This window comes from Thermobia domestica, chromosome 9, assembly GCF_964235325.1.
Source record: "Thermobia domestica chromosome 9, izTheDome1.hap1.1, whole genome shotgun sequence".
NCBI lineage: Eukaryota > Metazoa > Arthropoda > Insecta > Zygentoma > Lepismatidae > Thermobia > Thermobia domestica.
This window is the reverse complement of record NC_137462.1, coordinates 15,816,440-15,888,528: the sequence shown is the minus strand read 5'-3', so window position 1 is coordinate 15,888,528 and position 72,089 is coordinate 15,816,440. Positions and strand designations below refer to the sequence as shown.

Sequence of the window (72,089 nt, the reverse complement as noted above, 5' to 3'; positions counted from 1 at the left end):
AATAAAATTATACACATCACTAAGCATGTAGGTAACCGAGAAGAAAGCTGTGATATATTTGATAACTAGGTTTTGGGTTTCGCTTTCATTAGTGAGTACGATTTATAATGACAAACATACCTCAATGAATGTTATATCCAAGGGAGAAAATATAAACTAATTCGCTGATTCTATATTGCAATATTTAATGAACATTTAAGACTTGAATATTGTGAGTAGAGAATGATCGTACTTTTTCCCACTTCATTTTATTAATCGTAATGCAGACTAAATATGGACACTGGGTTAATGCTATACTTTAGGACAATGAAACGTTATGTAACTTGTTTCTCGAAGGGATGTTTAGTGGTGAGAAAAAATGGAGCAACTAAAAGAAATATTTTCTTGGTTCTGGTATGGAAATTAACAGAGGATGATCAAAATGAGTATTCGCTTTGAGGAGTAAATATTAGAAAAGGCTAATTAAAAATTTATAAGGAAAGCAGAATTTCATTACCGTGATGTGAGTATAGTTAACATCGTATTATGTATGTGTTATTTGAAATATTTTACTTATTGGCAAATATCTTACAAATAATTTTTCAGTGCTGACTGACTAATTTATATTACCCGATTTTAGAACCTACGTTTACATGAAAGCGTAATAGGATCATATCCTCAGAGTCTTTGGTTGAAATATATTTTTCAGAATAACTTACCTCGGTCGCGAGCTTCATGGAATTTTTGGGATAGAAGTACTACCGAACATATATTTGTCACTAGTGAAGATAAGAAAGCTAATTGTTGATCTCTCTCTCTTTAATCCAAATATTGCAACAACCAAACAGAAACTGATGTAAAATATGAAATCAAATTAGATGGATTTCTGAACAGAAGAAAATTATTACTACGTATTTCTCGGCATAATCAAAATCTGTGTGCTTACGCCCTTCACATATGATACTCTTTCGCATATTAGGATACCGCTTGGCTAACATACTATCCAAAAAGAAAAAAAAGTAGATATCAATGAGAAGTTTGGAAACTGGGTGATATCTTCATGCTATATAACCTCATGGCATTTATGTGATATGAATAAGAGCAATCGAATAATATCTCATTCATTTTGGTATAACCTATTGAGGCAATATAAACGTACTTGTGGCAATAACCGGATACAATTGTAAGCCACATATCCTTCCGTAGATATATAGCTAAGATATGTGTTCGAGATGTCAATTTCCTTTGGGTGTTTAAAGCAACGGATGAAACCAGATAGTGATTTAGGTTCCACTTCAAGCAATAGAAGAGCCTCACATAGCTTAGTGTCTAATAAGAGATATTAAACTCTAATAAATCAATTATAATACAATATATTTCCTGTTGAATTGATCTCATTCAATACTATATAAAAGAAAATGGTGATCACATGATTTTCCTGATCAATTTCCTTCCTTCATGAGGAAGACTTGCTAAATGGAGTGATTATACATACAGTACCATAATAAGTTTAGAACCACGCTGATTACAGATCAGGAAAAATAATTCGTAGATTTAAATTATGAGCTCTCCGTCACCACGGTATGACGTGTCCTCAGGTTGCGGATCGAGGAGAAGACCTATAGATATAGAGGTTAGCTGCAAATATATATTGAAGAAGTAGTCGCGGACAGCCGACTAGAAGTGATCTTCCAGCTTGGTGGTTTGGGTAAGGCTAACAACCTCATCCTGTAATAAAGCACTTGTTCATTAATATTCACAAAAGCCTCGGACAAGGACTGATAACTTGGCACGACCTGAGCAAAAGAACGTGGACATGAGATTTGAAGTCTTTATAGGGCAGACACTTTAAAATCCGTAACGAGTGAGTTAAAGAAATGCAGGATGGACCTAGTAGGAGTTCAGGAAGTTAGTTGGGATGGAAATGAATCAGTGAACTCCGGAAATTTTACGTTCGTTTACGGGGAAGGAAATAGAAATCACCAGTAAGGAACAGGGCTTTTTGGTCACAAACGAATATTACCAGCAATTAAGTTGTTGAATTTGTTAGTGACATACTTTCTTTTATTATTCTTAGGGGAAGGTGACGTGACATTATTGTTTTAAATGTGCATGCCCCAACTGAAGATAAGGATAAGGATATAAAATAAAGTTTTTACGAAGAAGAGGAACGAACATGACCAATTCTCGAGATACTATATGAAAATCCTTTATCGAATTTCTATGCGGAGGTAGAACGAGGGATATTTTCAGATTATAGAGAACGAAAGTCTGCATAAGGAAAGTAATGACAACGGTGTTAGACTCGTGAACTTTGCAACATCCAAAAATTTAATCGTGAAGAGCACAAAATTCCCACATCCCGACGTTCATAAGTACACTTGGATATCACCAGACGGAAAAACGCATAGTTAAGTTGATCACGTTTTAGAAGATAGAAGAAGACAATCTAGCATAATTGATGTCCGGTCGTTTAAAAGTGCTGATTGTGACATTGATCACTACCAGTTAGCAGCGATAATACGAGAGCGATTACCGTTGAGTAAAGGTAATATTCATTGACCGAAAACGGAGAGATTTAATTTTAAAAAAATAGAAGAGAGAAAGGTAAGAGAGGAATACAAGGTTGAAGTTTCGAATAGATTGTCGGCTTTAGAAGATTGGGAGTGAACTAGTGTTGAGGATACCTGGATTGAAAATAGAGATAGCATTAAAAGATCAGTTAAAGCAAAGTTGAGGCACGCGGAAATACGAAGGAAAAAACAATGGTTCAACCATATAACTAGCATGGTATGCATATAACTAGCAGAGAAGAGAAAATAGGCAAAATTACGGTGGCTACAAAATCCGAATGAAATAACTACACAAAATTTCACAGATATCAGGCGGGAAACTTCCAAATCTTTTAGAACTAAAAAATGCGATTTTATGAAAGCTAAAATTCACGAACTTGAAGATAATAGTAAAAATAACAACATCCGGGACATGTATAAGGGAATCAACGAATTTAAGAAAGGCTATCAACCTCGTGCTTATATATTAAAGAAATCTGACGGTACAGTTCTCACTGACACGGATAGCATCTTAAATAGATGGAAAGATTTCTTTGACGACTTGCTTAACAGGTAACAGAAAACTAGCGTGCGTGGAGAAAAGGAGATACACACCGCAGTACCGTATATTCCAGAACCCAACCGAATAGAAGTAGAAACTGCTATAAAGAAATTAAAGAAACACAAATCTCCGGGTGTAGATCAAATTCCGGCTGAGTTAATTTTACCTGGAGGCGAAAAATTGTGGAACAAGATACACAAACTCATTCTCCTTATCTGGAAGAATTGCCACAAGAGTGGAAAGAATCAATCATTGTTCCAATTCACAAGAAAGGCGACAAAACTGACTGTAATAATTATCGAGGCATCTCTCTTCTGTCAACATCCTATAAAATCCTTTCAAATATTCTATTAGCAAGACTCACCCCATACGCAGATGAAATTATTGGAGATTATCAATTCGGATTTAGACAGAATCGATCAACTATCGACCAAATATTTGCCATTCGCCAAATACTCCAAAAGAAGTATTAACACAATACCCCGGTAGATCAACTATTTATTGATTTTAGAAAGGCGTACGACTCGGTTAGGAGAGAAACATTATACAACGTTCTTACAGAACTTGGAATACCGAGAAAGCTATTTAGATAATTTAAGATATATTTAAATGAATCCCAAAGTAAAGGCCGGGTAGGAGAAGTTTTGTCCACGAGTTTTTACGTCGAGAATAGCCTGAAGCAAGGAGATGCCTTGTCGTCATTATTATTTAACTTTGTGCTGGAATAAGCTATAAGGAAAATCAAAGCTAGCGACCAGGACCTACAGTTGAACGGTATTCACCAGGTATGGCATACGCTGATGATGTAAAATTAATAGAGGATGATAGGGGAACAATAGAAAGAAATGCAGAGACCTTATTAAACGCTTGCAGGGAGATGGGATTACAGTAAATGCAGAGAAAACTTTATACATGGAAGTGCGTCGGGACCGTAATAAAGCAAATTATAGATGCGTTAAAATATTAAATAACACTTTTGATAAAGTGGATAGTTCAAATATCTAGGATGAATATTAACAGAGGAAAATCATACTCTCGAAGAAATTAAACGTCGACTAAAAGCAGGGAATTCAGGTTACTATTCAGTTCAAAATCTCTTGTTGTCATGAATTTAATCGAGGAATTTGAAGCTTAACATATACAAAGCGATAATCATGCCTGTTGTTTTGTATGGCTACGAAACATGGTCAGTTACTCTAAGGGAAGGAGATAGATTTAAAGTATTTGAGAACAAGATCCAGAGACGAATATTCGGACCCAAGAAGAATGGGAACGCGGAATGGCTGAAAGTTCATAACGAGGAACTACATAATTTATATGGTTTACACAACATTGTTAGGGTCGTCAAGTCTAGGAGGCTTAGGCGGGCGGGTCATGTAGCTAGAATTGATGAAAGTAGGATCCTTTCAAATTCTTGACTGGAAGACCAATCGGAAAAAGGACCATTAGGAAGACTTAGGAGGAAATGGGAGGACAATATTAAAATGGACCTCGCAGAGATTTTAACACAAAGTAGAAACTGGATGCCGTTAGCTAAGGATAGTAGTCAGTGGAAAACTTATGTGAACGCGGCTTTTTCTGGGTTCTATATTCCATAGGGTTAGTTAGTTAGTTTTGGTTATAAAAATTTTAATATTATCATATTTTCAAATGATTAATGAGCATTGAATTTTAACATGAAGACTATATATAGACAGCCAGCTCTTATGACAGTGGTTATAATTGTAATCGAAAATGGTGTAGTTATGGAAGTGGGAGAAGTCATAGAAAGCTTACACGTTGGAAGTTTATCAACACAGTATCCACTTAACCTGAACAAGACTCAAACTAGGAACCCTATCCAACCACACGTACGAGCTCTGCCGGTTGAGAACGGCAGTAAGATATGTTTACTTATCTATCATAAACAATCTTCCTGCTTAGGAAAGCACCCCGCGTGCGTATTTTTCAGGATACTCCCATTTTCTTACTCTTTCTTCGGTTCACCTTTTCATCATCCATCCGATTATCACCGTGCCATATTTGCATCTTGTAACAATCTTGGAATCTTAAACTAAAAACAAATTGCCACGCATTCCATGACCTAAATAACATAACGTATATTGCGTTCAAACTATTACTCGTGGATAAAAAGAACTACCAACTTATTCTATTAGAAGATACTATTGCATCACAGTATTATAATAACGAATCAATCTCTTATGATTGTTTCTGTGTTAGAAGATAATTTAGATGTTCTTTACCGCTACGAATGTGCTCATTTTAACTTTATAACGAACCATTTGTAATTCAACACAAGATACGATATCATAGCTGCCGGTAAAGAAGACTAGTGTTTTTCTAATAATTTATATGTATGTTCAAATGCAGATATGTATGCTCCGAGATGGCTGTCACTTAATATTTATTTCATAAAGTAAACCTTCCTTTCTAACTTCCCATGGCTAGTAACTTGTCTGATTACCTTGTACATTCCCCACCTTGACACGGGTATTTGGCTTATGACTAAACTTACCCACATTCGCACTCTGTTGCAAGCGGAATACTATTATCTTCTTCAGAATGCTTATTTAATAATACTGTCCAGTTAAGATATATACCATTTTTTTAAATCAGCTATGATCTCCCAAATTAAGCACTTTTTCCTTATAATTTTTATGTAAGCTAAATGGGTGGTATTTCTAAAATTTTAAAATTCCGAACTTCAAAACATTGCACATTGCAAACTTTTTAATATGCGCCCACGAAACTTTGTCTTTAAAACGCAGAATATTTTCCACGTGCCCGGAAAGTTTTCAATCTTCAACACTAATGAACTTCGCTCAGAAATGAAAATTTCCAAACATTCATTACAACGCGTGAAAATATAAATGAAAGCGAGAATGTAAATGTAATGCATATTACAAATTATACAGAAACGTGAACATTATGTTAGAAAGTGATCAAGGTAGCTGACATTATAAGTCGCCATAATTGTATTTTCTAACACAAACACAAATATGTATACTTCGAAAACAGGTGCTTTGATTAAACTGTTCTTAAGTGTACTAGACAATTTTGCAAAATTTTACATAACGAAAGGAGGAAAGTATCACGAACATGAATCTCATTTTAAACGTAGCTGGTATTGTCTTACAGGTGAAAGTATTTGAGTAATTAATATCATTATATTGCATGGTATGTGTCATTAATAACACCATAATCGACCATAGTTACTTGTGCTAGATGGCAGGAGCTTCCCAACAAATACAATTTTACTCAGGCCACTTTTTCCTACCTCAAGTTGTGACTAAGTCGTGGGTGATACTGTCTAGTACGTTTCCCCCTCCACAAGATGTGCATGCGGGAAGGACACGTTTGTTCTTGAAAATCTTCGCCTTCAGGCACAAATAACCATGGTGCATCTTGCCATTTTTGAAATAGCTCTCGCTACGCTACTGAGAGAATAATACCTAAAAATACTAATTCTTAAGTACTTTGAGTAGTCTTATAAATGTGAAACAGAAAAGTTTTCACGGGTCACAAATGAGAACATATTTAAAAATAATGCAATATCTTTCTAGGCTAGGATCAGAAATTACTTATCTTCTCTTCATAACTTCTTTTCCTTAGACATTTTGCTTTTAGCAATTATTTTTCAGTGAATTGGTATCTGAAACTATCTCTGAAAAGTAACTGGAGCATATTTAGCCGTGTATCACAATTGGGTATTAGTTTTATTTTTATTAAATTTATCAATTACTTTTCTTCCATTATTTCGCAATAATTAACTCTATGTTCTATGGTACTGGGAGGTTCAATGCCGCGTCCACAGAAAGCTTTCCATTGATATTTTTCCTTACGACTTAGATAAAATTCGTATTCCTATTTCTGAGAGATCCATTTAATAAATGTTACCCATTTTTCCATAAGCGTTCCTAATGGTCAGTTTTTGTTTGAATCTCCAGTTAAAACTGAACGTGTTCCTACATCCTTCCATTCTGGGTATAATACCCGCTCACCTCAGCCTCCTAACTTTGAGGACCTTAACAATGTTTGGTAAATGGTATAGAATGTGCGATTCCCTGTTATGAAGTTTCCGCTATAGACCATTCCTGTTGCTCTTTGGTCCAAATATTTGCCTCAGAATATTAATATCAAATACTTTCAGTCTGCGTTTTTCTCTTAGAATAAAGAATCATCCTTCTCAATCATACACCACAACAAACACGTTTGTAGTTTTATATATTTTAAGCTTCCTTCTATAAATTTAGAATGAACAATTTAAAATTGTATTGCAGTTGTTTCAAGTGCTCATATATGGAAGGTTTCTAAAATGTTGTTTTATTGTTCTAGCATATCTGCTTCCCTCGCATTGCAGGATATATGGAGGACAATGCGTACCACCTGAACATTGTAAGAGAAGTGCACCGGAAAGTCCAGGATTCTGTACAAGACCAGAATTAAAATGTTGCACTGAATTAAACTAAAATTTTTATAACATTTGATCTAGCATTGCGTATGATTTTTAAAAATTACTAGTGTTAGTCTTCTGTTTCCAGTGTTACAATTATTCTTCCTTTAAAAAATCGTGTAATCAATAAAGATATTTAAATGCCAGCTGGTACTTATTTCAACATAACAGTTCGTTTCGAATTATTGTAATTACACACTGACCAGAAGAAACGAAACACACATATTTTAGTTATTTTCGTATTTTTATAGATATCTACCATAAGTGATTGTTGGAAGGAAGAAGTTAGTTGTTGGCGAAACTAGTTTAATTTTATCACATGCCGGGTTACTAAAAAAGAAGATAACAAAAAATGGAGTGAACTAATAAAATATGGGTTGGATATGAAATATATTTTTGTTTGTTTAGACAAATGTACTTAAAGATGGTACATGGCATATGTTGTCAATGTTAACTCAAGGTCTATGATTATGTTAATAATAGAAAAATAAAACAGGTTTACAACTGGTGCAGTCGGTAGGATTAGTATTATACTATAGCCATGTATATGAAACCATTATATGTAACGTTAAATTGTAACGGGCAGTGTGTAGAATTTTTGGTAGATAAAGGAGCTGCGGTATGTGCAATGGGACATACTTTATCTGTATTAAAGGAAAAACAAATAGAACCATTTCAAGGAGGGCTAAATAATGTGGACGGTTCACCTATAGGTAAAGCTACGTTTAAAGTTCAATATTTAAAGTATGTTGGAGAATTGCCCATAATGGTAGTACAAAACGATATGTTTCAACCCACATTAAGCAGAAGTTCGTTAGATACGATGTACCCTCAATGGAGTATTCAATTATCGAATATGGAAAATTAATCAGAAGACATGAAGCAGGTTATGATGAATAAGGATACGTCAGTAATTACCCTACGGAATCAATTATTAGTACAATTTAATGACGTATTTAATGGTTCAGTTAATGTACCTATTAAAGAGTTTAAAGTATCAATACCGCTCAGACAAAATGTTACGCCTATTTTTAGAAAAGCCTATGATGTACCTTATTCCTTATGAGAACCAGTTAAATCAGAATTGGATAAATTGTGTAAAGCAGGAGTAATAAAGAAGGTTGAACAATCTGATTGGGCTACTCCAATGGTAATCGTTAAAAAGAGGAATGGTACGATTCGCCTTTGCTTAGATTTTAAACGTACATTTAATTAGATAACTGAGAAAGTCAGCTATCCGCTTCCGAAAATAGATGATTTAATTAATAGGTTAGGCTATGCCAATTGCTTTGGACTATTAGATTTAAAGCAGGCTCACTTACAGCTAGAAGTAGAAGAAAATTCTCAGAAATATTTAGTATTTAACACGCCATGTTGATTATATCTGCAGTATCAGCTACCTTTAGTCTTAATTGTTCTGCTCTGATTTTTCAGAAATTTATGAATACAGGAGTACAAAATATAGAAGGAGTAGCTTGTTACTTCGATGATATTTTTATTTGGGAAGTTAACGTACAAGAGTGTTATCAGAGGACAGTGCAAGTACTAAATAAATTTCAAAGTTTAAATATACAGGTGATCAAGGATAAGAGTATCTTTTTGTAGATTCTTTAACATATTTAAGATACGGTATTTCAAAACAAGGAATATTGCCAGCAAAGGATAAATTACAACCGATATTAGACACACCTTCTCCTGTAAATATAACCCAGTTGGAGTCTTTTTTGGGTAAGTTAAACTTTTATCACAGACATCAACCATCCTTGTCACCACATATTCCCGTATTATACAGATTGTTAAAAAAAGGTGTACATTGGGAATGGACTGGTAAACAGGGGGACACATTTCTCTTACCCAAAAGCATGTTACAAAAGGCAAGACTTTTACGTCCTTTTGATGAGAATGCCAAAGTAGTTCTAATGACAGATGCTTCATCAGCTGGAGTGCTGTGTTATAGAATGAAATAGGTGGACAATTTAAAACTGTAGCTTCTGCATCTGCTACCTTATCCGAAGCTGAAAAGAAGTATTCACAATTTGAGAAAGAAGCTTTGGCAGTAAGTTTTGGTGTAGGTAAGTTTCATAAGTCTTTTTTTGGTAGGAGTTTCAAAATTCTAACAGATTCTCATCCGGTTAAATGGATTTTTGGTTTGAAAGCTCCTCCTGATGGTGCTTCTCCGCGTATGCAAAGGTGGCTTCTTTTGTTAGAAAATTATGACTATGATATTATTTTTAGTAAAACAGTGAAGGTTCAGATTATTTATCTAGATTCCTGTAAGATATACCTACCGAAGAAGAATGAATAGCTCCAGATTATATCAGCGCGATCTCTACAAACATACTAAATAAGGAAGAAATAGAAGAAGAGTTACAAAAGAATTCTGTGTTTATACAAGTAAAAGATTGGATGTTGAATGGTTGGCCTAAACGATTAACACACTGTCTGGGTTATAAAGAATACAGGGAATTATTTCGCAGAAGATTTCAATTAGAGCTACAAGATAATTACTTGTTCTGGAAAAGTAGATTAGTACTTCTTCCAAGAATATTGAGGAATATTTATAAAGAAATATTACACAGAGAGCATATAGGTAGTTTTGCTAATATAGCAATGGCCAATAAGGAAGTATGGTGGCCCGATAAGAATACAGATTTATATGGATATTTGCAAGACTGTCGAGTTTGTGCAACTATAGCTAATAACCCTCCTAGAGTTAATTATTGCTCATGGCCCAAAACAGACAAACCTTTTGAAAGAATACATATTGATCATTGTCAATTTTTAGGATTTCTCTTTTTAATAATGGTAGATACTTTCTCACAGTTGATTATAGTATGAAAGGTAGATTGTCCTAATACATTAGCAACATTGGTTTGTTTAGAAGAATTATTTGGTTTGTTTGGATTTCTTAGAACTATTGTGACAGATAATGGTCCTCCTTTCAAAGGTCGAGAGTTTCAGGACTATTGCAAGAACAGAGGCATTAGATTAGTAACAATTCCACCATATTCAGCAGCAAGTAATGGAAGTTCCGAGAGAGCTGTACAAACTTTTAAGAAACTACTAAAAAGAGATATATACAAAATGGATATAGGATTACTAAACAAAATGTAGTTAATTGGTTAAACGAAATTAATTATGCCCTGCTACATACTCCAACTAAAGTAACCAACTCTTCACAAGCTGCTTTATTTTTTTTCGTTTAAACCTAGTACGTGGTATAATGTTTCACCCAGTATTTTTGACAGTAAAATAAAAGGCGCGATTATTGGAATCAACTAGAGTCAGATTTGTTTGAAGGAGAAACTGTATGGGTAAGAAATTATAAAGGCGATCTACCTAAGATTATTAAAGGTCATTTTATGCGATTGTTAGGTAGTAACACTTTGGAAGTGTTAGTAAATTGAAATATTCGTAGATAGCAAAGAAATCAAGTGAGAATTACTAGAATGATGCTGAGTAAGGAAAATGAAGAAATACAAAAGCCTTCAGTTACGAGAGAAAATCAACGGAGTCAAAGGAATGACGGAGGATCTGCAGAACATACACAGCAGATTGTAAGCGAGCGAGGATTACAGAATTATGAGCAAACTGGACATAGTAAAAGCTCTGTTATCTCTCAGGAAGAACAAATTGTTACTAATTATAGAAGGTCCCAAAAATTAGAAGATCTCCTGACAAATAGGGGTACGACCAATAATGGACGGTGGGAGGAGTTGTTGGAAGCAGGAAGTTAGCTATTGGCGAAACTGGTTTAATTTTAGCACATGCCGAGTTATTAAAAAAGAAGTAACAAAACAAATGCAGTGAACTAACAAAGATGGGTTGGATATGAAACATATTTTTGTTTGTTTAGACAAACATATTTAAAGATGGTACATGGCATATGTTGGAAATGTTAATTCAATGTCAATGATTATATAAATAATAGAAAACTAAAACAAGTTTACAGTGATATATCAACGAAGATTGTCTAACTACGAATAAGTATGTAATACCGAAATACTCCATATTACAAAATTGAAAGTGACAATGTTAGTGACTCGAAAAACTGTACCACTCGACCAATCGCGGTTAAATTTTCCTTTTGGATGACGTTTTGATCTCGGAGTGTTTTAATCATTTAACTATGATAGTAAAACTCAGAGAAGGGAGAGTTATAAGAAATAAATAAAAGTTAATAACTCTTCAACAAAACGAAAAATCTTGATGAAACTTTTAAAATAAATGAGGTTCAAACCTGGGAAGCCTTATATTATTTCATTTTGACGGAGCAACATAGAGCCTGGAGGGGGAAGAAAAGATATACCAAAATCAATCTAAATAAAAATAAAAGTAACTATGTTTGTGACTTAATAACTCTTGAACCACTCATCGAATCTTATTCAAATTTTCAACATGGATGAGGTTCGGGACTGAAACTTTTATATATATATATATATAATTCTGCTTAGACAATATATATATCTTCCCCTCCCTTCCACCTTCCCTATACATTATCGTCAAACCAGAATTTATATATGTCTATATCTATAAGACCACACACACACACATACATTATATATATATATATATATATATATATATATATATATATATATATATATATATACATTGTTACGGCATGTGGGATACCCAGCGGTAGAGCTCACCGTTCACACCCCGCGAGTCTCCAGCAACTGTTAGGAGTATGGGGTGTGTAGTGGTTGAACCCACCGTTTATGTCCGGCGAAACTCTACCAACTGTTACGAGTAGTTGTGATTAGTGGTTAGCGCTGGCCACCGATTGGGAACCGATGGCCAATACTAACACCTCGGAGGCTCCACCATAACTAAGACGTGTGATGGAAACCACACAGTATGTGTTCGTGACGAGCGTAAGCACACACTATTTCGCTTAAGACAAGAACCATCAGGAACCCTGCCTTATACGGAGTTAAGAATCGCTTCTCTCTCTCTCTCTCTCTCTTCGCCCAGCCAGACAGGGCTTTCAATAAATAACATCCCGTATTTAATCTCAGATAATCCTATCTTCATAGATTCGCTGGAACGAAGTAAGGCTGAAAGAGAAAACGCATCGAAGTCGTAGCTCAGTTAATTCCTTGTCGGCACCTGAATCTACCCAGGTACTATTCTACTCTAGGAGAAGTTCAATGAAGAGAGAAACTTCAGAATAGTAAAGTTTATTACAATGATAGGAAGTTCTCAATTTATACTAAATTCTCAATACATACTAAGGTCACAATCACTTAGTTGAACCATATTCAAGTCTAATATTGTCTCTTGGCTATCCCAAACGACTAAGTTCTCATGTGCGTCTTGGATTCCATTATTCTCTTAAGTTCTGTTTGAATTCGCGAAAAAGAATAACAATCACGCTAAAGTAGTTCAAGTTTTTCCGAAGGGACATAGAAGTCTGCTTGACCCAGGCTATGCGCAGGGCGAGGTCGGTCGCCAAATTCTAAGTCCGAAAACTACATCTTACAGAAAAACTCAGGGCAGCAGCTAAGTCCACACATACCTGGTTGGTATCGGAGACTACCAGAGCACGTCTGATCGTCTTGAAAGTCGAAGAAGAAATGAAGACCGGAACTGATCAAGGCCGTTCTCGCCTCCTTATAAAATAACTGCCCAAGGTCGACCTTGGACAGAAAACGGTGGGAAGAGATGGAGTGGGAAGCTACAAAACAGAGTGGAAGGAGGGAGGTGGGGGTATGCTTCGAGAGAGCTACACTAGCGCCATGTTTCAACCTGTTGGATAAACGGGTAATCCAACCGGCTTTATTTGCTACAGAAATGCTTCGCTAAGGAATTTTTTTATTATGCATTTATTTTATTTTATTTTATTTTGTTATTTATTTTTTCCCACTTCCTTACTAGTAACCATTGTGTTACACAAGGTACAGTACGATTTATATTAATTATTTATGCATAATTTCCTCAGCCCTGAAGCCCCTTCTGTCGACTTCTGGAGGCCCATGCAACCAGGTTAAGAGAAGTAAACAACGCGTTCCCCGATACAGCCATCCCGAATCCTCTTCCGTCCCATCAATGCCTCCAATGCCCACAAGGAACGCGGAGTTCACAATCCAAGAATCGAAAGCCGGCCATCAGGCTTACGCGCCTTATGTAACAGATTTGCCTCGACTGATTAAAAAAAAGAAAACAAGAAAAGATAAAAGTCAAAAGTTATCTCTCGATACAAAAGAGGCGACATACTTATGAATTAGCCTTGCACATAAATAAGCATAGCTTAGCAGACTCGTAAAGAAAACACCGAATCAGGGAAGAGACAAATTCATTCAGTTTCGGAACGGTCTTTCCTTCAAGGTCAAGTTCACATAGAGCTTCCCTTGAATGTTCGGAGAGGAAAGCAAAGGGGAACAAAGAACGGAAATGAATCGCTGGCTATTTTATTTTCTAAGATGTGTAAAACAAGAATCGGTCTTGAAGATTGACGGAGTTAAAAATAGGTCAATCCTGGAGGGATTGACAAGGTCGTTTGGAATAGCCTGCTGGATGAATGGTCGTGCAACCATTTGGTCCTTCTTACCTATGTTCACGCATGTACCATAGTCATGAGATAATTAAATAAGTTGATCATTAACAACAATATTCAGCCTGATCATTAAGAAGGTTAAAACGTATAGGAAACTCACGTTCCCTTACTAATACATGCTATTTCAACCATTACAGCAGGACCCAAAGGATTGCCTTACAAAATTCTACTGTGGAACGAATTAACATACATTGGCTGAAAAAGCACATTTCTAAGAAGATTCAACTATAAAAACAAAAGAAGTATCTAAGTAGAACATAACAGTTAATAATAAACATCATTATCATAAGGCGACCTTTCATCGCAATGCCTTTCATTTCAACAACAGTGAAGGACAAGGTCAGCTAAAAGCACACTCTAAAACAGTGAAATATAACATTTGAGTATAGGATGTCCCTGTATTCCAGTCAACCTTTCTGTTAATGACGGGAGTACGCCCTCTTATAATACAATGACAAGTTATTATTACCCATTTTGAGCTTTAAAGACATTACTAACATTACTGTGAATAATGAAGCTTATTTCTAACATAGAACATAGGAAAGATAAGTAAATTGAATTACGAAAATATCTACTTAATGAGAGACAAGGTTGAATAGTGTGCAATGCTTCTTTTGCAATACTAAGATAATAGCAATGAGTGTCCTATTTACAGCAAAGTACTTATTTGGTAATGATATCAGTAATTAATATCAAATTGGTATCTGCTTACAAATACTTAAGCAAATGTTATAGGTTTCATAAGTAGTTAACTTTACAAAGTTGTAGAGCAACCTAAAGAATCCTTACACGAGGAGTATACAATTAAAGGGAGTGGTCATTTCTTACAACAACATATACTAGCGCTCCTCTGCTGAGCTCAGGTTAATTTTATAGTTAATAAGTTTCCTCGGTTATACCTTCATATTTAACCCTAGGTTATACCAAGAAACAAGTAAGACCAGAGAAAATAATTTAACAATACTGGCATACTAGCAAGTGGATATAATTAGAAAATACAATGTCTTAGGCCCTAGGATTCGAGCTCTCTACAATACCCAATGGAGGATGTTATTAGTTCACAACCCGAACGTACAAACAAGAAGTAAAGTAAAGCCAAGGCGGGGTATGTATGTGGCGCGGGTTCAAACCTTTCTAGGACTTCCATGTTGATTGGGTATTCCAGCGAGTCGAACCTTATAATGGAATTGTGAGTGAAGATAGGAGTGAATATATCTACTGCTTCTACTGCTATTCTGAGATACCTTTCGTTCTGAAGTTATGCTGATTAGCAGTAGTTGATCACATTTACCATTATCTGTCAACACCGTTTTAATAGCACGTTATGGACCACTTCACAATCAAATGCCAATTTGTCTCTGATAACCAACTAATACAAAAGTAATACCCTTTACATATTCCATTGTTGAACATAACAATCAATAAAGAAAATATTAGTTGAATGCAATATAGGAATTTGAAGATAAACAATTCGACGCTGAAGGCATTTGATTGAAATTACAATAAAAAGAAATTAATGCTGAAGGCATTGGATTGAAATTACAATAAAAAGAAATTAACGCCGAAGGCATTGGATTGAAATTACTATAAAAACAAATTAATGCTGAAAGCATTTGATTGAAATTACAACAAAAGGAAATTAATTCCGAAGGCATTGGATTTAAATAGGGCACTTGGGAGAATATATTTATTGACAAGACGGAAGTGCATAGAAATTTGAACATTTGTAAGGGAATGCGTCAAATCCATACGCGCATTTTCGCGTAACGAGTTTGTTTATATTTTCTTAATTTTGTTAACAATGAATATTCAATTAATGCCATTAACGAGAAATGAGAACAAGGGGCACACACACCCGTGACCCCTCAATTGGATCACCGTATGGATTTGGTTGCATTCCTTCACTAGGGTTTGAATGAGAAAAGAGAAAAGAGACAGAACCAGAGTCAACACCATAAAAGTGGTATGTGATCCATCAAGACATTTATGAATTTCTCGTTCCTCATTTTCGTTCTTATACTGTGTTATAGTTTTTATTTCCCAAAGGGTTTGTTGCGTGAATACAGAGTTTGTTACAAGCTTCATATATTGTATAAGGAATCACAAGCAACTGTCAAGGTTAACGGAAGTAGTTGCATAAATTTCCTGTCTGCTCTGCTAGGAGGAAACGGCAACTGATGCACCGAGTATTAGAGTTCTCATTTTATATATATATGACGAATTATGAATGTACTAAGGGGAATTTAAGAAACCATAATGAAGAAAGATAAGAATTTTCCGTACATGATCCTATTAAAGTTAATATTCTACACACATTAATTCTAAATCAATAAATTACAAACAACCTTAGACTTTATTGTTCAACATCTGTTCAGCAACAAGGCTAAGCACAACAAAACCTTATAATTCGACTTAACATTCGGTGATTTCCACTGTTCTTTAATCATTGTTATTTTAATTTCACACATAGTAGTTAATTAAATTACAATTTTGTTGCTAGTAATCATTTTTACAGTTCACACCTGCTCAGCACCGTGACTAAATGCGGCACAAACTAGAATGTAATACAAAGTAAGTTGTCAGTTCATTTACTCGAATCCAGTATTCTTGATTATAAGGTTTCTCTCCTGGATCGGTCTTTTGACGTTGATGCGGTTCTGCATTATTCCTGAGGAAAGTCTCTGGGTTGAAAACACAGTGGGAAAGTTCCTTTAATAAACTGGTGTGCGAAGGAACAGGAAACGTTCGTCGAATCAAACCTTAGGATTGGTAGATTCAAACTGGGCTGGAATCACATTAGTTCACTTGCGGGGCTGTATGCATGGCAGAATAACATATATATTCTGATGATGGGTCTTATGACAGAGTTCGAGGTAGAGCGTTCTGGCAGGAAGAGATGATTTGCCCATGTTGTTGGATAACAATGCTGGACAGGGTGAGCCGTGGCACTGCTACTTAGCTTTTCGTCTTCTTAAGATATGTTTTAAGATCTTTAGGTTTTGAGTTGTTAGTCATTAGGTGGCTTTTACCATCAGGGTTAAGGCTTGAACTTTTTCAATGTAGGCGGAGGTTATGTACACTGAGCATGAGAGTTTTAGAAGTAGGCTAGAATGCTTAGGATCACTAAGACGTGGTTGAAGAATTGATAGTGATATGTTCTTTCCAAGATGTTTGATTATGAAAATGTGATTATATAATGTTCATCGCCACAGATGCATACTGCATTTCGGGATTGATTGAGTGTTTTGACTATGTATGACTGGATGGGAAAGAGTCCTGGTGACTGTATACTTGGTATGACAGCAACACGTTTCTTGTCACTGCCAGAGTTCTTAGCATTTTCCTCCGGTACATGAACTGGATTGCCACTGTCCATGGAACAACAGGAACAGTGTACAGTAGGTAATATACTGCGTAATTGACGAGCAAAGATCTGCAGGCAAGACTGGTTAAAGCTGGTGAACGTCTTAAAGCCTCAGTCGGCAACCAGTAGGTAGACATGGCTGACGACCCTAGGTCCGTAGAGTTCGGGACCCTGGGAGGGACAAGTGTGGATTAGCATCAGACATCAGAAATGGCACAGTCATCACGTGGACCTGGAAAGAATAAGTTATAGTCTTGGATACATATACATGAACAGGAAATAGTGCAAAGCTTGGGGGTATCCATAGGTATGCGGAGCCATTATTCTTATACACCACTTTCTCGAGTAATTGGTTCGCAAAATAATTTGGTTATATCAATTGGAAGTCGGTTTCACACTGGGGTGTTCCAAAGTATTGTTACTATTGTTCTTCTTCTTCTTCTTCTTCTTCTTCTTCTTCTTATTATTATTATTATTATTATTATTATTATTGTTTTTATTAGAGTTATTCTGACTGTTATTACTATTATTATATTACTGTCTTCTTCTTCTTCTTCTTCTTATTATTATTATTATTATTATTATTATTGTTGTTATTAGAGTTATTCTGACTGTTATTACTATTATTATAGTATGATAGTCGTATGGGTCATAATACTATTAATATGACATATTCGTATGAGATGATGCTGTTATAAACCACCTGAAGACGTAACTGAGAGATGCTCGTTGTTACCACTAGGATCCTTTAATCCTATTATATATTTTATATAATTCAGTTGACCAAAGTAGTTTTATTGTACCTGTTCCAAATTTACTCAGTGTTATATACTACCAGTTTAACACAATTGTTTTGTAACACTACAGTTGGCCAATATGAGAGCAATTAGGTATTTATGGTTTACAGGGGACGACTAGTGTGGCTGACTACACATTCTCATCTATATTGTATTTAAACCTTTGGTAATAAGAAGCGTAAATATCTTAACGTTTAGTACACATTCGCGCTGTTTTCCACTGTGCATGTTAACTAACGGAATGTTCGCCGACGGTGTTGAACGGTGCGCTGACCACACATCAAAAGGATCAGAACCGGGTGTTGTTTTGTTTCTGGCTTAATTGAACAACGCTAGGAGGCCACAAGAAGGCTTGCTGTATGGAAATATGAGTACAAACTGAAGGGGTTTTGAAGCGATATGGGTTTTAGTCGAATGATTGCGTAGGAGGAGAGTCTTTGCTTTAGCTCTGGAATCGCAAAGGAATTGCGATGGGAACCAGCAAGCAACTATCCTTCGAGGCCAGTCTTCCAATTAAAGGGAAGGACAAGTGGTGAGTTGAGATTATTATTATTAAATATTATTATTTTTATTATTATTAAACGTTCGTGATGCAATAAGCAAGTAGCAACCGAAGTACGGGATACTGTACTAAGGAGTTGTAAATAGACTAATTTTCTTATGGAGGGGGTTGACTATATGTGTCTCGGGCTTCAGTTTGAGAAACAGAGTCAACTCGGCCTAGCGCTTTTCAGTTCGCTTGAGGATTTCAACAGTACTATACAGTTGCAGCATCTAACGAGCAGGGAGAAAACGCCTTCAGTAACTTCCGGTTGAGAATAATAACATGACTTTGGTTCAGGATTTATCACATATGGGGGCTTTCCTCCTCGTCAATGGGACCTGAAGGGTATTGAGTTCTGGTTACTTACACTAATACTTGACTTTCACTGCGGTCCAGTGCGCGTTAAGCCTACGAGAGGAATGGTGGATCCAGCATTATCAGATAAGCATTTTATTTTATTTTAGTTTATTATTACTATTGCTCTTATTATCATTATTTCGTTTTTTAAAAAATATAATTTACTTAACAGAGGTTCTCTATTTTCCTGGCTTCTTGCTCTCGTTCCAAAAAGTCCTTCTCTCACATCCAGTATTGCCAGAAATGCATCACAATTTGCTCTGTGTTCATCCTTCATATTATAATTCGAATTATTGAAGTTCGTGAATTCTTTATATTTCTCATAATTGCATCTCATATTGCCAGCTGAAATGCAGTTGCTAAGTTGACATGAACGTTACATAGAATTCTATTTTGAACTAGTCTTAGAACCAATTTCAATTAACTCATCAAATAATTGTTGTCAGCTCCAATAGAGGGGAGCACTGTTCCTAAGTACTAACAAGATTGTGATATGATATCCGGTAGTAACCCGGTAATTTCTATTACGATATTTATTCTTAAAAATCAGAGAATTATTAGGGTACTTCTTACAGTCGCATAGAACAGAAAGAAGAAAAAATAAAAGATACCTTATATTCAAACATGTGTTTGGGGCGTCTATTGCGCTCACTACCCAAGGCGGCGGCTTTTCAGGGTAGCCTTCTCTTGCTCGTAGGCGGTAGGTAGTCCATTTCTGCGGCTACTGGCTATCTTCTCGTGGAAAAACACTTTCCAACTAGGGGGGTTCTCTCGTTCCATACTCAATGTGTCTATTATTTCCTGATTCAGACCCGTAATTAATCCTCTTGTTTTTCCTTATTACTATTATTATTATTATTATTATTATTATTATTATTATTATTATTATTATTATTATTATTAGTAATAGTAGTAGTAGTATAGCATCATCTTAGACCTGTGACATGTATTGGGGTGTTTGTACCATAATTAAAAAAAACAGTATAAAGTCGCGTTATTCAGAATGTCTAGATAGTGAGAAAGTTTAATTTCCTGTCTTGTTATTAAACCATCATGAGTTCATCACAGTGTAGAATATTACACTAATTTATCTTTAATGAGGTTCCAAAGTTTCAGTCATGTAATAATGAAAATGTCACTATTAAAGTACAGTGTATGATATCGTACTAGTCGGAATTCCGAAAGATAGCCTGGTAAGATATCAGACTTCAGTCTGATACTGATTAAAGTGTCAATACTCGTTTATTGGCCACTAGATTGCTGCAAAACTATTTTGAGGTTTGTTTTCCAATTAAAAAGCTGTTTAGCAAAAAGCGTTAGTTATAAGGATCACATTGTCTTATATAAAATTGATTCTTTGTGACTTTTTTTCAGTTCTTTTCCGGTATTCCCCGGTTCATACCCGGAGGAGGCTTCCAGATGGTGTTATTCCGAAGGGGTTTCGGACTCCAGATCAATTGGTTCATTTCAACGAATGCTGAGGAGCAATTCTGAGGGATCAGGTGAATATATATGGTCTTTGCTTCTCTTTCTTGCAGTCCCTTGATCGATTCCCGCTCAGTAGCAGTATTCTCATGGCAATAAGTGAAGAGCGGAGTATGGTTAATAAATCAACCGGAGAGCAGACGTGACGAGTGATATTGCGATAGGTTTGTCTTAAATTACACTATTGTAAGTGTTGGATCATCAGTAACCGGCATTAATGCGCTGTAATGTTGGTTAATCGACCCAGTCTTTAATCATCCAAGAAGAAACAGAATGCAATTACGTATAATAGAATTGTATATAACTACCAATTACCAATATAATTACCAATATAATTTCCTATAAGTATCTTTAATTATCTATATTTATTATCTCTATTATTATCGACATAATATAATTACCAATATAATTACCTATAAGAGTGTGATTAATAAACAGCTTATAACTATATACATGATTAAATTCTATGAATCGAAATCAACAAGACATTTTTCTGACTTATCATCGCTTGGTTCTTCAATAATAAAAACAATGTCGTTCATAATTAGCATCATTAGAGTAGACACTCTAAAGCATGGGTCATGTGTAGCGTATATACAAGAGCACTGTTAGGGGAAGCCTGGCAGATCAGATCAATGTAAGGACGCATATGATACATGCGAAAATTAGTAATCTTGAATCTAAGATCCTTAAATCTATTTCTTAGAAATATAATCGGTTAGTAATAGCGGAAATGAATAAGTAGAAGGAGATGAAGATAGTTAAGCAAGCACTAGCAACTCCATTTTATGGGAAATAGATTCTCATAATGGAAGCAATAGGGCGTCGACAGACAATACATTTGTTGACCGCCAAGGCGCACGTAGTACAGGTCGCCGCATGATTGCGCGAGCAACACATGGCTTGTATATCGTGGACACAGCAAATCTTACAAACCTCAGAGCGATCTGTGGGAATGTCGTCCGTGGAAGATACAGTAACAAAACTAGCGACCGGTACATCTTCGTCGGTTATAGTAGTAGTGTTCTCCAATAGTAGTAGGCCTAGTCCGAATAACCTAATTACTTGAAACGGGATTAGTTCTTCTTCCAAGACTTCATCCGAGGTTACGGGTCGGGAAGCAATTTGTAAATGGAGTGAATTCTCATTCGAGTCCATTACTAAGTATACGCGGAATCCGGAACCGTAAGTCGTGTAAACATCTTTCATCCATCTTATGGTTCTCGAACCGAATGTATCTAACCATTCCTTGAATAGCATAAAGTTTCCTTATGGTATTTCAAAACCAGGTACCGTCGTAGGTTGTAACGCAAAAAGGGTGGTAGTATCTTATCGGGCTGTCGAGGAGGAATGGAGGGAAAGAGTTTCTCCCAAAGTTTCCGTTCCCATAGTGTTATATACTCCAATACCCGTAAGGGGAAAACACTGCTTCTATTAATTGTAATACGGTAGTTCGGTTCCCCAGAATTGGACCTCAAGGAGATAATAACAACAAGTACAGGTGTTTAATTGCCATTGACTGATCCTGGACATTGTGCAACCCTTCTATAATCTTTTGTGTTAGGACACTAATAGCTTCAGTCAGTGCGTTAACAGTCAAATTCCTGCTAATGAGACTACACAAATGGCTTCTAAGGCTTCTATAAAATCTTGCGTTAGATGAATGTAAACTAGATCTTGCTGAAATTGCCGGTTTAAAATCGTAATGATTTAAGCAGCAAATGATTTAGAGATATAATGTCGATTTGTCATGCGCGTTATAAAGTGCATTAGTGAGCAAAATTTTAAAATGAACTTAGGATGTCAGCTTCTAGAGAACCTCGTGAAACAGAGGGTGCCTAGTGGAAAAAACAAAACACAAAGAATAATAACGGAAGACTATGGCATAAGAACGGGATTTTTTGTCTTTTTCATATTCTAAACTACTACAAATTAGAGTAAGAAAAAGTATTGTATATATTTTTAGTATAATCAGTATTTGATTCTTGTCGACCAGTTCACGACACTCTTTTTTTGTTTTCAGAATGATATAGCAATACTCAAAGTATGGATTATAGAGTTTTGCCAAAAATTCCGAGGTTTTGTATTGTTTACTCCAAAGTTATATTATGTATCCCTTATCATAAGATCTTGCCGGTTGTATTTCTCTTCCCCCCATCTTTATTATGAGTGTCTATCGGGTATGGTCAGGATCGGCGAAAGGGTTAACCCAAACCGTCGTTTTTATTTTCTGAACATACCAGGTATACACGCGCATCACTTGGTCGGCACTACAACCGTACTGGGCGTACTCATTCGGTGAATGAGGACAGGGGGTCATTGGATCTGGAAGGTCTTCTAATGGTACGGGAATACAGGGTTTCAGATACATGACAAGGAACTGGTGGAACGCTTTCCGCAAAATAGATGCCGCCGGTTCCCCATAGGTAAATAGGACAGAAACAATGAGGATGCGGTGTCTCAGCTCGGCAGAGGCTTCATCCATATAACACTCGCCTTGCTCATATCCCACCGAATGCAGCAGTTCGTACAGCCATATTGTTATTTGCTGGGAAGCTGTCAATTGGTCGTACGGAATGATGGTTTCAACAAATAATTAAGAAGAGGTACGTCTGGTCGCTGAACCGCGGAGGCATCAATAGGACTGACAACTCCTTAAGGATCCAAGCTTCGGGCGCTAGCTGAATGCTTTCTGAAGCCATGAAATAGGCAGGAGCCAGATGATACTTTTCGTTCGTAGTTTCGTTTTCTGCTACGTTCGCGTCAATCTCAATTATCTCGGACTCTTCTGCCGGCTTTGCCATAATTATTTTTAGAGTAATCTAGAAGTAAATGGTACTACTTCGTGTCTTGTGCTTGCATTGCTTTAGGCTTAATCTAGACAAATAATTTAATAAAAGTAATCGTTATTTCAATTTTGTTACTATTCATTTCTACTAATTATATATATATATATGTATATATATATATATATATATATATATATATATATATATATATATATATATACATATATAAAGTCTGATCCTACCAGTACGGTTCCCTCCAGTGCTCTCTAGTTTTTTCACTTACTCTTTTGGTTTTTGTGAAGATTGAACCTTAACTCGGCTTTCTTCTGTAGTAGGTCTCCCAGATGGCATAAGGGGCTAGAGCACCCTTAGGGGACGTTGAGAATAATTTTGCTGAGTTTGCCTAGTGTAGGTGTGCCAGTTAAAATTTCCGTTAGTTCTATGACTTTCCCCTTGCGAGCGCCTTGCTAGGGCCTTGTCTGTTAAGGGAGTTCCCGAGACATGAGTGTTAGCCCAAAATTGGGCGCTTAGGTGCTTCGGCCTTCCACATCTGAAACATTTCAAGGGTCTATGATTCTTGGATTTTTCTACTATAAACGGGGGCAATCTCAGTGGGGTTTACGTGTAGGTGACGTTTTCGAAGTTCGGGCTGTGGATTGGACATAGGCCAAGCTAGAAGTTTGTGCTCGTCGCATCTGCGAATGAGCTCGCGCCTCTTCATAACGCTCGAGACCAATTTTAACCTCTTCCCCAGTCTCGCATCCCCTTTCGATGAAATAGCTGAGCGCATCCGCGTGCAATCCTCGTAATAAATGGTGGAACTTAGTATTATGAATAAGTTTCCTCGGGTTACTTCTTTCGATTATGTAAACTGGCGTAGCTATTGGAAAGCTTGTCTCTATTACCGATTGCCGCACGTAGCTTAATCTCGGCGTCCTCAAATTTAGTAGCAGATTGTAAGTCATCGCAATGTAGGTCATGTAGGACTGTAAGTCATCGCAATGTAGGACTGACATTCTTTTCCGGCAAATAATCTCTACACAGAACTAAATCGCCAACCTTTAGCTTGATTGGTTGCCTATATTGATCTACCCTTAATTTAGTTCGTTGTTGAGCTCGCGCCATAGCTTCTTGAGCCAGGCGGCGTGTCAAGCACAATTGTTTCTGGTGGTCTTGTACTTTGTTAAATTGATAGTGATTATCCAATTGGTTTGGAAATCTTGCTTTCTGGCCAAAAACTATTTCGTAAGGAGAATATTTTCTAATGGGAGAGGTAGAAATATTATATGCGTAGGCGCATAGCCGCACATACTCGGCCCAGCGCCTCGGCTGTTTTGCCGTATATTTTTCAGAAAATTGGTAATAAATGAGTTGAATTGTTCACATAAGCCGTTTGTAGAGGGTTTAAACGCTGCGGTTAGTACATGTTTTATGTCGAATAGATAGTTAAACTCTTACATTAAATTCGAGCAAAATTTTGAAGCTTGGACCGTCAGAATAGTTTTTGGCGGACCGTATCGTAATTAGCTCATCTAGAATGGCTCTTGCTACGGTGGGTGCCTTCGTGTTTCGTAAAGGTACTAATACCGCGAAATGACAAAGGTATTCGTCCATGACTAAGATACACTGGTATCCGGCACTTCGGTGAATTGGTCCCAAAATATCTAAAATCCATCTACTAAATAGTTCGTCCTGCACGGGTGGAGGGTGCAAAAAACCTGTTTGTTTTCCCGCGAAATATTCACTTTTTGACACTCGTCACAAGAGCGGGCATATTGCTTGGTAATTCTTCCCACATTTGGGAAGTAGTATCGTTCATTTACTTTTGAGTAGGTTCGAGAGAAGTACGACTGGCCTCTACAAAGAGGCAAAGTATGAGCTTCTTATAGAACCTTATTCACCGCTTCGTCTGGCTCCACTAGCTTGTTAACACTGTCCATAGTTCGATGTAATACACCGTCGATTAAAAGTTTTGATTTTAGCGTACGATCAGTAGGATCAGTTTCCTTTTTCTGAATAATTTCCCTTAGAACGGGATCCTTTTGCTTTAACACTATCTTAATCCCAAACGTCAACTGATAGTCGTTTACGCAGTCCTCTTCGTGGCCATACTTAGAGGACAATTCCTATTGTATTGGACATCGCGACATGAAATTAGCCGTCCCGTTGTTCGTGCCACTTACATGTTCAATTGTAAACTGATATGGCTGCAAAGGTATCGCCCATCGCATTAATCTCGAGTTCAGCATTTTATTGTTTTTGAGGCAGCAAATGCCACAAGCATCTGTCCTCACAATAAAGGGTCTATCCGCAAGCAGGAAATGGAAATGGAGGGATAGTTTTCGTTAAGTTCAGAGCCTCCAGTTCTGGAGTCGAATAGTTAAGCTCAGTTGGGCTCAACGATTTAGAGAAATGGGCGATCGGCTGCTCCATATTGTCCTCTTTAACTTGAGCGACGAAACCTCCGATACCATCCTGGCTCGCATCGGAATAGACAATTACGTCTTTCGGGAGGTCAAAATTGGCTAAGATTGTTGCGGAGATGAGACGCTGCTTAAGGGTATCTCAGGCAGTTCATTCAGTCTCCTCAAACTCAAACTTGACATTCTTCTTACTTAAGGCTATGAGTGGTTTTGCTATCCTTGAAAAGCTCTGTACATACGTACGATAGAACGAACAAAGTCTTATAAATCTCCGAATGTCTTTTAAGGATTTTGAGAAAGGCTCCTTAGAAATGGCCTCAACCTTAGCGGGATTCGCACGAATACTGCGGCGACCCGCTACGTGACCGAGAACAGAGGCTTCTTCATACGCGAAAAAAACTTCTTAGGGTTCAGTTTCAGATTGGCTTCTCTAAGTAGGGTTAAGATAACCCGTGTCCTTTACAACAATTCTGGGAAGCATGGACTAGGGCAAATAATATCATCCAAGTAAACCATTAAGTATTGCCATTTTAGGTCAGCTAGGACCACATCCATCATATTCTGGAAGAGAGCAAGCGCTATCGGTAGATCGAAAGGGAGACTTAAGAACTCGAGCTTACCGCTGCTACAAACAAAAGCAGTCTTTTCTATATTGATAGGTTTTATAAGCATCTGATAATACCCCGATTGTAGGTCAAGCGAGGTAATAAGCTGTGTGTCATTTAGGAATGTTAGGAACTAATCTATGCGCGGAATCGGATACAGGTTTGGTTTTAATATTAGATTAAATTTTCGATAGTCGATTCAGAAGCGATGCGTATTGTCCTTTTTAGGCACCACCACGACGAGGCTGGAGTATGGACTCCGGCTCCGTCGAACAATGTTGCCGTCCAGCATCTTCTGGACCTCTGCCGCAATTATTTCTCTCTGTTTCGTAGTCTTCCTATAGGGGGCTGAGAAACAGGAATATCGGTTGTTACTTCAAGCGGGCATATAAATTTGACCAAGATTTTTCCCAGGCGAAGACGTCTCTAATAATTTGTCTCGTTCGTGAGGTTCTAAGTGTGGTCCTATATTCAGAGCTGTGCCTAGCTCTTCCTTAGTGTGGGGTAACTTCTGAGGTGCATCAGGTATTTCCTCATCATCTCTGTCTTCTTTGTTAGTAAGGCGTATATTTTCGTTAACTATTTGGGTTTCTTCAGGCGGAGATTCATGAAGAAACTGCGCCTGGGGAATGAGCTTCCCCAGATACAGAGCACGTGGCAAGGTTTTAGTCCGATCTGCTCCTGTAAATCCGGCAGATGAATCTTGCCATTTACGGTGAAAACGAGACCCCGAGGGATCATGCAGGAGTACCAGTATTGGACTCCATTAGAGGGTATAAATTCCCACAATTTGAATTCCAAATTTCGATCTGTAATGTCTATGTTGTAACACGTGTTGAGTGGGACTCGCATGTTAGTAGGTAAATGTATCTTAAAGGCGTTATCAGAGTAAAGTTTGACTACCTCCTGACTAAGTCCAACAATCGTTTCTTGCGAGTCATTATCGAGGGAACTTTGCGAATGGACCTCTAACGAATGGGTCTCAGTACGAGGTGCCTTCTCGGTAAAAGACGGTTCGCGCACTGCGGTTCTTTGACCTGTCAAACGGGCTGGAAAGCTCCCATAAGGCGCTTTCCCCGAACCGTTGGTGACGGTGATTTTAGGAGGACGGGAGGGAGATCGTTCCGAACGTCTTGCTTTTAAAGGAACAGGCTTATTCCTTTTTCTTCTACCATGGCGGAGTGAGGAACGTCTATGGTCTTAGCAATCGAGCTACTAATTTCCAGTTCCTGAGCACTGGGCATTCTGTTCCCACTACCGCAGCCAGAATCCCTTCCCTTTCTCCTCGCGGGAAGTGGCCTCTTCAAAGCTCACTAGCCTTAGGGGGAACCCGTTCGATGGTTCCCAAGAGCGTAATGATGTCCGAGACCTAACAGGGGTACGTCGGACATTCTCCTCCTTTACGTTTGGGAAGGGGGTGAATGTCCATCCTGGAAAGTTGGAGGGGGTCTGGTTGGAAATCTGCATCCTAGAGTGCAAGATTCGAGCAGGGGGGTCTGCAGGAATCGTTGTATGACAAACATAGCTAGTTTCTTCTCTTCTACGAACCAAAGCTCTTCTACATGATTTACATTCCTATCCGCGAGAACTAAGTAATTAGGATGTATAGCGAAAACATATTTATGTAGGAAAGCAGACCCGAAAATTACGTCGTACGAACAAAGGTCCATTATAGCCATATCGAGGTATTTTCCACTAGTGGTCTTGAAATGATCCTTAAAATAACACACAACTATGACCACCGGTAGGTAGGCCGAAGGCCCAGAACCTTCTCCTTGAATTCGCACCTAGCCTTTCACTCGGTCCGACACGGGTAACCTAGGTGGCAAGTATTTACTAGATACCAATGAGACAGCCGCTCAAACAGGTTCCCTACATTACATAAATAAAACATCACACAACATGTAAATGAAACAAAAACGAGTCTATTGCCCATTTCAGTAAGAAATGTATAGTATTAGATGCCCAATAAATAATATGTATCAGTATGGATTTGAGATTTGTTAATATTTCCCTCTTAACTATTTTGTCATGTATGAAAAGTGCTCAGGGGCGCACCTAATGTTCTCGCAGACCTTGCCGTGCAGGAGGACTCACAGGCTCCGGGGGTCCATAAAGAATAAGAGAAAGATGGATTGAGGGGGAACAAGGATTAGGAAAAAACACTTTTCTACGGGGCCCTAATACCCGTATTAATGATTGCTCTCCCAGAAAAAAATCTAAGATACGGCGCTGGTTATACCTATGAAGTGTATGTTATCTTGGTTTATCACAACCATTTTGGATAGGGCTTCATGACGATCTCACATTTTTTTCACTTAAATGTCTTAATAGCTCTCATTATTATCACAGTTTGCCAGAGTCTATCTTACAAGAATGCCCTGAGTTTCATGAAACGTTAGCCGTCATCTTACCACGAACAATCTCTCATGAGTATTTTGCGAATGGGCATGAGGTGTGTCGGTGTTTTCAAATCGGTGTTTTTTCAGGTACAAAGTATAAGTGTTCTTAACAGCTAGAGGAGCTGGGCTCCCGACTCAATCACCAACGAGTTGAACTGAAAAGTGAGACGAGCTAATAGCTCATCCAACCGTGCCGGCTTTCGCCGATGTTTCATTCCAACCAAGCTGGCTCGAGCCAATATCTAACCTGAGTAGAGACGAGCCGAGCTAATGGCTCACTGCAACCGAGAATGCTCGAACACATGGCTGCCCTGAGTCTAGCTGAGCCGAGTCGAACCGAGGCTGTGGCTCATCCCAACCGATCCGGTTATAGCGAATGGCTCACCTTTGCCGAGCCGAACCGAGCCAATTGCACATTCCAATTAGCCTAACCTTAGCTGTTGACTTAGTTGTACCGAGTCGAAGTTCAAGCTGATCCGGTAGCTCAGGGATGGACCCGAGTCGGTTGATACCACTATTTCCAACTCGATAAAGCTTTCGCACAGCTATCGTGAAGAATTAATCGATTTAAACGGTGTTTAGTAGTTTCCATCGGTTCAGATGAGTATGGTCATGTTTTTTGCCACTTCTTTGGTTGTGACTGGAGTACTTTAAATCATATCCTTAACTTTAAGTCTTTTTCTGAGCATAAAGAAAACCTACTAAGAAAGGTGATACATTTTCTTCTATCGATTGTTAAAACCTAGGAAAGCAAGATAACCTAGAATACACCCGAGAGGTACAAGTAGAAGGCAAGCATATAGTATATTCACCATTTGTCAACATTTATAGACAAAACAGCTATATGGAAAATATAACGAAAAATGCAACATGAATTTTTTTATGGCAAATTTACTTTCAAAAATAAATTAATGCGTTTCTTGAATTTAACGAAATATTACCTTTCACCAACTATTTTATTACTATCTATTGTTAAAACAATCAAGGAGCTTAAATGAAATACCGGATATCACTCCCGGACATACGAACCACATTAAGAATTGGATCAGTACTTTACTGCGAGTAGGCAACATAAGTAATGAATCAACATACATTAAAAAATATGTTTTAAAACGTCCACCATGATTTGTAATAGTGAAATAATTAATAACTATATATTTAGTTTTGTATGTAAAATTAACCTTCAACTGATATTGGAGGACTAATATTACAAATAATTATATTTGACTTTTGAGTCGCTCTAAGTTTGAAATACATAACATTTATTGAATTGGCGATTTAAAAATAGTATTTTATTGTATAGTACCTATGTTACACATAGAAACTACCAAATTACAGTAAGCGTATAGTAATAATATGGTTAGATCTCCAATCTTGTCTGTGATAAAATGTAGGTAAAATAAGTCAAGCATAAGTGATGTAGAGCCGTTTCGCGAACTGATTCTCTGGAATGAAGTCTAGGATTTTTGCCCAGAAGTGTATCTTGGTTGTTAAATACATTTGTTTATACCATTTTGCAGAGAAGAATGTTTTCCTCAACCTGTAACGAACATAACATAACGCTTTGTAGACAGTATGTTAAGATTACGCAGGAGATTTTACAATTACAATATAGGCGACACATGTATACATTCCAGTTAACCATCTTATGTGCACATTTCATTTAGAAAGTGAGATGAAAATTCAACCTCACATTACTACTTCTTCCATTTAGCACCTGATGTTACAGTACTCAAAAGTTTTACAATCAGAATAAAAAAGTATCGTTTGGGACAGAATACAAATATTAGAAAAGTAATTGTATTCTCATGTAAACATTACGAGTTTATAGTTCGAAAGTGGTCTATAACTATATTAATTTTATCTCTGAATTAATAGCTGTCTTTAATTTCGAAATATATATGTACATTGTTTTACAATGCTTTGTTGTAATAGAAAAATGAAAAAAGAACAATTTTAACTTTTCAGAGATATGCAAATGTGCAAGCATGCGAAAATAAAACATAACTTTAGAAAGGTTTAAAATTTTATAAAAAAGTAGTTTATAATTGATGTTCTCTTTTGTTCTATTCTCTTTGTAGAAGTGTTTTTACAGAACGGTAAGTGATACTTTCGTTCATATATACTATTTTAAAACTATTGGAAGTCGTACTTACTAGACAAATAGTTAAAATAGAATAGAAATTTAAAGAAATGTTTTATTTATTAAAGTAAGATATTGGGGTTATGAAAACTGTATACATACGAACGCCATCGTTGCACATTGTAAAGATACTTTGTGGCTTGCACACACACACACACACACATATGCGCGTATATATATATATATATAGATATAAATAGATAAATTGGTAGATAGATAGACAGATAGATAATTCTATATTCCATTAATATGTTTCTACTATATATATATATATATATATATATATATATATATATATATATATATATATATATATATGCCTAGTATTCTCTCATGTACTTGAATAATTTTAATTGAGTTTTGTCCTGGGTTTAATTTTATTTTTATTATTTATTTCGGGTGTTATATGTGTGTTTGTCTGTATTTTTTCTTTTCTTTTTTTACATATGATCCTGGTCTTATCAATTGCCTTTGGTACTTCTAGCAACTTCGAGGTGTGAATATGAAGTATTTTTTTATTGCGTTATATTGACATATATTATACCAATACGCAATTCCCATTATATTCAATGTAAGTTTTACATTTCCGCAATCCTTGCCTGTGTCTCCTTTATGTAAGTAATTGCTCTGTGCCGATAATTATACGTATTCTTTTCAGACGTGTTCTTTGGCTCATAGCCTTAACGCTTTGCATTCACATATACCTAATAATTTTCTGAAAATACATATACTTTACAGATTCAGAGAACATTTACGTTCTGAGTGAGGTATTGCTATTCTAGGGAAACTTTTTTTCCTTTAGCTGTTTACTTTTCCCTGTGTGCCTGACCAAGGGCATTTATCGTCTTTAAAAATAAAAAACGATAAGTTAGAATCTACAGTTATGGAATTCAGACAGCAGTTGCTGAGGAATCCTGTATATATTCAGAAAGCCTCTGTTCAGTTAACAAATATCCAGGCAAAATTGCGTAAAAATTTTCAAGAAATGGAAGTTTTTTTTTTTTCAAAACATTCTTGGATCAATCACCATTTGTTTCTAGGACTTCAAAAAAATTATCAAATAAGGATAAATTGGAAGTTTTTCCGATCTTGGAAAATTATATCAGAAATCGATGCACATTTCGAAAATATTAGAATTTCAGCATTATCAAATGTCTATTCAAAACTTCGAGCAGAGAAGTTATATTAGATATTTTGAAGATCGGGCCCCTTATGAAGTTCTGCAAGCTTAGCTTCATACTTCGCAGAAGTCTATGTCTAAACAACGTATGATTTTGGCCATTCGTGCTAAAGAAATTGATATATAATATTCGTTGAAGTTACTTTTGTGCACTATTACTGAGAATAACATTTTTTGTGCATTTCAAAGTGCCACTTAGAGAACAATATGTGCAGTTTAAGTTATTTTCGTTTAAAGTCATTCCCTTTGGTTATCGCAGTCAAACATGTTCAATTCGTATTTCACCCATTTATGTTATTTTTCAGGGTCATAATTTAGCCCTACAGATTACTGGGTCAGATCCTTTGTCATGTAATTTGCAAGTTTTGCATTTATGTAAAATTCCATCACTTGTTCTGTCTACCTATTTAGCGCAATGTTTATATAAAGAATATTTAGGTATAACTGTGCATGATATAGTTTCATCTTGCTCTTATATCTGTCATGGCAATTCTCAAAGCCAATTGCTGGAATTACATCCTCATATTTATGTGTTATCTCATTCGCCTTCTACTGTTCAACTAGTGACTGGAACAAATACTAAACTCATAGATATTACATATAAAGCTAAGTATGGTTCGATTATGATTAAATTGCCTTACGGTACGACATTAAGAGTTAATAGCTATTTATTTGCGAAAGCCGTTTACCCTTGTTACGAAACAGTTACGCCTACTGTGGCTCATTTAGTTCCCGCTTTCTTGTCGGCTAATAGTTTTATTCACCTTAAGTAGAAATTTAAAACGTTTGAAGTCTTTAATTCCTCGAACTAATTAAATCTTGTTTGGCACTACTCAGTGCCTTATCTCAATTTATCTGTGTATTCTGGTGCATCTTCGGTTCCTATACACTAATTTATTATAGAGACAATTTTATATCTATTTTTGGTGGTGTGGAACATTATTTTGACACTAGCTTTAGATTAATTTGTATATAAACAATGATTTTCTTGTGTACTCTTTGTATGAAAAGCGCTAGAGCTGAGTCAACGTCTTTGGATCAGGATGTGTTATGGATTATTGTTCACTTTGTGGATATTTTGTTATTGTTGTTAGCAATTTTTCTGGTATTTAAAAATTATAAGAGACGCTCCATGTTATATCGAAATCCTCAAGATTTTAGGAGTGCTATCTTGTCATTTCCTCCTCCAACTACTAGTGAAATTAATAGAACTAGTGTGCATCCTTCGGCTTCAGTTTAATATTTACATGAATATATTACATTTTATTACTATTTATTGGAACTTATTGCAACCTGGGATTAAGTACTATTATTAGAGAGATATTTATGAGCGTTGGTATAATGTCCTTTTTTAAAGATTGAACAGTTTTATTGATTATACATTTATATAATGGTTATTAACAATTCGTTTTGGCATATGAAACAATTTAGTATTTTTATTTTATTTTTGAAGAATATAAGGATTGTAGTTTACTTGTGGAGATCGTTGGGTGGGTTAAAATTTGCATCCTTCCGGGTCAGATTCACTTGTCAGGTTTTATTAACTTTATGTTTTATGTGCCCTTTTCAAGTATTCTTGGAAAGTGAAGAAACATGTAGAAGTGGATTAGTGTCGTCGCTATTGTATATGTATTACAGTTATAATTGTCGTCGACATGCACTATATGTATATCTCGTATGAACTTTTGATCTTAATGATAATGGAAGAAACAACGATAGAAATACAACATAATTTGTATGCTACGACAGATCGTATTTTATCAACATTATACGAGTAAACTGTGATTTTGCTAGTTTTTAAATTTTTGCCTATTTCTACGAACAAACATCTTAATTTCCATGTTTCGTCTGGACCTATTCTGTCTTCGCTGATATGGACTGCAATGGGGGAATCTACGCCTCATCTTTGCTACTGAACATGGAAACTTCTCGCCTAGTAGATCTGGGTTATGGTGATCTTTGATGTTGTTGACCAGTCTTTTGATACTTCGCCCCGAGCAGTGTTTCCACATCGGATATTTTACTTGGGCATCTACACTTTTATCCCGCGTTGGATTTGGGGTAGTTTGGTGGTAGTTTGTCGTGTCCTATTTTTCTTGTCTGCAAAATCGAACATGGACGGCAATAAGTCTATTTCTATGGACATCGTGAAGATTAAATCCTTCATGGTACAATTTTGTAAAGAATAATAGAATCACTCATTGCCCCTCGGTTTTGTTCCGCCAACATTCTGAGGTATTCTATGAGTAATTATCTAGTAATGCGTAAAATAATAAGCTTTGTTTTTCATTAGAGTAAGAGCTACATTACATACTTTACATTGTGGCGTAATTACTTTATCCAGTATTTATGATTTATTAATAAAAACTTTAGTGCAAGGCTGATTTTATTTCAATTAATCTGATTTTTCTTATTTCTTCCCTTTGCTTTACAATACATATTAAGTAATGTTTTAAGAAAGGAAGGCCAAACATAATGGAAATATTTTTAAAAAAAATTGCTTGAGCATCACACATTTTAATACTGGATTTCTTTCCGTATGTTTTGGCCTATTTATTCATCAATGTATATAGAAATATTGCTTTTTCTCATTTACTTATTTTTTGTAATACATATATAGGACTTATCTTTCGTGCCACGACATTGTCATTTCTTTGCCTAGTCATTTTAATTTAGTTTTTCATTTTTATCGGCTTTATGATGTCGTCTCTCTCGCTCATTTGGGAGGTTGTTGTCTGCCTGGATGAATGGATTCTTTCATCAACTATCACCTATGCCATCTAGTGGAGATCTTCTGAACTCCGATGTCTTGATTAAGTATCCTTTTAAGTAGTTTTTTATCGTTAATGTTGAGTTGTGAGAAAAATATCATTTTATACTTACATGTGCTTTTTAAGTTTCTTTTGATGCCGATGATTGTTCTAGATCCTCCATGTATCCAGATAGAATCATCATTTGCGGAAAGGACATGTTACGATACTACACCTCTGAGGTCCCTGGTGCGATTCCATCAGGACAGACTTTGGATATACTACATCTACTTTTCTAGATTACATACTTTTATTTTCTCTTTCTTCTGAAACTTCAATTTTGTACTCTCAAGTTTCCTGGAAGCATTTGTTTATATCTTTTTGTTTTATTAAAGATAAGTTCAGTAGCAGATTCCCATAACCTTCATTCTCTCGTGCCCGCGACAAATTGGCCGTCATTTTTAGGTTTCGTGTGCCTTTCTTCTCAGAGCTAAAAAAAATGTAACTGAAGGGGGTGTATTCTCTATTTACATTTCCGACCTCTAGATTATGTGCGGTTACACTCTAACCAGCGATTACTTCCGCCTCAATACAATCCCAAAGTTGGTAGTGGAGGGTTGACTGCCAATGCACAATCAGCTCGAGAGAAAACGTGATTTTTTTGTTTCGCAATTACATAAAAATGTAACAACATCTCATTGTTTTTCATTCGGTTGTTCATTTTTAACTGCTCTTATATAAAAAATAATACAAGAAAACCATATCTGTACGAGTTAACATTAGAACGAATAAATGGAAACCTGAAAGTTCGTTCTAAAATTTCGGTGGCTCAGTGGTAGAGCGTTAAATTCTGGTGCTTGGGGTTTCGGGTTCGATCCCAGACCCCGTCAAGTGAACTTTGTTAAGGACAAACACCGTGTGCGTTTGTTTTCTCGGGGTTCTCCCATTTCGTCCCACTTTCTTCATTCCACCATTTTATTCATCACTCATCATCACCGTCTCCTTTAGACTAACCGGCATATACCTGGGACGTAAAACTCAAAGATTTCATTTCATTTTTTTCTAATTTGCTGCTGTTCTTGGCGCCATACAGAAAGCAAACTACCGATGATGAACCAAACTTAGCAAAACAAAGAGGCATATGCTGCATCTGCGGGTTAAGAGAAAACAACAGAATTCGCATTGAATTTAATAATTGTGGAAAAAAGGTGTCCAGAAAGTACGTGTCCAGAAGTAACCATCAGTACTACTTGCAAAACATGCGAGCAATCTCAGAACGAGAGCAGTGGCGTGGATGATGATTAGGTTGGATTCTGTTATTTTGTGTTTTGGCCAGTGTGTGTTCATTCATATTTAGCAGTGTTGTATATTTTTGGTCAACAATGATTTGTCTTAATTTACTGAACCTAATTGCTCCAAAATATAAACTTTGCATCATGCACAATGCTGAAAAATGTGAGTAATCTATGACGGCCAAATTGGCGTCGTATGAACGAAAACGTGCAGTAAGCGAGCGGATAAAAGTTGACTTTGTAACGAGTCAATATCCTTGTTCGTTTTCTTACCTTTGTGCAATCTGTAAACTTCCCCCTTGTGTCTTGCTACATTTTCATTTCTTGGTCGTATCACTTTAATGCGTTTGAGGACCTTGCTCACATCCAACTAAATTGTAAATATTTCGAGCGCCCAGTTAGTACTCCTCTAGCTTACTCAACGGATTTCCGCAGCTATGAGATATTCTCTGGTAAATACGTTGGCGATTACTGTCAAGTTTGTATTTGCTGTTTACTCCTATTTGCTGACGTTTAGCTTTGCACTGGGATTTCCTCAGAAAGTACAATTCAGGATTGTGATTTGAATTTCCCAGCTTGTGAGGTCTTCGACTTTATCATTTTCACATGTGACATCACGAACACGGTGTTATGAAGAGGTTAGATTTTATGGATTGACCATATTTGGTATTGTCTACAACAAGTAGCTAAACCACAAAACGTACATAAAAACCCATAAAGGAACTTGGATGTAAATATTGATACTGTTGGCTGTTAGTGGAAAAGTATTACATTACGAACGTGCCCTGCAGGATACAATTTCCGACACAAATCACCGAGAGAAACTATACAGTACGGTCCCTAAATTAACGTTTGTTTATTATTATATGATTCAAATACTGTAAGAAACAAGATTTAAAAAAGCGAAATATGTTTGGAAAACTCAAACAACTCATTATTATTATTATTAAAGTGCATATGCACGTGTGCTTGGAAGTGTATAATTTTGTACAAGTACTTATACGGTGTCCAAAACCTTAAAAAAATGAAATTTAATAGTTCGTAGTTCCACAGCTTATAGGACTGATCATAGTCAGATCAATACATCACTGAGAAACTAGAATGTGAAATATCCAATATTCATATTTCAGAATTGTGCGTTACTTGCAGAATCATATTTAGCACCTGGCTTTGAGTGCTTGAACACTTTCCACCTGAAAATTCATGTATCAAGATTGTAATATTCTTAAACATGGATATTTTAATAGTTCACAGAACAGTTCGTCAGTGATGTCTTGATCTACTTAGAGAGGCTCATAGTGTTGGAGCTCTGACATTTTAAGATTCAGATATAATACGTTCTCGGCACCTTGCAATTCGAATACAGTCCACTTTTGGGCACATGTTCATATGCTTTTTTTTTCTTATTTTGATTTGAGGAATATGTTTCTACTTAGAGTTTGCACGAGTAAACTTTACACTTAGTTGGTAGAGTCTTGGTTATCTTGTGACAATTAATCCACGATTTTAAATCATTCTGATATATAAAATGTTTGGGCAAAGTATGTTGATAGGATTGAGCAACGGACTTCCCCATGAAAATTCCAAAACAAAACAACATTAGCACAATGTATCTGTAAATTATAGATGAGAAATATAATTAATTTGATGGCTATATGGTAGTTAATGTGAAATACTTAACTGAGACTCAACGTTAATACGGTAGTCGGAACAGAATGAAAGAATCGTTCTTCTAAAATACTAAATCGTACTCAATAAAAACGAAAAATTCATACATAATACACATGAAAACAGCATTTACTAAAACATTATTTTCAGCTTTATGCAACTAATTAAAATTTTTCTGCGCCAAGCAGACAAGGTTTTTTGGGCGACTCGTCCAAAATTGATTTATACAAGTACACATTAGATTTAATGCCATTTTTGCTGGTGTCTGACCTTGAATATTCAAACAAACGGAGTAAATTATGTCAGTAAAATGAAAATATAATGCAAAGTGTTCAATAATTAACTAGTAATAGCAGTATTTGCTTGTTAATGATTAAAGAGATAACATTGAAATGAAAGTTGTTGAAAGCTTACATCATCATCTTATGATGTCACCCGTAATAAAAAATCTTAGTTCATTTGCTCTTAAATAATTGTTCTCTTTTCGTATGGATTACTTCTAATTGTTCTATAAAGATTACTAGATCCTATCACTTTCATTTGACTTTCGGAAAACAAAAGCCAAATTTTAGATTGAGATGATTTAAAACGGTCAATTAATATAAAGAACATCAGTTCGTTATCTATGAGGTGATACGAGCGTATCTATATTAAAATATTATTCATATGGCACGGCATATTTTAGAGAACGACACACGGAAAGAAAGATCTAGTAGTAAAAATGGCATATGCCCTTAAAATTGTCGTTCTTCTTTTGGTTGTCGGGATATGTTCGGGCCAGCTTATTTTACGTAAGTCTTTAAACAAGTAGCTATATAGTGTTACTTTAAAATAAAATGATTCATCAAATGAATGAAAGGTATTGTTCAGATTTTATGTTAATATTTTAGGTTGATTTTTATAATGAAAATGCAGTTATTTTTCACATAGAGATTTTTAGAATATCTGAATTATGAAAATGGGTTACAGAATTTTCGGTAGAAACAAAAGACTAAGTTAAATGCATTTATGAATTATTGATATCATTGTAAATTGAATTTAATTAAGCCATTAAAAGAGGCTACAACTTTAATAAAATACACATAAGCTGAAATAAATTGAATCCTGTTTTGGAGGAAGAACTCTGTGCACTGATCTTCTTATATAATGCTTGTTTGCATAACTGAATTAAAAGTTTACTTACAGCATAGTCGAAAGTTGGAGCAACCATTAGTCAAATAACAATGATTTAGACTTTAGTGGTCAACTAACTTGACTACGCTGAGATAATTGACTATCACGACGCCATTGACGTTTCTAACAATTCTGCCCATTCTGACCCTTTGGTGACATGCATAAAGATGACTAAGTACTAGTGAGTATAATGTCACCTCTTGAAGGAGATTAATCTAGATGTGAGTCCCTAGTCGTAATTCGTGTGCATAAAAAGAACGAATAGGAATTGGATTCCTTTCACTGTGAAAGGCAGTTCCGCCTCATGTGAACTTCGTTTGGAAAACGCTTCGTACAGAAATGACGTAATGAATACAATGTTTATTGCCTTCAATTTTCTAAATCAGGAATTCACAGGAATTCACAGGAATTCTTTCTGTTGCATTTGATCAGTAGTGGTTCTCAAACTTTCCGACAGCGCGGACCCTTGTTTATTCGGGAAGTGTTCTGCGGTCTTCCTTGCAATGCTATCTGAAATTTCACATTGTTTGAAAATTTTACTAAGATGAATTATCACCGACAAGAAAGAGATCAAGAAATAAAATACAGAAGTAATTTATTCTAAAGATACATGGTTGTTTCCCAGTGAATGACATTTCAATTCAAAATACAATATTTTCAATCGGAGGATACTAGTGTGAGGAATGGGTTTTTTATGTATGTATGTTTCTCCATAACTGCATTGAACTCCGGAATAATTTTTGTCACCATCAATCTTAGGACCGATTCAACTTTTCGCTTTCGAGGTTCAACACTGGAAAGAGCAGGGAAAAAATGAAATCTTTGAGTTTTATGTTCCATGGATATGCCAGTTAGACTAAAGGATGGATGGGGTGATAATGAGTAATGAATGAAATGGTGGAATGAAGAAAGGGGAAAGGAACGAGAGAACCGGGGGGAAACCCCACGCACACAGTGTTTGTCCACCAGAAAGCTCACTTTGTGGGGGCTGGGATCGAACTCGGAACGCTAAACATCACAGGTGAACGCTCTACCACTGAGCCACCGCGAAGAGCAGAAAAGGTCTGGTCATATAAGTAAGTGGTAAGGAAACGTATCTAATGTTGCAATGCCTTTTTAGACAATTGTTCATACTCACAGCTTACACGAAAGCCACATTTCAGTGAAACCTTACTCATAATGGTGGATCTAGGACCACTTTAGGAGTTTCCCTCTCTCTCTCTCTCTTTTTTTAAAGTCCCAGAATTGGGGGAAGCTTGATGTTTATAATCATAGGAAAGACTAATATTTACTTCTTTTTCTTTTTAAATAAGTCCTAAATTGGTGGTATGGTGGGAGTTTTCTGCCACTTGAATCTGAAATCCATGAACTTCCGATTCATCGTGCAGTTAATGTACATCTGCTTTTGAAATGAAATGAAATGAAATGAAATGAAATTTTTGAGTTTTACGTCCCACGGTTATGCCGGTTAGGCTAAAGGAGACGTTGATGATGAGTAATGAATGAAATGATGGAATGAAAAAAGTGGGAGGAAACGGGAGAACCCCGAGAAAACCCACGCACACGGTGTTTGCTCACCACAAAGTTCACTTGGCGGGAGCAGGGTTTGAACCCGAGACCTCTAGCACCAGAGGTGAACGCTCTACCACTGAGCAACCGCGGCCCTACATCTGCTTTTGAAAAAAAAATGCCCCAACAAAGAAGGAGTTTACGCACAAAGACACTAGGACATATGTGTTTACAGCATAACATATTGTCTATACCATGGCCTCCTGAACGAAAACTGCATCTTTTCTCAGTGCTCGAAAAACAACCACATAGTCACAAGAGTGTTCTGAGACAAAGATTTCTCACAATATCCGGTAGAATTAACAATAAAGTTTTAGTACAATGAAAACAATTATATTTCAGTAATTTTGGAGCTGTTTTTCTTCTCTTAAATGTTATCTTTCTCTGTCATTGCAACTATATACGATGTAATCATTATAAGTTGTGGTAAAAATCAGACTCTCCTCCCCCCTCTCTCTCTACATATATATATATATATATATATATATATATATATATATATATATATATATATATATATATATATATATATGACCTATATCTTTGTGTTTGTCGTAGCAGATTACACTGATTAATCAGAAGAGAAGTCGACCAGGAAGACACACTAATATAAAAGAAACTAATGGCAATCACACCCGCAGTATTTGACTAAGCAAAATGAGGGCTGCAGATAAAAGTAGTCCCTATCCTTTGTTATAGAATAAAAGGACGCAATTTATCTCTGGCTGGACCCATTCAGCAGGTCATCTCATTTTTAAATGTTCTACAGAGATTTGCTTCATGACATTCTTGGCTTGAATTAAGTTTACTATTAAATATTATTAAATACAATATAATGCAGAGGACAAGTTTTTGTTATTGTGAACTTTAAAAGAAGTAGTAGTTAGGGCAGTGAACCGTTTAAAACGTTTTAGAGTCCTAATTGCATGCAAAGTCTAATTGTTAGTATTACTTATCAATGTGTCTCTTATTATTACTGTTCCACGATTTGTTGTTCTCCTAATTGAGGAAAGCCACGTAATTGTAGACTGTCTATAAAACCCATGCTAAGTATGAAAATAGGTGGCCCCTTACCCTACATGCATTCTCCTATTGATTATTTGAACTACTTGCTAATTGAATATTAGATAGCCCGATTCTAACTGAGCAGTGATTGGGAAATAAAACACATTTTTACTTTGAACTGAACTTTTCCATTTTTGGTCTACAACTATAGAATAAACAAATTAGTATGCGCATTTAGAACATTACCCAATAAGATACAAAATAATTATTTCAATTATTATTAGTAATACATATGAAATTGTTGTATAATGCTTCTTTGGTATCCATAAATATAACATTAATTATAAATCTTGTATTATTTGCTTCATAGTGGCCAACACTACTACCTAATTATTCATCTTTCTCTTCCTTCAACATCAGATTTTGTCAATCGTTATTTTCAAGTAAATACCAAAAAAGTAATCTGTAAGAAAATAATTTTGTAAATAACCATACTTTGTTTAGAAGAGAGCTTTATTTCAAAAAAGAAAAACTTTATTTTCTTCACATGATATTAATCTGAAGGTAATATTTTTTTGGGTGTGGGGAAACACTACATATCCACAAAGTATAATATGATTCCCTTTAAATTATTTTAATAACCACATTCAAATGTTACAACACTACTATATCCGAAACAAACACATATCTGAAACACAAAGACTAAGTGGAGAAGTTGAAAATAAAATTCCTTTTTTCGTTTCAATACAGATCTTTATTTTTATTGCCAGTATCCAAATTGCTGACTCCAAAATTTGATTTACTTTTCTATTAAGCTTACATATGTTAAATGTCTAATGCATCAATTAACATTAAATATCTCATTTGTTTGAATATTGTAATCTCATTTTTTAAAATATTGCAAATAATTATTGCAATATGAAAAAACATTCATTTGAGAAAGCAAGAACTGCGTTGTCAGAACGAACTTATTAGTTTTACGAAATTTATATTATGTTGAATTTTAAATTTACTTTATTAAATTCAATACATTAATATAAATTAGAATTGTAAATTAATCAAGAAGTTAAGGAAAATTAAAGATGAATGCATTTTCTTCTCAATTGAGGAACTTAATATTTTGTAAGGATCTTCCAAGGCAGTCGTCACTGCGTTTTTGCAGCAAGTTCCGAAACACACAAGGTTCTTAAGGACGGTATCTTCTCATTTAACATAATTAGAACATTATAATACAAATTGTAGCTAAGTCATTAAACAGAAAAGTATATTAATATATAATCTTGCAATGTGGGAACTTGTATGGTCAATATTTCTAGAACGGTAAGAGTGACGCAAAAAGCTCGATCGCTTCTTTCAAATAGTTTGTCATGCTTTACCGATTAGATGGTTCAAAATTGAAAACAAAATGCAAATAGCAGACAGATAGATACACATATACCGAGACTTAAAGAACTCAGTGACAAATTTTTAAGTTCGTTCAACAAAAACCTTTTTAAAAAAAGGTTTCTAAATTACGTGAGAAATAAGCGGTTATTACACACCTTTTCCAAATCTTCAAGAACAGTTTAAAGACCAGCAATTATACTTTGCCTGTATTTATCGCTACGAACAAATGATGTGTATCTACTCTACAAGTAATATTTCTGTGCATGCTAAATAGATGTCCCACTTTGTCTGTATTGTAAAATATTCACTAGTTTAAAATATTTTCTTGTCTTTGAAATGATTTAGTTTAAGAAGGCTTTAAGCATTATCTCTATTTTAACCTTTACAAACACATATATCAAGTTTACTCTCAAGGGACATGTTTCGGTTCAAACGCGAAGATAAACATAAAACTTTGTAGACATATACAGGACTAAGTACTGACCACTGTAGAGGGAGTCATTCCCATGTAAAATTCGTTTTCCGTTGACAGCGCAACCTATCCTTCGAGACACTAGCAGTTAGATTACGCGTTGTAGGCGATGAGTGAAGATCAGTCAGGTAGGACAGTGTGTGGTAGTGAGGTTCAATTAGTATCAGGTGCGGTACTCAGTGTGGACAAAATGGAGCTGGCTGTCATTAACCCCTTTCCTATAGTAGATCTCTTAAAAAAGCAAACTAACGCGCAAATTTAAGGATCAGACGTCAGTTGGAGTGAAAGATGAGTCATTTGAGACATTTTTGTGAAATTTAATTATCAGTGAGTACGAGAATAAATTAGAAATGTTACACAAATCGACACTCTACAGATATTATGAAGAAAATTTCATGGCACAGGAAGACATCAATGATAGCAATTCAGAACGGGAACAAGAGAGTATTCCAGAGCGGGAACAAGACAGTACTCAAAGGGAATATCACGTAGTAAAGTACAGATTTATTTTTGATTGCAGTTTACGGAGTATCTACAAAGAATTTTATGAAGGGGGGTAAAACTCGTATAGAAAGCTTCTGGAACGACATAAGAAGCTTATTTCGTTAAGTAACTGCAAACCTATTTTGGATTATGGATAAGCGCTGTCTACGAACTTTGCTTCATTCAAAGGGAATCGGGAAATGAAACTCCAAACAGTGAAATGTGAAGTCATCAAAGAGCATGGAGTATCAGTAGATAACTGGCATTTACAGTGCTGGGCTTTCCAAGCGGCAAAAGATGTGGTCTTATCGGAGTCCAAAGTGTCGCCGGCTTCCATTGGAAATCTTTGAAACAAGCAAGGATTATTTCCCGAACGATTCATAATATCTGTAGAATGTCGATGTGTATATCATTCCTATTTCTTTTTCGTAATCACTGAAAATTACATTGCACAAAACTGTCGCAAATGACTCATCTTTCACTCCAACTGACGTCTGATCCTTAAATCTGCGCCTTAGTTTGTCTTTTGACAGTTCAACTACATGAAGGTGGTTAATGCCAACCCATTTTTTCACACTGCCCCATTTTACCACACTGCCTACTACCCGTAACATTAATTGGAGCTTACTACCACACACTGACATACGTGACTGATCATCACTCATCGCCTACAACGCGTAATCTAACTGCCAGTGTTTCGAAGGAGAGGTGGCGCTGTCGGCGGAAAACGAGTTTTACACGGGAACGAATCCCCTACAGTGGTCAGTACTTTGTCCTGTATACGTCTACCAATTTTCATGTTGATCTTCGCGTTCGAACCTAAACATGTCCCTTGTCAGATATATTTTGTATTTTAGTTGCTACAAAATAATATATTATCTTAACTAATGAACCAGTATTAAAGCACTGGATTTATCTCTAAACAATGATAGAGGTTCGACAAAGCAGGCGATTACTCAGAAATATCAAGAACAGTGTTGATCCGTCATATATGAACTTCTAATCTTCGACAAATAGGCTGTAGCAAACATAGGCAGTATAAAAACCATTACTCTAATATAATGAAAATGTAAGTGGAAATTTCATTAGTTAGAAATACATCTATATCTATATCCATATATATATATATATATATATATATATATATATATATATATATATATATATATATATATATATATATATATACAGGGTGGTAGGTAACTCCACGGACAAACTTTGGGAGGTGATTCCTTGTATGAAATGAAAGAAAAAAAGTTCTTAGAAACATAGATCGAAAAACGTCTCATTTCAGTTATGAACCTCCGAAAATTCGAAAAATCATGTTTTGAAATGCCCTGGCTTAGAAACTATAGGACCTATAACAAGTGGTTTAAGGAATTACACAAGAACTAGTATGCGAACTATCTAAATATCCATGTTTTACCATCCTCCGTTATCGACGAAACGAACGCATTATTAGTACTTAAAGGAGTATCCCTATACCCCAATTTCCATTTTACAGTTCGTTTCGCCGATAACGGAGGATGGTAAAACATGGATATTTAGATAGTTCGTATACTAGTTCCTTTGTAATTACATAAACCGCTTGGGATCGGTCCTGTAGTTTCTAAGTCAGAACGTTTCGAAACGTGAATTTTCGATTTTTTGGTGTTTCATAACTCTGAAAGGACATGTTTTAGTGCCATGTTTATTAGAACTTTTTTCTTTCATTTCATAATGATATCACCTCCAAAAGTTTATCGGTGGAGTTACCTACCACCACACATGTATATATATATTCTTACCAATAATAGCATTAAACAGAAAATATAATACCTTCAGTTTAAACGTTATTGTACATATTTTAATTAATGAAGGTGGTGAAACTCTTATCATTCTGAATGTCGTGCAGAAAACATAAAATCATCTTTACATTCTAGTACTAATTTAGTTATATTTGTATGTTTCACAGCATGTAGTGAAAACAGGATTCATAAATTGCGACCCCAATGTGAAAAGCTCTGCCAGCCTGTTCTACTGTGCTACCACCCAACTGACAATTGCTATTGCAAAGATGGATATAGGCATGATCTAACTACTCGTGACTGTGTGCCCGAGAGCAATTGTAAACCATGTAAGTAAAATATAATATATGGCCTTCAATTTGTATAATTGAATCGATGAGTTTGAAAATCGCTCATCTCCGCATTTCCATTAAATTGAGATTATAAGTTTTCCGTGCTAAACTGACGTGAACTCATATGTAGGATGCATGCAATTCATTTTCCTTTGCTAGTTATATACAACATTGAACATTGAAATCTCCCTTTAGTTTGAAAACTTGACGCATACTGGAGATGACTTTTGTTTTTCGTCTCTCCTGAGTAATGATGATAACTGGTTTTCGAACTTAACGATTGAATTATAGATATGCTATTTTATGAAAAAAAATCAAGCTGATTTTAAGTTGTTTTCTTTTGTAGAATGAATTTTATTAAAAAAAATAGAATATATATAGGGTGTCTCAAAAGTCCACTGACATAGGGTAACTCTATCAGAGTTACAACTAAATATAATAGAGGAAATCGTTATGAAATATGATGTTTTCAATTTGAAGTGAAGGATTTTTATTTTTCAAATAGGACGAACCGTTTGTGCTGTATAATCTTTATGCGCCCAATGTTAATTGAAAATGCAACGTTGGCATTTACCTATACCCATAACATAACTAAATGAAGGCACTTTCTTTTACGCTAACAGTTGCCATTCGTTTGCAGTTATTCGTCCGCTAAGTGTGACCACAGGACCCAATGAAAACCATGATATGGCGGCCCACAGCATCACCGAGCCGCCGCCATATTTCACAGTTGGGCGGAGACACTGCAGTACATAAGCTTCTTTGGGCGTTCTCCACACATAAACACAACCAGTGGTTGGGAATAGGGTGAAGGATGACTCATCCGACCACATCACACGTTTCCAGTCCTCAACTGTCCAAGTTGCATGGTCACGGCACCATTTGCTGCGTGCAAAGCGTTATGGTCCCTGATGAGCGGTTGTGTCCGTGCAACACGACCCCGTAAGTACATGTCATGCAATTCGCGGCGGACTGTGATTGTCGAAACAGGGTGGGGGAGGTGCTGATTGAGTTCCTCCGTCACTTGCTCCGCAGTGGCAAGACGGTTCTGCGTGACAATGCGCTTTAATACCCGGCGTGACCTGTCACTCATGATTTTCTTTGCCCACTGTTCCGCTTCCCCGATGTGGTTTTCCCGTGTGTTGTGTAGGCCGTCATCACCTTCGACACTGTTCCACGCGACACACCTAACACAGTAGCCACTGCCGTCACACTCTCTCCACATAGCCGCGCACCAACAATTTGCCCTCTTTTAAAATCTGAGAGGTCTCCCATTTTACATTACCTCCGTCTGCTTCAGCCACTGGATACTGCTGTTCCACTGCGCCTGACGTAGTATGGAGACCGACCTAACACACCACCACCAGCGGTCCGGCGCTGCGGGAGCCAGGACACCACTGCGAACCCATAGATCTGACGTGTTGCCAACTACAGGTGTTTCCATTTTTCTAATCACCATCTGTACATTATGTGCGGTTGGTCTTTGTTTGTAGAAAATATACTTTGGCAGAAATGTATGGGCAGTATTTAACAGCTTCCATGTCAAATTCCAGTAAATGTTATTTTCCAGCTAAAACTCTGTTGTTGATCTCATTTTTAAATTGTAAGGTTTATTCTTTTCTACTTAAATGCTCAGAATACTCTTGTTACTCTGTCTATTTATCTTCTTCTGACAGGATTTTAAAGCGATCACATACATCTTTTCTTGACAAATAAGTTGATTTTTTTTAATATTTCCATATACAACCAGAATATTTTTTTCTGGAATAATATTCTCTTAATCAAATTACTTTTCTGTGAGGGTCATTATTGTTGTTTGGTATCAGTTGGAAGATAGTCTCTTATAGAACCCTAGCGATAATAATGACACTGAACGAGAGAAAAAGGTCTTATATGACTTCTTTTTTCTAGCCTCCTCCTTAGGCCTACTAATACTTGAAGAAAGAAAATCTCTTTTATCTTGAATCAATATAAGTGTATTTTTGTCTCATTTTCTCAATATGTTTCTTGCAAATGTTTCTGATATAACAAATATGTTGAGGAAAAATCTAATGCAAACCTTGGACTTGTTCACCATCTTTTTGGAGGAAGTATTTCTTGGTGATGTTTCTTCTTCTTTGAGAACTTTGTTGATGACCGAATCTCTTCCTTTGGCACTTTACTGATTTCAGTAGACAAATATTGCCTATGCTTTTCCAAATCTGTCATCTCCCAGAAACCCTAGAATATTTTTCCTAACGCACACTCACTGATCTTTTCGTGGTATTTTGTACAAGAGTTAGTACAAACTCTGTAATTGAAAACCCTACAATGTAATTATTTTTCGGATGTTAACACATATGTTTCTCCGGATTGCTTATTTAATTTCCTGGTATTTTTCTTACACTTTCCTGGTTCCTTGCTCTTGTTCTCTTTTCCCCCTTATAATCTGCATTTTCACTTATTCGTTTGACCAAATTCAATCCCATGGCAAAACTAATGGGTTTTTCAGAGCTAATGGACTGATATGGGCTGAGCAAATATTGCCTGTAACATTGCATGGAATTAAAGGAAGTTAAATAAATATTAATTTCTACACACTACAGTCATTATTCCCTTATGAAAGCTATTTTGATAGACTTTGAAAATTCTATCATATTCTAAAGGTATATTCATCGGACAGTATTTATAATTGTTCTTCACATTTTCTCATTCGAAAACTGACTACAACTTTCATACCAGAAAAGCGATCATCCGAGAAATAAAAATCAATTCTCGTTACACTTTGTAACCCACCCAAGTTTCATAATAAAATGAAATTTTGTAAAAGGAAAATTTTGTGAGATGAAACTCCAGTTTACTGTTAAGTCGGTTATTTCTCTTGGAGTTGGAAGCACTGCTTAACCTTCGGTTAGATTGCGTGAGTCGTCGATCGGGATGACGTCACGTTGCAGCCGAGGTTCTGGCTTTAAGACTGAAGCGCTTCGCAGTGTATAAAATGAGGTAAGAGTGATAGGTCCTCTGAATGAAAAAAAGAAAAAATGGGTCTTTAAATTAATATTCTTTCCGTATAATCGTATAGTTTAGTTAACTTCTTTTGAAATCTATAACAATTCCTGACTATGGTTATTATTTAGAAACATTATAATTATTCAATATATTTTGGAAGCACATATTTCTAAAAATATTGCGAAAGGAAAAGTAAGAAAGTAAAAATAGTTAATTGAATAGTTCATGTTACTGGTTTTGTGTAGGCAGAATTATGCCTTGAGTTAAAACATGTTGATTCTTGTTTTCCTTGTTAAAACTAAAGTAAAGTCGCTAGTCAGGAAGTTTAATATATTGAAATTGCGGAAAATATTAAGGCTAGTGGAGACTTCAAATGAATGATTTCTGTCTTAGGTCCGCTTTGAAAAAGGAAAAAAAAAGAAAGGATTTTATAGAATTACAGTTGAGCTATTGCTCGTAATTCATGCATTTTGACCCATATTTAAGAAATCATTTCCTCCCACATTTTCATTCCAAAGAAAGCCACTTTGCAGTAACTTCGAGTTCCATACATTTTTGATTATATTGTTATATAGGTTTCTAAATTCTATATTTTGGATTTACGATTGGTTATAATAATACTTCAGAAAATTTTGTCACTTGGAAAAAAAAAATCCTTTTGGGAAAAATGTTACTTGCTAACGGCGATTTCGATTAATGATATTATTACTTGTTAAAATTGTTGAATGTTTTCCATATTACTATTTATATAACACGTTTCGGATTTGTTATAATAAAATTTTCCATTTTGTTAGAAAACTTTTTACATTTTTCAAGTAGTTGTAGACAAATTCCTGATTATCTTAATAGTGATATTTTTGCATACAGTATAAGCCTTTTCCAGTATTGAACCTCACTCTTCACGTCGTCATTATTCTCAGCCGTGGGGGAGTGGAATTCTCCTTTCTCTCTCCTTTTAAAATTCTTGTATTCTAAAGGGGGAAGTGGGGTGACGTCCGTTCTCTGGGTGGGTAGTGGGGGCTATTTAAAGATTATATGTGTATCGTTCATCCGTTACATATATAATTTTTAAATAAAAATAAATTTTATACACTGCCCTGGAAAGGAAAAATTTATGCTGGCTTCGAGGTCCGGTTCGGGGAGGTCCAGCAAAAGTGTTCCCCTTTATATTCAAAAATTTATGTGTATTTCTTTGGTGAAATTAACCTCTAAATTAAATAACATATTTTCATTATACTATGCCTTTCTTGTTGAGTAATATAAATGTTGTATATGAATGTTAACGTAAAATACTTAATACAGTGTTGCCGGGGTCGGATACAAAATTTAGGGTTTAGTAGGTCATTGTGTAATAAGCAAATAATTATTGAGAAGGTTGTAAAAATAGTAGTAATTATTCTTTTGGTTTCTTTGTGCTTAATATTTTGTGGTGTTCTTGTAAGGATGGCACAGTCAAAGGAGACGCATGTAAAGTCTAGATTTTCGGATTCTTCAAGTTCTAGTGAGGATGAATTTCTTGGATATTCTTATGAATTTAGTAATCCTATGTTTGATCATTTAAGGCCTTCAGCCCATATTCAAGTGAATCCTCACGAACCTTTTCTAGGTGGTCAAAGTAGACCATTTCAGGATCAAAATTATAACGTGGATCCACAAAGTAATGTGGGACACAGTACACGGTTTGCGAATTCCTCGCCTAATTTAAGAGAAGGAGGGAGTCAAAGCTTTCAAAATAAATATAGAGACCGACCATTTAATATGGCAGCTTCATTAAATTTAAATTTTGAGAAATTTGCTTCGGAAGGAATCTATAAATCTTTGTTGCATGATATTAATAGTCTACCTATAATAGATGGTACCAATACTGAGTCTACATTTCAGTTTTTATTAAAACTTGATAGTATTGTCAGAGGTAAGGGTTTGCCTTTAGATCTTGTGTTGGTAGCTTGTCTTTCTCGTACAAAAGGAGAAATGCAAGAAGTTATACAATCGTTCATTGGGGACGCTTCCCCTTGGCAAACAGTTTGTAGACATTTAGTGGTGCAATTTATTTCCACTATTGGTAGAACACAATTCATGCGACTAATTTTCTACGTTCCCATGCGGGAGGAGCAATCATTATATGAGTTCGTAGATAATAAATTATCGATTATTCACGTACTTGATATGTCCTTTGATGAAGCCACCATTTGTAGTTTAATTACTAATATGGTAACGCCTTCTGCCCATCAATTTCTTGCTGAAAGAGGTATGCCTATCGATTTAAATCAATTGTATTTAGCTGCAGAACACTATGACGCCTTGCATAGATATAGGAAAGATTATTATCGATTACGTAATCAAGGTAGTAGCGTACGGGACTTGGTACCACCCCGTAAATCATCTTCCTTTATCGGAGCGAAGAATACAAAACAGCAAGTAGTGTTGCAATCTCTTGAACCAAGAAATTTACATAAAACTTTAGTTTCTCCAGCTATGTATTCTTTACCATCTAACTATAAAAATCTTGATAAGGCGGAATTTTCTCATAACTATAATTTAGAATCTCAGTACTTAACTCAAAATAACTCAGATGTAAATCAAAATGGTAGTAAATTGGAAAATTTATTAGCGATTCCTGTTTACATTACGGGTATGCGTTTTAAGTGCTTAATTGATACTGGGAGTACGAACTCTTATTTGGCTCGACATCTTTATGATGAACTTAGAAAAAGGTGTAGAATAAAAATAGAAAAGGTGAATGTTCAGACTATAGGCTTAGGAAATGTACAAGTTACAGTGGATATGAGAGTAAGACTATATTTTAAAATTGGAAGACATCAATTTAGTGAAAATTTCTTCATTGTGGACTCTAATGAGTTTGATCTTCTGCTTGGAAATGACTTTCATACAAAATATGACGCCATAATAGACATTGCTGGTAATTTATATAATATAAAAGCTCGGAAGTTAGTGGTTCCTATGATCCGAGCTGATGAACTTTCGTGTGTCCAGACTTCTCTCGCTTCTGCATATACTTCTAGGAATGGGGTGAGTGGAAAGCAGCCGCCATGCGACCTTGGTTGTCCGAAAGCTACACCTCAACCTAGATCTTTTGGTAATTCTCGTCAGATTTTGACTCCATCGACATCAGTAACCAGAGACAGCGGAGTTAATACCACGTTTGACCTAGGAGTGGAATTCGTTTTTGATCAGTCCATATTGCATCCACCGGAGACTAAACCGGAGGAATCTCAAGGTAATTATACGGTTCCTGATCAATTATTACTATGTGATTCTAATTTACAGGAATATGTTAATAACTTGTTAACTTCATATTCTGATGTTATTGGAAACAAAATTGGTAGAGTAAAAAATTTCACTTACAAAATTGAACTTGCCGATAAAACTCCCATTCGATTGCAACCTTATCAGCTTCCAACGCATAAGCAAAAGGAATTAGATTCTTTTATTGCCCAGCTTTTAAAAGACGATATTATAGAGGAAGTAGATTATTCTCCCTACACATCACCCTGCTTTCTAGTAACAAATTCAGATGGAAGCAGGCGGCTTGTAATTTCACACGGAGAGGTGAACAAAAAGGTTATGGTAAACAGCTATCCTTCTCCTAACATGGAGAATGTAATATCTAGTATTTCGGACAATAATATCTTTTCAAAACTTGATTGTAAATCCTGTTTTCATCAAATTCCTCTGGCTGAAGAGAGTAGAAATATTACTGCTTTTGTGACAAAAAATAAAATCTATCGATATAAATCGGTACCAATGGGATTAGTGTTATCACCTTTTGTTTTAAGTAATTTGATGTCAAAAGTCTTTGAAGGGTTAATTGGTAAGAATTTAGAAATATATTTTGATGACATAATTTTATTTAGCAAAGATATTGAGAGTCATAAAGCTCTATTAGAGGAGGTATTATCTCGACTAAGAAATTGGGGAATTACTATATCAGAAAAGAAGTCCTGTCTATTTCAAACTAGTATTAAATATTTAGGGTTTCGTTTTGAAAATGGCAACATGTCAATAGACCCTGAGAGAATTAAAGCTATCCAGGAGATACCAAAACCAAAGAATAGAAAAGGAGTGAACAGAATATGTTAATTTTTCTCGTTCTATTCAAAATTTATTTATGGGTATTCAGAGTTAATTGCTCCCCTTCAAGAATTAAGATCTGTAAAAAAGCCTTTTAAATGGACTAAAGTTCATGATGATGCCCTACAAAAATTAAAAGATGCCTTTTGTAGTCAGGTCATTTTGAAAGTCCCAGATATGAATTCCAACTTCGTAATACATTGTGATAGCTCTTTGCGTCATTTTTCTGGGGTTCTCAGCCAATATGATTCGGAAGGGAATCTTAGACCTGTATCAATGTTTAGTCGGGCAATTCCACAATCTGATTGGAGTAAAAATATATACGAATTAGAACTTAAGGCTCTTTAATTATCTTTGGAAAAATTTGAATATTATTTGGCAAATCCCTTTGTAGTATATACTGATAGTAAGAGTTTAACTTGGTTACTTAATAACCATAAAAGACAAAGGAGATATGGAACAATATTAGAGAAAATCTCGAGGTTTAAATTTCGTATAGTCCATGTAAGATCAAAAATAAATAGTATAGCCGATTTCCTTTCAAGGGTTGGAAACCATCTAGAATTCTATACAAAAGACGATAATACAATGGAAGTCGTAAAAGATCATAATAAAACAGTAAATTTGTCTTTTATTAATTTTTGGCAAAATCCTGTGTTTAATGTGCCTCTTACAGATCACCAGAGGAAGGATCCTGAATTAAGAGAGATTATCAATAGGTTAGAGCAAAAGGAAGAAGTTCCTCCGTATGTATTAAGAAATAAGATCTTGTTTAAAAAGAAAAAAGGTAAAGGGAATAATGGATTTAGAATTGTAATACCTAATTCTTTAATTCAGTCGATTATTGAGTATTCTCATTGTCCAATAATTCATGGTGGGCATATGGGATATCGAAAAACCATTGCTAAGGTCGCTGAAAAGTATACCTGGCCTACTTTATATTCTGACATTAAGAATTTTATACAATCTTGTCATTTGTGCCAAACCTGTAAAGATTCCAATCGAAAACCTATGGGTCAATATTTTACAAAAAAGGTACTGCACCCAAATTATACTTGGTTTATTGATATTGCGGGGAAATTGCCTAGTAGTTCTGGATTTGAATATATTTTAATTGTCACTGACGCCTATAGTCGCTTTGTCTTTTTAGAACCTTTAAGACGACTAACCTCAAAAATCATCTGTAATAAGTTACAGGAATTATTTCTTCGATACGGCTTTCCTGGTAAAGTCCTAAGTGATGGATCTTCTTATTTCGTGAGTGATTACTTCTTGAAATTCTTGTATAGCTATGGTATACAGAGTGTAAAATTCTCCCCATATAACCCACGATCGAACAGAGCCGAACGCACGGTGAGATCGGTTAAAAATTTAATTCGTATTTATGTTGATAAGTCTCAACAGAATTGGGCCCAATTACTATCTAAAATTGCTTTTACTATTAACATAAGTATGAATGAAACTACTGGGACTAGTCCATGTGAACTTTATATGGGACGAAAATTTTACCATCCATTAGATGTTAAATGGTTGATGGATTTAGATCTTTTAGACGATGACCAGGATAAAGAGCAAAAATTAGTTAATATAAATAATAATATTGAACGCGCTTGGAAACATAGTGCGAAAGTTTATACTCAAAAACATAGTCCTGTTAATTTAAATATTGATGATTTAGTATTGGTTAAAAGGTTCATGAAAATTTCAGCAGAGAAACATTTCAATCCAAAAATCGGCCCTCAGTGGGAAGGGCCATACCGCCTTATTTCTAAACCTACACCAAATACAGTTTGGCTAGAAAATATTGAAAGACCATATGTTCATACAAAACGCCATGTTCGTTTTTGTAAGAAATATTTTCCACCAAGACAAGTTAATCAACCTAACCCATAAGGTAACACAGAAAAAAAAAATGATTTGATGTGAGAATTGAGGTTAAGTAAATTATTAATATTGTATATATATATATATATATTGGATGTTCGAACAAAATTTTGTGTGTTGTATATTTTTTTTATTCCTGCAGGAATGCCTCGTCCGAGAAAGTGAGAGGTCAACCCTTTTCATTTTGTAAATACCTCATCATCATCCTTTGTGTATGTTGTGTAAGGAATTGGAAAAATTACTGTAGAAGTTTGTAAAGAAGGCGTTAGCATTTGAATATTTATGGAAGATTTGGTAATGTATTGAAATCATTTTATTATTCAACTTGGGATTTGTTATGGTTAGGAATTTTTTTTGACCGACCCTCGGATATTATGTAACCCACCCAAGTTTCATAATAAAATGAAATTTTGTAAAAGGAAAATTTTGTGAGATGAAACTCCAGTTTACTGTTAAGTCGGTTATTTCTCTTGGAGTTGGAAGCACTGCTTAACCTTCGGTTAGATTGCGTGAGTCGTCGATCGGGATGACGTCACGTTGCAGCCGAGGTTCTGGCTTTAAGACTGAAGCGCTTCGCAGTGTATAAAATGAGGTAAGAGTGATAGGTCCTCTGAATGAAAAAAAGAAAAAATGGGTCTTTAAATTAATATTCTTTCCGTATAATCGTATAGTTTAGTTAACTTCTTTTGAAATCTATAACAATTCCTGACTATGGTTATTATTTAGAAACATTATAATTATTCAATATATTTTGGAAGCACATATTTCTAAAAATATTGCGAAAGGAAAAGTAAGAAAGTAAAAATAGTTAATTGAATAGTTCATGTTACTGGTTTTGTGTAGGCAGAATTATGCCTTGAGTTAAAACATGTTGATTCTTGTTTTCCTTGTTAAAACTAAAGTAAAGTCGCTAGTCAGGAAGTTTAATATATTGAAATTACGGAAAATATTAAGGCTAGTGGAGACTTCAAATGAATGATTTATGTCTTAGGTCCGCTTTGAAAAAGGAAAAAAAAAGAAAGGATTTTATAGAATTACAGTTGAGCTATTGCTCGTAATTCATGCATTTTGACCCATATTTAAGAAATCATTTCCTCCCACATTTTCATTCCAAAGAAAGCCACTTTGCAGTAACTTCGAGTTCCATACATTTTTGATTACGAGTATATTGTTATATAGGTTTCTAAATTCTATATTTTGGATTTACGATTGGTTATAATAATACTTCAGAAAATTTTGTCACTTGGAAAAAAAAATCCTTTTGGGAAAAATGTTACTTGCTAACGGCGATTTCGATTAATGATATTATTCCTTGTTAAAATTGTTGAATGTTTTCCATATTACTATTTATATAACACGTTTCGGATTTGTTATAATAAAATTTTCCATTTTATTAGAAAACTTTTTACATTTTTCAAGTAGTTGTAGACAAATTCCTGATTATCTTAATAGTGATATTTTTGCATACAGTATAAGCCTTTTTCAGTATTGAACCTCACTCTTCACGTCGTCATTATTCTCAGCCGTGGGGGAGTGGAATTCTCCTTTCTCTCTCCTTTTAAAATTCTTGTATTCTAAAGGGGGAAGTGGGGTGACGTCCGTTCTCTGGGTGGGTAGTGGGGGCTATTTAAAGATTATATGTGTATCGTTCATCCGTTACAACTTACGATAAAGATATCCGGCCAACACTATTCACATAATAATCACTTAAATATGAACTCATGAGATCTTGGTTTACTATGCCATTACATTCAGTGTTTTCTTCACTCGTTTCCTTGTTGTTGGTAACGATTCCGGGTCAGCAATAAGCACATATTTATTACTTGAACACGAACTCAAAAGATCTTATTCGGTTTCAGTAGACGACCCAGAACCTTCTTCTCTCTTTTTCTTGGTGTTATTCAATTTGATTAACTCGAGAAATCCTCTTTCTCCCGAAGTCGTTTTCCAATTCATAAACGAACTGTGTGGGACGTGGTTCAAGTCAGCAACCATGCTTAGTTCGCTACTGACGGAACAAAATACTAAAAATTCAAAAGTCGGCAACAGAAGGCTGTCTAAAAATAAATTCGAGTGTTGCGAACTAATATTTGACAGAAATGTAATTTAGTACATTTTGCTAGGGTATATAAGGTAAAACAGACTGAAAAGTGCTGTGAATAGATATGTTATTTTGATTTTGTATTAATTGTATAAATATTTTATTTATTTGTTTTTAAAATAACGAAACAGCATTCTGCTTTTAGTAGAAAAATTACTTACTCCAACTTAAAATCAATATTTCCCACTAAGAGCACAATGCTGTTTCGTATTTTTGAAAATTCACTAAAACCTATTTTTGAAAATTCATCCGAGTGTTCGAGTCAAGGAAACGTATGAGCCAATACGGTTCTTTCGTTCTTAAAATTGATGACCTGTCTTGGGACAGAACAACGTGTTGGATGTAATATTCCTCTAGCTCTAAAACTGTTCGTAATGAGAGATACGTTACTACCTTTTAATGGGGAACAAATAGAGTAACGTCGATTTGTTATCAAGTTTGTCTTCCAAATTATACAGATATATAATGGGAAAAGAAAAATCCGATTTCTGGAGTTACGTTCAACTGGTTCTCGTATGACAACATGTATCAATATTCTTAAAATCATATTACAGCATTCTTTATTTAAATACTTAACATATTAAACCACCGTTGCTCATCCCTAAAGAGACGTTTACCATCATAAAGAATACTAAAGAAAAGATAACATGATATGTCTCATCTCGATTAATGAGGTGAATAGTAGAACGTAAGAACATTAGGCCGTAGAGTATAATTTGGTAGAATATTAATTTGTATGCAAATACAGTAGAGCATCGATTATCCGAACGTCGGTGAACCGAACGACCGCTTAACCGAACTGTGTACTTCCTCGCACCTGTTACTCTCCCACCCTACCGTCCATCATTCCCCTCACTTCCAAACCAAGTTTCCCACAGTAGTCGCCGCACTGAGCCACCGCTGGCGGATCATTGTTTCTAATGGGGCCTTCATAAGGCGCTGCTGACCGCCAAGCCGCCAGTCGCTGTTTTTCAACAATCAGCACACCTTTTTATGAATAAATTTACTGTACAGTACTTCTTTTTGGCAAATAAATATGTACAGTTCGATTATTCGAACAAACCAGTTTTCCGAACACCCATGTCCCCGAATTACTTCGGATAATCGGCGCTCTATTGTACATATGATGCAATTTTACAATATTTGAAATAGTAAATACTGTATGAGCAACCAGATGTAGCTAGACTAAAACCTTGTAGAGAGTACGTTTTTATATCGATTATTATTATTAGTAGTAATAATATTATTATTTATGCGTAAAAACTGCTTGAAAATGATACGAGTTGCTTTCTTTCTTTTTCAGTTGCAAAGAGATTTTACTCCCCTGGAAAATGAAGAATGGATTAAAAATTTCTTTCGAACATACTGGTGCTACATAGATTAGCTTTGTGAAGAGAATGTTTACTTTATAGAGATGCAATAAATGGGTGATTTTAAAAATAAATCCATATTAATATATTTTCATAGTTCCTTTTACTTAATTCCACAATTTCTGATGCAGAATGCTACACTTGATGAGACTCAGCTGCCATTGTATGTGTTTGGATTAACTTACTCAGACCTAATGAACCCTTGATTCATGAAATAAAACCATTTTATTGAGGAAACTACAGCTTAGCTTACATTTGGGTACATTTTATATAATACAAGCTTAAATAAATCCAGTTAAAACTCAATATCGAAATTATAAAATTTTAATGTTCTAAGCCATATGAACACAATGAGGTGTCAGTTGTAAAGCGTTCATATCTGCTGCATGTTGATCCGCGTTCCATCCTTGCTCCAGCCAAGTGCACCTTGAGGTGGACAAACACCGTGTGTTTAGGTTTCCACGGGGTTGTACCAATTGCTCAAAAATTTATTTATTCCACCATTTCTATCATTTCTTATTATCACCGTTTCCTTTAGCCTAGCCGGCAGAATTGTGGGACACAAAGCTGAAGGATTTCATATTCGTTTCATTACCGCAAGAAGAGAAGCAAAGTCTTACTCAATTATTTGGAGGAGTGTAGCTATTTAGATATATTATGAGCCACAAAATAAACACTCTGCAAGGTTCCCATTTTAATTGAAATGACTCAAGAATGAGAAGTTTATTAAGTCAGTACTCTGTACCAATGCTCGAAGAAAATTTAAGAATCTAAAATTTCAACGCATACGCATTCTTTCATGTGTTATACTGATGTACAAACTTCACGTTTCAAATATATATACTAGTCAAGTCAACGTTTACTAGAATCTGCATTATAAAATCCCAGTTGAAAGTATATTTAACAAAATATTTCAGCCATTTACCCCGTTCTACTTGTGATGATGAGACAGAAGCATTGATGTCATGTTTATGAATTTAGAATAATATAAATAGCTCTTCATTCCTTCCTTAAATGTAGAATTGTAGAATTAAACATTGGACTTCGGGATCTCTTGTTTAATACAGAGTTAAAAACCAATATTAATCTCCTCAAGACAAAAGTCTTGTGAGATATGTATGTCACATTTCTCAAGGTGTGTATTTAAAATTCAATTCGCTCTAGTGATAGTATTTTAATAAAAATATGATAACATCGTTATACCAATGTAGATACTTAAATGTTAAAAAGTTCGTTTTTATCTATTCTGCTATTTTAACATAGCGGTGGTGCATACGTTTCTTTAAAATTTTTATAATATACTAAGAGACTAGTATTTCAAGAAACATCGTAATCATATAACTCATAAAATACTGCACATTTTACACTCCTTTCGAAACCAAATATTTTCCGTAATAAAGAGACAGTAAATAAAATCCTGAGGTAGACTTTTATAGTATGTTCATAAATCAGATTCAAATAGTTACCCGCTCCTCAATGATGAAATTATAACAACAGAAGGCGTGATTAGAGATATAGAAACTATCCATTGTCCCCCTTAAGGAAGGAATATCCAGAAACGTTAAATGCATGTCCGCATTTTATAACAAGTTTATGAACTGCGGTTTGTGTTCACATCTTGTTGCCTGATGATGTATCATAACAATTGATACATTTTGATATTAATTGATTTTAACGCTTGTTGTTGGTTTCCAAAGTTAGACAAAGATAGTGGCTAACTGTTAATGAGATATAAAATATTATTTGTCACTAATCAAATCTTGTACATTAAGAAATAACCCTTTCTATGATAGTTCAAAATATTTATATTATTAATGCATCTAATATGTGGATATACGAAATAAATCATTATCGATTGTTTATCTTCATACACTTCTGTAACTTTTAAAACAACAGATTCAACACGCTGAAATTTCATATCATGCGGCGAGAACAAAGAACAATAATTCAAAGCTTGTATAAAGTTTTTTTTTATTTTTTCAAATTACACTATACCAAGTTATTATGTTTTAAATATACATATTGAACGGAAACGTACAACACAATCTTATGAATTGTTGCAAATAAATACACAGTAACGTTACAAATATAAAGCAATAACCAGAATTTGGAGGGTTTTATAACAATGAAAACTCAAGTGACGGACACGATGAAATCCGAACTAACACACATTAGTAGCAAATAAAACTCACAGAGCATGACGGTTTTACGAAAAAAAGTGAAAATAAAAATAACAAGATTTTGAAAAATATCACTCTTCCTAAGTACTTCACTTCTCACATATGTTTTGTATAATTATAACTTATAATTACATTGATCGTTTTCAGCAAACATTAATTTTGTAAGATCGTTTACAACAATTTCATATCCCAGACCCTTTTGTAAATATTATAATTAAAATTTTTATATATTTCATAAGATGGCATATTGTGTTTAGTTTTAAAAAGAATTATTCACAAACTAGAGTAGTGTGGTCAAACGTAGACTGATACCACGGAAGGTGAACAGATCATTTCAAAAATTATTACAAACCTTTCAAATTATAATATCATGGTGGCACGCACGCAGAAATGTATCAATTCTGTAACTTTCTGCGTAGGTGGTGCCACTTTCAATCGGACTGCACAGAGAAATGCGGCGAAGAAACATGAACCCCATCGACACTAACTCCTAGAATAGTTCTTCAAATCATTCATTATTGCCGTCGGTCTCGCGTGCAGGTATAAACTGTATCTGAGGAAGGTCACTATGACTGAAGTATTTGAACAAGAAATAAAAAGTACGGACAAGATGTGAACTAGGTATACCTTAATGAACACAAGGCACCCAAGTGCTAGGAAAATACCGGTTCTTCGCCACTGAGCTCGTACCTATTCCATCAGTCAAGCATGAAGCTGAGAATATAATTCTAAGTATCGCTTGATACGCATTATCAGACGACCCAGATACTAGTCGAGAAATTGAGTCCTCTGTTATAGGAGTGTGTTCGTTCCATTTTACGACTTTGTTCTAGGAGTGTACTCGTGTTTTATAACCACGTTTTAGGAATGTATCCGTTCTCTTCTATGAGCACTTTCTCAACCTCTATATAACATAGCAGAGAATACATAAGGACCGTACTTCCATGACCCACGTATCACCCAGCTTATGGAAAACTTATCCCGAAAACTCGTTGCCTTTTATGACCAACTTTTAAAAGTGTATTCGTTCTCTTTTGTGACCACTTTTTTAACCCCTATTTTAACTAACAGAAATTATTTTACACGATGAACACATAATCTAATCAGATATTACACAGATACTAGAAATATAGCAGAGCTAATGAAATATTATATACTATTTTTAACCACTATCTGACATAGCACAGATTACAACCCCTATTTAATACAGTAGACTATGAGCCAGAAGGAGATTGGCATTCGTTTTCATTCATGAGCACTTTCAACCCCTATTTTAACATAACTAACTAAAAAAACTAACTAACTCTATGGCTTATGGAACCCGGAGGTTCAATGCCGCGTTCACAAAAGCTCTCCACTGACTTCTATCCTTAGCTAACTGCATCCAGTTTCTACTCTGTATTCCAATCTCTGCGAGATCCATCTTAATATTGTCCTCCCATCTGCGCCTAGGTCTTCCTAATGGTCGTTTTCCGATTGGTCTTCCAGTCAAGACTTTGAAAGCGTCTCTACTTTCTTCCATTCTAGCTACATGACCCGCCCATCTAAGCCTCCTAGACTTGACGACCCTAACAATGTTGGGTAAACCATATAAATTATGTAGTTTCCGCCATTCCCCATTCCCGTTCCTCTTGGTTCCGAATATTCGTCTCAGCATCTTGTTCTCAAATACTTTCAGTCTATGTTCTTCCCTCAGAGTAAGTGACCACGTTTCGCAGCCATACAGAACAACAGGCATGATTATCGTTTTGTATATTTTAAGTTTCAAATTCCTCGACAGAATTCGCGACGACAAGAGATTTTGTAACGAATAGTAACACGAATTCCCTGCTTTTAGTCGACATTTTAACATAACAGAAACATATTTTAACATAGCAGAAATTATTTCATACAACGAACACATAACCCAATCAGATATTACACAGAGAGTACGAATATAGCAGAGATAATAAAATGCTATGAACACATTTTCTAAACCCTATGAAACATTGCAGAAATTACATAAGACTATGCACGCGTAGCAGATATTATAAGCGTTTGATTGAATTTTCCACCCCTATTCTAAAATAGCATAAATTACGTAAGACTATGAGCACATACAGTGAGTTGTATGTAACAAACAAAGACTAATAATATAAGCGAATAATGGGGGCGTACTCGCTTCCTTTTACGAGCACTTTCTCAACTCCCTATTTTAACACAGCAGAAATTACTTAGGACCATGGACATAATTTTCAACCCCTATTTTAAAACAGCAGAGATTACACAGATACTACGAACACATATTTTCGCAACTTCCTATGTATAAAATAGTATGGACTATTTTTAACCAATATTTAATACACTAAAGAATAGGAACCAATAACAGGAGTGCACTAGTTCCCTTTTATTAACCCCTATGTAACATAGCAGGATTACACAAGTATTCATCTACTACTATAGGTTCGAAAAGCACTGAACATCGTCTTCAAAGGTCAAATATTTAAACCCGAAATAATTGCAAACGGAGCAACAAATTCAAGTGATTTTTCCACATTTAATTATAGGTTATCAAATACTACATGTCCCAAAAGTACTGATCATCGAGGTCAAAGGTCTAATAATTAAACCCAAATAACTCGTAAACGGAGCCACATATTGAGCTGCTGTTTCCACATTTAGTAATAGGTCATCAACTGCTACATGTCCCAAAAGCACTGACCATCGAGATCAAAGTTAAAATGTTTAAACCGGATTAACTCGCAAACGGAGCAACGTATTGCGGAGCTGTTTCCACACTTAATAATAGATCAACTCCTGCATGTCCAGTACTGACCAGTGAGGAGCTGTTATAGCTTTTGTATTATAAAAAATAAACGAAGGAATACATTTGTACCAACCAGAAAAGAAGGAACATTTTCATTAACTCAACATTTTATACCTTCTTACAAAACGATAATTATGCCTGTTGTTCTGTATGGCTGCGAAGCATGGTCACATACTCTGAGGGAAGAACACAGACTGAAAGTATTTCAGAACAAAATCCTGAGACGAATATTCGGGCCCAAGAGGAACGGGCACGGGGAATGGCGAAAACTTCACAACCAGGAACTACATAATTTATATGGTCTATCCAACATTGCTAGGGTCGTCAAGTCTAGGAGGCTTAGATGGGCGGGTCATGTAGCTAGAATGGAAGAACGTAGAAACGCTCTGAAAGTCTTGACTGGAAGACCAATCGGAAAACTACCATTACGAAGTCCTGGCGCAGATGGGAGGACAATATTAATATGGATGTCGCAGAGATTGGAATACAAAGTAGAAACTGGATGCAGTTAGCTAAGGATAGAAGTCAGTGGAGAGCTTTTGTGAACGCGGCATTGAACCTCCGGGTTCCATAGGCCATAGAGTTAGTTAGTTAGTTAGTTAGTTTGCTATTCAAATATTCGAAGGAATGAATTTGAGGGGTATATTTCATTTTGACCGAAACAGATGAAAATCAAAGAAGGGTCATTTTAAAAAAGCTCACATTTTATACCTCTTTCTTCCATTCTAAAAAAAGAATAAATAAATTCTGATGCCCTATTTCCTTTGGTACCAACGAGAAATAAAGCGAAGAAAAAAGCATATTTAACTGGCTTAGAATTTTATACATTACGTAATATTAAACAAACGAAGGGTTGAATTTCTGTGAATTATTTAGTGTGTACCAAACAGAAAAAAGCAAAGAAATAAAATTTAACTTACTAATAAACTTTGCGCTACGCAAATAACAAAAGAATAAATTTGTACTAAACAGAAAAAGGGAAAAAGACCATTTTAAATAGCTCAATATGTTATATCTTTCTGTCTACTCAAACAAACGAAGCAATACACTTGAGTGGCTTATTTCCTTTTGTACAAACGAGAAAAAAGCTAAGAACATTTTAACTAACACAGTATTTTAAAACTTAGGTACTATTGAAACAAACGAAGGGATAAATTTGCGCCATCTATAAGAAAAAGAAAAAATGCTATTTTAGCTAACTGAGAACACTATAACTGTTGTACTACGCAATAAAGGAAGGTTGTAAATCTGTACCAACCAGAAATTTTAAAAAGCACAGAATTTCTGTAGGTCTCGTACTAATCAAATAACGAAGGAACAAATTTGAGTGGTCTATTCTATTTTTGTGCGAACAAGAAGAAAAGCAAAGCAAGACCATTTAAACTATATCCACTTTATATGTCTTTGTTCTATTCAAATAAACAAAGGGTGAAATCTGAGTGACCTATTGAATTATGTATCAAGTAGGAAAAGTGAATAATTTTTTACTTTTGTATTAACAAGATAAAATGACAAAAAGGTTCATTTTAAATAGCTCAATATTTGTGTACCTTTTTGTACTATTGGAATAAACGAAAGAATAAATTTAGATGTTCTACATTTTGTACCAATAAGAAAAAAACGAAGGAGGACCATTTAAAATAGTTTAGTATTTTATACCATAGTGTGCTACTCAAATAAGTGAAGGAATACATTTCATTAACCTATTCAATTTTGTACCAATGAGAAATGCCATTTCCACTAGATCAGAATTTTTATACCTTTTTGTGTTACTCAAATAAACGAATGAATAAATTGCTACTAACGAGAAAAAGTGAAGAAGTTTCATTTTAACTAAATCGGAATTTTATATCATTTTTGTAATACTCAAATAAGCGAAGGAATATATTTGATTCAGAGAATTATTAGATTCAGATACAAAGAAGAGATCATATCAAAGTAAAAATCAGATCACCAAGGAAGAGAAAAGTTTTCAAAGTTCCATGCTGCACACCATCTATAAAAAGTGCAAGCTGAATTATTCTTTCGCTTGCTGCAGATATGTAAGAGGCTCAATATTAATACACTTCAAATAAAATAAATAATGAGAGTTACAAATAAGTTCCCTAACATTTGTATTGTTAATTTAGTGAACGTCGTAAGGGACAGTCTATTGAGCGCAAATTTGGCTTTAGATAACACAGGGAACTTTACTAGTGTGGAAGGCAAACGGCTATTAATATTATTTCTAGTGTAATTTTATTAGGCAAAAACTGGCTATAATGCATTTTTCCCATGACGGGAGAGGCAATTAAAATGTAATTAGCAATACTACTGTAAAGTGGCACTTTCTCTGGGTGGCACAAACATGTACAAAATCTAGCACCAAAACTAAATATACCAATCAAATTCATTCTTTCCTTTATTTTAATACCTACAATGGCATAAAATTTTGAGCTACTTAAAAACGACCTTCTTTGCTTTTATTCTGATTGGTAAAAAATGAAATAGTCCACCCAATTTTATTCCTCGTTTATTTGAGTAGCACAAAATGGTACAGGACTATTTAGCTAGTTAAAATGGACCTATATCGCTGTTTTCGTGGTTCGCACAAAACTAAATGGGCCACCCAAATTTATTTCTTTGTTTACTTGATTAGTGCAAAATATTAATTCTTTCCTCTTTCTGCTTGCTACAAAACGGAGTAGGTCACACAAATGTATTCCTTCGTTTATTTGAGTAGTGCAAAATTGTATTAAATGCTCAGCTATTTAAAATGACCGTTTTCGTTCTTTTCTGATTGGTAGAAAACGTAGAGCATTCAAATTTATTCTTTCGTTATTCTTAGTACATAAACACTAAGCTATTTTAAATGGAGTTCCTTCGCTTTCTTAGTACAAATGGTATAAGGTAGGGAGCTAGTTAAAAAGGACCTTCTTTGGTTTTCTTCTTATTGGTTTCAAACATAGAATAGACCACTCAAATGTATTCCTACGTTTACTTGGGTAGTGCAAAAGCTACTGAAATTCTTAGCTATTTAAAATTCTGGTTGGTACAAATTTATAACCTTCGTTTCTTTGTGTAGTACAAAAGTTATAACATTCTCAGTTAGCTAAAAAGGCATTTTTTGCTTTGTCTTATGGCTGGTACAAATTTGTCCCGTCCTTTGTTTAAATAGTACAAAAGACATATAATACTGTGCTAGTTAAAATGAACCTTCTTCGCTTTTTTCTCGTTGCTACAATAGTAAATAGGACACTCAAATATATTGCTTCGTTTGGTGGACTAGCACAAAAAGGCATAACATCCTCAGCTAGGTAAAATGGTATTTTTTCGCTTTTTGTGGTTAGCACATTTTTATTTATTTGTTTAATTGTGTAGCACTAAAACTATTAGTTATTTAAATGGTATTTGTCGCTTGTTTTCTGTTTGGTACAAAACTAAATAGGTCACAGAAATTTAATCTAAACGTATAAAATACTAACAAGTAAACCTTACGTTTGGGTGAATCGAGTTGCTGACTGAGACACATATGAGAAAGTAGTACTAAATGTGGTCAGTATTTCAGTGAAGTTGTAGGTGCGAAGCTCCAGCGGTTTAGGAGATACAGCTACCAGAACATCACATGGAAGTACAGAATAGTCTTCATACAGTTGGAGGTAAAAGCACTGTAAGACATCTTATAACGACAAAATGTGAATAACAAATAAATGGATACATATTAGGACTAGGAGGAAGTCATATAGTAAGGGTATACCTGACGGAGGCCATCTTGAAATCCGCCATTTTGAATTAAGATTAAGGTTTGTAATGGACCCGTTTGTCTCCATTACAATTTCTTTTAATGTTACCTTTTGTGAGTCCTTATTTTGTGTTTACAGGTAATAATTCTATTATCATATGTTGCTGTTATTTAACTCGTTCATCCACTAACAGTAGCTTAATGTTTAGTTAGAATCGGGACATTCTGAATCTGTGCCCTACAATGTACTGGCGCTAACGGCTCGGAATTTACAGCCTGTTTTGTTCGTTTTCTTCGACATAATAGATATAACGATTTTAGATCAAGATAAAAAGTTTTCAATATGTAACATCTACAAATATATTTGATGTAAATTAAGTAGCCAACATGTAACTTTAATATCATAATTGGTGAAATTTTAGAAGTATAAATATTGGTTGTGTGTGTGTGAAATGTAATTGTAGATATAATGAACTAATCATTATAATCCAAAATCCATGATAATTCTACGACAGGATCTATATTCTTTCTTCCTCTAGATCTATAATAGACATGTCAGGATACGATTGCTTAATATATTAAAAATAATACTCGTTATAAATATTTGCATTTATATGTTCAGACAAATGGTGCGTACTTTAATATGCTTTTAACCATATTTGTAATATGATTTTGTACTGCTGACTAATGATATCCCAGCGAAATAGTGTACGACAAAACAGAGAATATATGAAATACTGTTATATAAAAATAATTAATTGAGTTATGAAATTCTAGAATTAGTGTTGTAATAATTATGAGTAATATGATATGCTTGGGAATCGGTGTCTTATGGAAGCAGAGCTCTAGATGATGAATTGGCCTCAGAATGTATATCATGATAATATGTATGTTAATATATGAAGTACGTTACCTAATTGTCTGTGGAGTTGCAGATGTGAACTGACCAATGTCAATATTTGGAATAAATATATAAAATAGCCACAATAATAAACGAAAGAGTGAATTAAATTATTATATTTAATTCTGTTTATAACACATTGTGCTCCATCATTCCTGATGTCATATGGCTATCTTCACTTTTCATTCCTTCGATGGTTTTCATACGTCATGCACGTTACCAGCAATCTGTAGTCCGATGATCATTCCTCTGCGTAGCGTCACGTGTTTGTGTAATACGACAATGGCAACATGTGATTCAGCGTATGAAAAAGAGGAGCAATACAGGTTTTAACATAGGAAAAGTGACATGTGATACATGATTTAAGGCGCAAATTTCATCAGAAGAACAATAGTGACGTTAATTTTGATTTACGCGCAATTGGTAAAAAGTTACAGGGAAATTAAATATTGATGCAGCATATGTATTAGTCCTTCACCCCACCTCGTAAATTTTATGCTAATGATAATAATTAAATAAAAAGCAGGTGGATAAATATGAGGTCTATGCTATATCATTTTTCCTTAAATTAGCAACTAGTTTATGCGATAACAAATGCTGGTTATATAACGACTTATCAAAAAGATAGTCGTAAACCTGGTTCGTTTGCTGAGATAAAAATCCGAAGTGGTAGTAATTCTTTGGCATAAAAATATTAGCTTCGATATTTAAATATCATTAATCTCACCTTTTTAATAAAACTGACAACGTCTATAAACAATGTTAAACTGGTTTATTATTTGATATAAATTATAATATCCTTTTCTTAAAACTGTTAAGTACACAAACTCTCTGACTAGGTAACCATCAAACATGTCCATATCATCAACTATGCCATAATAATCACTTACATATATTAAAAACATTCTTCTTTTGTTAATATGAAATGAACATTCTACTAAGTATAGTGCATATGTATGAGTACTTTCTGCCCAAGGTACAGGTAAATATTACACAAACCAAAGTATTTTGTTGTATAAAAATGTCGCTCGACAAAGGGACTGAATATAAAAGTCGTGAGTAGGCTTGGCTTTTATCTTCAAGAACCACTGGTCCGTTTACATTAGTGTTCTTATATTATATATGTCCATCATATTTTGATCGCACCTTGTATATCTATTCATTATTTTTCACATATACATATATATATAAATACATTCGTAACAATTCTTTCATTTCATCAATATTTATCTTTAATTACATTAATTATATTTATTTTATTATTATCCACTATATTATTAATATATTTCCTTATTAAAATATCGTCGCTTATTTAATTAATCGTCGACGGGTGCGATTTCGAAAAATGTAAAGGACAAACGTGGGTTACAAATAATATTCATCTTTACGAGCGCATTAAATAACACATAAGTCGGATGTTGCATTTAAAGGTATACATAGTAGCACTAAGATGTTATAATACAGAAGAATTTCTTTCAAGGTAGTCGTTGGATAATTGATTTTATAGAATAGAGCTTCTTTTTAACATAATCTTGCTTTTAATTGATTATAAATCGAATTATAATTCCTCATACTAACAAGAAAGAATAAAAATCATTTGAAAATTAATTTTCCAGTCTACTTAAAACTCTATTTAAGCATTTCAAGTATTTTTAAGAATCGTTTTCATTATTGATATTAACACATAAACTTAAAATGAAAATTTACAAGAATCTACAACTAACATGAATTTAACCTAATTTCAGTAACGGTAATCAGGTTACATTCGAACTTGCATACGGTTCTAATAAAGTACACTGTACTGCGCTATCATGATTAGGTTCTACATTGTGTTGTACATGTCTTTCATCGTGATTCTGACTTTGGTATGAAGTCCCATCTCTTGATCTCCAATTACGTCTATCTACGTAGTTCGCTGCATTTCTGGAATTTCGCTCAGTACTTCGATTATTTTTATATCTACTGCTGTTGAGTGATCTGACATCATAATTACCATGATTAGTTAGGTTAAGCGGATTCCCTACATAACCTTGTCTAATTTGCTCATTTGGATTGCTAGAGTATACTCGGCTTAGGTTAGGTTCTGTATTATTCATACTTCGTATATTTAAATTCCGAACAGGCACCAAATGATCTGAATTATTCTTATTTTTACCCATTCCTGATTGTGAATTCATGGCATGGTATTGAGTTTCGTAGCATTGGACAAGCATCAATAAATGGCTGAAACTCATACACTGTGTGGAAATTAAGATCTGTTGCAGTTTAAATGGAAGCAAATTTCGAATCGATGCTATTATTCTCGATTCCGATTGCAAAGGATTAACGACCTTTAATTCGTTGTAGACATTTACAACAAACTCTACAAGAGATTTGTGCAATCGAGGATTGAAGTGTTGATTTCTAAGGGTGGCATCTCTATTTGCCAGCAAAAAGTCATTTTCATAATTTGCGATCAATGCCGCTTTGAATTCCTCATAGGTACTAATGTGATCACGTATTGCTTTAAACCATAAGGAACAAGGTGGGAGTAATACATGGGGTATTAATTTCATATATTGTGATCGATCGATAGACATTATATTGCATTCGTCTTGGAATTTCTCTAAGAAAGAAGTAGCATTCTCATTACACTTACCACTGAATTTGCTCATAGCTCTAATTTCACTCATTTTAACACTTAATTTTACCTTCTTTTTCTCATTCCTTGTTCTTGTTGAGTGATAGTTCCTATCCGTGACGTGCTGTGTCGTCGCACCATCTACGTTTCGCTCATCAGTGCTCTTCGGACAACTTTCTTCTAGTATAATATCCTCATCAGATCCGGGCGAAGGCGAGTTCATCTCTGGTGAGTGGGGCAACTCAAAGCGATCACTACCCAAGTTATTACGGTAAATGTTGTCTTTAGCCAGTAACGTTCTAATCTCTTCCTGAATAGTAGCTAAGAACTGGGTATTTACACGTATGTTATTAGAGTTGTTGCTGACCTGGATCTTTTGCTGTTTAATGGAAGATTCTATTACTTCTAAATCTTTTTTACAGCACTAATTTCTTGATTTTGTTGATTGTGCTTTTCTTGACAATCATCGGATATCCTTTTTAACTTTTCCTCGAACTGGGAGGAAATGTCGTTCACCACCTGGACAATTGTCTGTTTCGTTTCATCTGATTTCTGTTCTATCCGTCTACTTAATTCTTCATATTGCTTGTTAGCTTCGTCAAACTTCAGTTCTATCTTATGTTCCATGGTCTTGTTAGATTCGTTGAATTTCTGTTCCATGGTCTGCTTTAATTCTTCATTTTGTTTGTGAGCTTCGTTGAACTTCTGTTCCATGGTCTGCTTTATCTCGGTAGACATCTGCATTATTTGTCGCTGTAAAGCTAACAAGATATCTTCCGATGCCAATCCTGGTGTTACACTAGTCTCATCGCTGTCACTAGTATTTGATTCCTGCTGCATTGTTTCGTTGTCCATTTTTCTTATGATTACCTTACCACTTCGCAATATAGTTAAGTTCGTATTCATTAACTGTAATATGAAAGTAAATTCAGCCTTACTCTTCTTCGGGAATTGAATTTACAAAGTCCCGGGTGAGGTAAACCAAATTTTTACAACGACTTATCAAAAAGATAGTCGTAAACCTGGTTCGTTTGCTGAGATAAAAATCCGAAGTGGTAGTAATTCTTTGGCATAAAAATATTAGCTTCGATATTTAAATATCATTAATCTCACCTTTTTAATAAAACTGACAACGTCTATAAACGATGTTAAACTGGTTTATTATTTGATATAAATTATAATATCCTTTTCTTAAAACTGTTAAGTACACAAACTAACTGACTAGGTAACCATCAAACATGTCCATATCATCAACTATGCCATAATAATCACTTACATATATTAAAAACATTCTTCTTTTGTTAATATGAAATGA

At 35.1% G+C, this 72,089-nt stretch overlaps 1 protein-coding gene and 1 long non-coding RNA gene across 2 annotated transcripts in view; both read left to right on the top strand.

The window, feature by feature from the left end:
* LOC145693910 (uncharacterized) overlaps nt 1-7,686 on the top strand; it is a 16,550-nt gene extending 8,864 nt beyond the window's left edge. Inside the window, exon 4 of the mRNA XM_081770074.1 lies at nt 7,429-7,686. Within this exon, the coding sequence (XP_081626200.1) occupies nt 7,429-7,562 (134 nt within the window). The 3' untranslated portion in view covers nt 7,563-7,686. The remainder of the gene's footprint in view (nt 1-7,428) is intronic.
* Nucleotides 7,687-38,577: 30,891 nt separating this feature from the next.
* On the top strand, nt 38,578-58,606 carry LOC145693909 (uncharacterized). Its single transcript, XR_014132847.1, has 3 exons — nt 38,578-38,695; nt 45,947-46,108; nt 58,480-58,606. It is a non-coding gene; the product is annotated as an uncharacterized LOC145693909 (long non-coding RNA).
* Nucleotides 58,607-72,089: the final 13,483 nt, after the last annotated feature.